Consider the following 72,089-nt stretch of genomic DNA (forward strand, 5'->3'; position numbering starts at 1 on the left):
ACAAGCCAAAGGGTCTCCAATCTCACAAAGGAGAAAGGGATGGCACCTGTGGATAGTAGTTCTCATTCTTTTCATGACAAAAAGAACCATGCCTATTTGTATGCTCATGTTAAGAATTCCACTAATGCTGCACATCATGATTGTTGTTATAATCATGTTGTTTTACCTAAACATCATGATGTTGTTTTTGATCCTCATGCCATGTATGCATCATCTAGCTCTACACATGCCCATGTTAGGAATAGACCTAGGCGCCATGGTCATCATGTTGTTTCTCATGCGCCTAGAAATTCAACTAATGGTCCAACTATGCTTTATCATACCTATGATGCTTCATTTGTACTTATGTGTAAAAATGATAAAGTTGTTGCTAGAAATGTGGGGCCTAAGTGCAAGGGAGGCAAAACTTGCATCTAGGTTCCAAAGTCTTATGTGACAAACCTTGTAGGACCCAACAAGAGTTGGGTACGTAAAACCCAAGCTTAAATCATCTTGCAGGTTTATGCATTCGGGGACTCAAGCTAGATTATTGACAGCGGATGCACAAACCACATGACGGAGGAGAAGAAGATGTTCACCTCCTACGTCAAGAACAAGGATTCACATGACACAATCATATTTGGAGATGGGAATCAAGGCAAGGTCAAAGGGTTGGGTAAAATAGCCATCACGACCGAGCATTCAATTTCTTAAATGTTCATAGTAGAATTGCTTGGTTACAATTTATTTTATGTAAGTCAATTATGTCATATGGGATATAATTGTTTATTTACAAATATTAATGTATCTATCTTTAGAAGAAGTGGTGGTTCTTTAGCTTTTAAAGGTGTATTAGACGACAAGCTCTATTTAGTTGATTTCGCTAAAGAAAATGTCGATCTAGATGCATGTTTAATAGCTAAGACTAATATGGGCTGGCTCTGGCACCGCCGTCTAGCACATGTTGGAATGAAGAACCTTCATAAGCTTCTAAATGGAGAACATGTGTTAGGGCTAACCGATATCTGTTTTGAGGAAGACAGACCTTGTGTAACGTGCCAGGCAGGGAAATAGGTGGGAACTACTCATCCAAGCAAAAATGGGATGACAACGTCAAGACCACTGGAACTGCTCCACATGGATCTCTTCGGGCCCGTTGCTTATATTAGCATCAGGGGAAGTAAGTATGGTCTTGTTATAGTTGATGATTTTTCCCACTTTACTTGGGTATTCTTTTTGCAGGATAAAACTATAACACCCTAGGTGTTACTTAGGATCTCTACCCTAGAGCCACACCCTGACCTGTTATCACATGTGGATTAGTGGAGTCTTTGATGAACAGAACTTAACCACAAATGGTTAGCTAGTGTTTATGATCATATGACGCTTACCTTGACCATATGAACAAGAGAAAATTTTCTGAAATCCTACGTCTAAGCCACTCGGGCTTTGTGAACCAAAACAGAAAACGTGAAAACAAGCAATGAATCAAATCTCCATCAGAGATAGTAATGAAGTTCCCCAAAACAGGTCTTAAATAGCCCCAAATCAATCACTAACTGAAAGAACCCTAGGGGGGAAACCAGATTTTCTCTATGTCTCCCCAACCCGAATTCAAAAACCTACCGTGTTCACCAAGCTTCTCAACTCAAATCCAAATGGTCTAATGGACAAAATGGTGCCTAATTACCTCAGACACTCCCTGGTAAAGTTTGACACCAAACCAAGACCGTTTGACATGCTTTGGCACAAGTTTTTGTCACGACCTGGGTACAGTGACTTACCCGATTTGACCCTAGCATAGCTCCTCGCCCTAAGCATATCACAGCTCAAGACTCACATGAAAAAGCCAGGATTTGGTGCAGGGAAGAGATCCTACACGGGACCTTTGTCGAGATAGGCACGCTAGGGCAGCTAAACAGGCGCTTGGACATGGGCAGAAGCAATCCTCCACATGTTCGACCTTAGCTGAGCGCGCTCTGACCACGCCGCGCACGCCACGAGCTCCGGTCGGCTCGACCGCGCGCTCAACCCCGCGCCCATGCCCGAGCTCTCGCCTATAAGAAGCCCCATCCCCCGGCCTTGCCCTCCCGCACGCCCCATACCCTTTTCCCGGCGACTGAACACCGGTAATCGCCAGTACACGCGGTGTCGCCTACAAGCCTGCCGATGCATCGACCACCGTAGATCGGCCACTCCAGCCTAACCCCGTCCAATCAAGCTCCCAGGCCAGCTTCCCTAGAGGCTATCAAAGCTTCCCAGCCACTCGGACCGAATGGTACCTCACCGGAAAAGCCAAAACACATCGCTGGACTTGTTCTGTCCGCCGGTGATGCTTCCCCACAGTCCGTAGATGGTTCCGGACCTCACACACGACACGGATGATGACATGGTGAAGGGTTCCCCCATAGTGGCACCGCTCTACCTCACCCTCTCTCTGGTTCTCAACGAGGCCAGGGTTTCTAGGGGTCGGGATGGCGCGGACGGGTCCTAGGGACGCTAATAAGGGAGGAAGATGCACAGTAGAGGGGGCCCATCAGTCGTAGGAGCCAAGGAGCGCAGGCATGTGGTTGACCGACAGACCGGACCAACCCGGAGGCGCACGCGGAAGCCGGAGCTGCGGGTCAACGCTCACTAACGCTATGATCGCTATGGCGTCCGTGGACTTCGGCTTGGCGGTTGAGGGCGAATCTGACAATCAGGTCCCACCATTAGTGAGTGGGAGGCACACGAGGGGCGTACGAGGCTGACCTAAGGGGTCATGTTGGCAGCATCCGAGCAGTCCGTGCGCGTGTGGGGAGACTGAGTGGCGGGCCCCGCAACCTAGTGAAAGAGCGGAGAGCGCGAGCGACCCGTGTGCCTGATCAGTGGGTCCAACGTGTCAGCCCTGGCTGAAGGGGGTTGGGCTGCGCAGGGGAGAATGCTAGGTGGACCAAGGCCAGGAATTAGGCCCAGCACCTGTTTCCCAATTTCCGTTCTTTATTCTTTTCTTTTCTGGTTTGTTTTCCCTTTTTATTTCAAACCTAAAATTTGAATTCAAATATTGTGGTTAATTTGTACTCGAATTTTGAATGTATGGTTTGAACATATTGTTTGGAATAAATTCATTTTGTTTACAAATTTATTCTGTATTATATGGTCTTTTCTCTCTTCCTTCCCTATTTTCAAATTCTAAAATTTCCTTCTCATTCTCTATTTTCTATCCCCTTTTGATTTACAAATTTAAAATTCAAATCCAAGATAAAGTTTAGGAATTCAATTCTTTAATACATACTCAAAATCAACTATGCTGCAATAGATGTATATTTATTTTAATTATTTTATTTATTTGATAGATGTTAGAACTATGAAACACACTCCTATTGTTCCTTTCTTTTTAGGAAAATAGTATTTTGATTGTGGAATAGGAATTAAAGTTACTTCAAAATTAGATATTCATGTAAATGATTGCTTATGGTGCATCATTTCATGAAATACATGATCATTTAGTTGAATAGAAAAAATTCTCTATTACTCCTCTTCTAAAATAGTTCTTGGTTTTCAAGATTCTGTCCTCAATTTTCAATACTCAAATATAATTTGAGATATCTGAATTTACTATTTCATTTCTTCATATATTTATTTTATTATTTTTTTTCTTATACATGTTTTGGGCCTTACAATGAGCGAGTTCCTCACCTCGGGACGACGCTCGGGAAGGCTTAGCGCGACTCCTGGCACCCTGGACAGCCAGCACGACGGGCGCTGGTCACCGGCGAGCTCTGGCGGAGGTGGCAGAGCACGAGAGAGGGCGAGAGTGGGTGAAATGAGGCAGGGGAGAGAGAGCGGGTGTGGGCAGGGCTCAAAAGGGAGCTGGGGCGCGTGGGCAGGCGACGTGGCTAGGGTTCTCGAAGTGTGTGCGCGCTGGTCAGCAGTGGTTCGCGAGGATATCAGAGCTAACAGGGCTGGCCCACAGCGCAGAGGCATGGGCGCGTGGAGTGAACGGGCAACGACGCTGATGAGGTGGGTCCACAAGACAAAGTGAGAACGAAGCACGCACACGAGGGAAACCGGCTCCGATAGATCGGCCCCACCGGGCAGAGGGAGAGAGGGGGCGAGGCGGGGTGGCGCTGATAGGCGGGGGCCGCCTGTCAGGGAGGGAGCGGGAGCGCGCGCAGGGCTGGGCTGAACTAGGCCGGCTGGGCTGAATTGGGTTTTTCTTTTTCTTCTGAATTTCTAATTACTTTTCTTTTTATTTTCTCTATGGAATTCAAATCGAATCAATCCACAATTCAAATTCAAATATTTCAAACATGTGCATCAACCAAAAACAAAGTTTAGGCTCAACATGATGCAAACATTCATATCTCCCTAGTTTTAATATTCTAAATAAAATAATATACCTCTTACATAATTAATTCCAAAATACTATTAAAATAAGAGAGAGGGAAATATATAGAGGTGAGAAAAGGAGTAACACCTGAATTTGGTAAGTATTAGAGAAGAAATTTTATACCCCCAAATTCAGGGTGTTACAAACCTATCACCCTTAAAAAGAATCTCGACCTCGAGATTCAGGGTTGGCTAGCAAAGAGTTTGGGATATTTGACTCTCTGATCATATTCTCTTTCCCAAGTTGCTTCTTCCTCGAAATGATGGCCACACTTGACTTTGCACATTCCGATGGTGCTTCTTTGAGTTACTGCCTGCTGTCTCCAGAATCTGAGTTGGCTTCTCGATATATGTTAAATCTTCTTGAACTTCGAGATCCTAGGTTGGGAATTGCTCTTCTGGTACTCGTAAACACTTCTTTAGTTAGGACACGTGCAACACATCATGCACGACTGACAGAATTTCTGGTAGGCTAAGCTGATATTCCACTTCTCCACGTGTCACACCCAGTTTTTGAAGGCAAACCGAATGCGAAAGATGTACGTGCCAGGATCAGCAATTCACGTACACAACAATTACATAATTGGACATCATCACAAAGTGCTCAAATAATAACGCAAAAAGGTATTAACTTGATTACATTATGATTATCTGAGACATCGACATAGTCTTAAATATAGATCAAAGTGCGAAAAGGAAACGTAGCAATACACGGCTTCACAGGCAGTCGACTGGGGGTTTGCCACTAACCCATGCCTAGAACTCATTATTTTCTTGGAACTCCTGGAAATCCTTTGCCACGATTTCATCTTCTCCTGAGCAGGGGTTGCAATGTGGACAACATGGTGTTTTAAGCAAGGGTGAGTACACATCAGCGTACTCAGCAATTGTCCTGTTTGGCTAAAAGTGGACTAGTTGTATGTGGGGTGAAGCTCAGAGCAGTTGCTTTTAGTTGGTCAGATAATTATTACTAGTAGAGCCAAGTTTTAGTATTAAACCCAAGTTATTAACCCAATGGTACTCTTTCCAAACGAAAAGAACCCCAGAATCCATAATCATAATCATCACCATTAAAACCATAATTATCCTCATCATCATCTGTAACCATATTATCTATAATCAAAGGAGCTCCCAAATCCGCTCATAACTGTGAGCATGGATGATATATCAGTTTCATAACACTCTGCAGAGGTTGCACACTTCACCCATGAGCCGTGATTCTCTCTCTAGCCCGAGTTTGCAAGACCCTTGTTCACTCCCAAGGTGAATGGCTAGGTATTCACTACGAAGCCTTTACAAAGATTCCCTAAGATATAGACGCCCGTTAGGTTTCCTAAATGTACTGCACTCCTCCCCAAGGGGCAAATCACCCTCGGCAGAGCGAGCCGCATACACTGAGCCCCATTGACGGCACAGCGGTGAAGCAAACTACACCTTAGTTCCTCTAATTAATTAGCTAAGGGCATCCTATTCCACCCTCATGGCTGTACTGTTTTCCCGAGTGGTCATCCAACGAACCAGTCCTTACGGAGAGGCGCTCGAGAAATCGCTCGAGCCCCCTTAAATATCGCAATGCCATCATCATTTCCAAAAGTAAATATCGTATCATAAATAATATCATCATGTTCATTGATTAAAGCGATGCACCAGCATAGAGCTAATCCAGAAATAATCCAATCCAAATAGGTAAACAAGGACATGATAAACAAAGACTAGTAAATCCTTAGGTATAAACTGTGTAAATGCGGGGAGATAAATTATAAAATGAGTAGGACATAAATAGATCAGAGGACACTTGCCTTCACCAACCAGCTGATGCTCAGGGTCTTCTCCTGAAACTTCCTTGGATTCCGCCAATGGACCGTTATCTATACGAGTTCAAACATGCATTCCACATTCTTAACATAGAAGGAAACAATACACCACACAATGAAACAGATCAATTAAACAGGCACGTGGCGCGAGCTCGCATTTACGACTATGCGAGAAAAGAAACTACGACGGTCGAAGCTACGGCCGAGAGACATAGCGATTACGTTAAGCAGTTATGGATTAAAATATTTATCTCAACACAATTAAATTAATTGATATTCGTGCAATGCGTAAATAAAATTAGTACTAGATCATAATTAGCTCGGTACTTGGTTAATCGTCGTTACACTACACACTTTAATTAATATACGTTATTCTAGGTGAATTAAAAAGGATTGTCGCGCGACGAAGCGCGCGACACAATGCATGACTCTAAATGGAATTTTAAAAGGATTGTCGCTCGGCGAAGTGCGCAAAACAACACATGACTCAAACAAAATTTAAAACGCTAAGACGCACGCTGGGGCTGCGCGCCATGGGGCAGGGGACGCGCGCGAGCAGGGGGGCGGAGGCCACGAGCCGGGGTTGCGCTAGGGGCCACCGCGCTGGGGCAGGGCACCGAGACGGGCGAGGCCGGGCAGTGGAGGGGCGCCGCCAGGGGCCGAGGAGGGGCTGCGCGGGGGCGGGGAAGGGGCTCGTCGGGCGAGGGAAGCCGTGCCGGGCGAGGGAGGCCGCGTCGGGGGAGGGGCTCGCCGGGCAGGGGAGCCTCGCCCGGTGGGGCTGCGCAAGGGGGTGCAGATGGCCGTCGGGGGGGCGCTGGGCGGGCAGCCGCGTGGGGCAGGGGATGCCGCGCGCAGGGAGGCACGCCAGGCAGGGGGAGCCGCGCGCAGGGAGAGGAAGGGAGGAGACAGAGGAGGGGGAGGAGCTTACCACGGGCTTGACGGACAGCATAAACCGCTCTCCGGTGATCCAAACGAGGGCAAGGAGAGAGAGGGAGAGGGTAGTTTCTCTCTTCCTAGATCATGGGTGCGCAGGAAAGGGGAGTGGGGGAGGGGGCGTGCATGGGGGCAGTTTGGGCGCGCGGGCCAGTTGGGGCGGCACGCCGAGGCCGCACCATGGGGAAGGGGACGCGAGCGAGCAAGGGTGTCACACCCGGATTTAGGCGGCCAAACCCAAGCGCGATTCACATGTGTGCTAGGATCAAGTCTCACACATATGATGACTCATGGTACAAAAATGAATGTCACATCATTAATATATAACTGAGTTCTATACAAAATAGTTAAATAATTACATCATACGAAGACAACGATCCAGTAACCATAGTTGACTCGGAGACGACGACCTAGACCACTCACGAACTCATCACAGCATCCTTCACACACCTCATCCTGTGGTACCTGTCCTTGACCTGGGGGTGTGAGTACAACAAGGGTGAGCTCACATACGTTCATCGCTCAATAAGTTATGGGGAATAATGTGCATGAGCTCACTTACAGTGGGGCTCATGTGAAGTGTAAGGCTTACCAAAGAAGATGGTTAAAGCTGAGCATTGCTTTTAAAGTTTGTCAAAAAAATTTTAGCAGTTACTAAGTATAAGTAGATACCAACTCAATTAGATAAGAGATCACAATTGATAATAAAACCCGCGGTGCAGTGCATATGACAGATTAAGTTTTGTTCCGTAAATTAATCATGCGAGAGTCCTGAGTCGCTCTTAACCATGAGCACGACTGATATACCAGTTTTACAGTCTACAGAGTTTGCACCCTTTACCTACAAGTCGTGCATCCCGTCTAGCCAGGGTTTGCAAGGCCCTTAGACACTTTCGACGTGAATGGCTAGGGATCCACTATGAGGCCTTTACAAAGTTCCACTACCTTTAGAAAACCCGGATTTAGGGGGCCAAATTCTTGGCGTTACACCATGTGTTGCCTGGATCTGGTATGGTCCACTATGAGGCCTTTACAAAGTTCCACTACCTCTAATGGGTGACACCTTTAGGTAGACATAATCTCCCACTTCAAAATCAGCTCTCTTCTTCTACTGTCAGCATAGCTTCGTTGCCTAGACTGTGTCGTCTTCAGATTCTCTTGAACCATTCTGATATTATTGTCCTCGGCTTAAAGCAAAATGTCTGGACCGAACACGTGCCTTTCGCCGGGTTGGTCCCTGTCACACCCGGATTTAAGGGACAAAGTCGGGTGCATCTCATACATGCGCCAAAGGAGACAACATATATAATAACAGAGTGTATAGAGATAAATGTGACAATATAATCAGAGTACTTATTACATAGCAGAAGTCTTACAAAATAAATAATAAATATAGAAGGATCTAAAATCCATCCTTGGCGCCTGAAAGTCAACTGGGAGACGCCACCTAGATCGAATCGAACTCTTCGATGTGTGGCTCCACTTGAACAACCACCTGTTCTTCTCCTGTGGGGGTGTGAGATAGCAAGGGTGAGCTCACACATGTTCATCGCTCAACAAGTTGTGGGGAATAATGTGGTATGAACTCACCAAAGGTGGGAGTTCATGTGATGTGTAAAGCTGGTCAATAATAGGGGTTTAAAGCTGAGCATTGCTTTTAATAAGTTGGTCAAATTTTATTAGCAGTTACTAAATTTAAGTAAATACCGAACCATAATAATAATAGAACAAAATTAATAACAAATCCCATGCAATGCAAATGATAAATTTAATTTAAGTTCCATAAATTAATCATGCGAGAGTCCTGAGCTGCTCATGACCGTGAGCTCGACTAGTATACCAGTTTTACACTCTGCAGAGGTTGTACCCTGTACCCACAAGTCGTGTATCCCATGTCGCCAGGGTTTGCAAGGCCCTTAGACACTACCGAGGTGAATGGCTAGGGATCCACTACGAGGCCTTTACAAAGTTCCACTAGCTTCCAAAAACCCGCTACAGTTTATGGGAAGAGCACTTGCAAGAATCCCCCGTCTGACCGCCATCGCAGCAAAATCAACCCGAGAACCTCCTTGCATGCAACTCCCCTACTGCCCTTGCCCCTTTCGGGTAAGGTGGTCTTCTACTAGCTTTCCTAATTGGTTAGCCAAGGGCATCCCATTCCACCCTTGTGGTGGCACATGTTTCTCAAGTTAAGCTCCATGTTCCAATTTGTCGGCGTTTCGACCCCGGGGGGTCCCTGGACCGACGAGTAAATTGTCGCCGCGTGTCCCAGCCCAGATGGGTCGGCGCGAGACGGAGCACGGAGGGGGAAGAGAACAGACAAAGGGGAATCCCTCGGCCTTCGTGTTGCCCTGCGCCCAGGTCGGGTGCGCTTGCAGTAGGGAGTTACAAGTGTCCGCGTGGGAGAGAGCGAGAGACTTTACGCGCCGTCCCGTTCTCCCACGCGGCCAACCTTCTTGTACGAGAGCCCTGGACCTTCCTTTTATAGGCGTAAGGAGAGGGTCCAGGTGTACAATGGGAGATGTAGCAGTGTGCTAACGTGTCTAGCAAAGAGGAGCTAGAGCCCTAAGTACATGCCGTCGTGGCAGCCGGAGAGGTTTTGGCACCCTGTTCATGTGATGTCGTGGCTGTCGGAGGAGCGCTGGAGCCTGGCGGAAGGACAGCTGTCGGGGCTGTCGAGTCCTTGCTGACGTCTCCTTGCTTCCGTAAGGGGCTGAGAGCCGCCGTCGTCATGGAGCACGAGGGGCGCCATCATTATTTGTTTACCGGGGCGAGCCAGATGGGACGCCGGTCTTGTCCCCCGTAGCCTGAGCTAGCTAGGGGTAGGGTAATGATGGCCCCCCCCCTGTGACGTGGTCGGTCCGAGCCCTGGGTCGGGCGAGGCGGAGGCTCCTCCGAGGTCGAGGTCGAGTCTGTCTTCCGAGGTTGAGGTCGAGTCCAAGCCCCGGGTCGGGCGAGGCGGAGTTCGTCGTCTTCCGGAGCCGAGGCTGAGTCCGAGCCCTGGGCTGGGGCGAGGCGGAGTTCGTCGTCTTCCAGAGCCGAGGCTGAGTCCGAGCCCTAGGGTCGGGCGAGGCGGAGTCCATCGTCTGAGGCCGAGACGGAGGCCGAGCCCTGGGGTCGGGCGAGGCGGAGCTTCCTATGGCGCCCGAGGCCGGACTTGGCTGTTGTCAGCCTCACTCTATCGAGTGGCACAGCAGTCGGAGCGACGCAGGCGGCGCTGTCTTCTTGTCAGGTCGGTCAGTGGAGCGGCGAAGTGACTACAGTCACTTCGGCTCTGTCGACTGAAGAGCGCTTCGTCAGGATAAGGTGTCAGGCGATCCTTGCATTAAATGCTCCTGCGATACGGTCGGTCGGCGTGGCGATCTGACCAAGGTTGCTTCTCGGCGAAGACTGGGCCTCGGGCGAGCCGAAGGTGTGTCCGTTGCTTGAGGGGGCCCTCGGGCGAGACATGAATCCTCCGGGGTCGGCTGCCCTTGCCCGAGGCTGGGCTCGGGCGAGGCGAGGTCGTGTCCCTTGAGTGGACCGAGCCTTGACTTAATCGCACCCATTAGGCCTTTGCAGCTTTGTGCTGATGGGGGTTACCAGCTGAGATTAGGAGTCTTGGGGGTACCCCTAATTATGGTCCCTGAAAGTATCCCCCGAGCCTCGAAGGGAGTGTTAATACTCGCTTGGAGGCTTTTGTCGCACTTTTTTGCAAGGGGACCGGCCTTTCTCTGTTGCGTTTCGTTCCGGTGGGTGCGCGTGAGCGCACCCGCCGGGTGTAGCCCCCGAGGCCTTGGTGGAGTGATTTGACTCCTTCGAGGTCTTAGCGCATTTTGTGATGCTTCGGCCGGTCTGGTTGTTCCCTCATGTGAACTGGCCGTAGCCCGGGTGCGTAGTCGAGTCCCAAGTTCTCAGGCTGGTATGTTGATGCTGTCAACGGTTTGGCCAGAGTTGGGTTTTTTCCTCATTTCGAGCACTAGGACTCGCCTGTCGGCTAACTGAACCGCTTAACCAAGTGTGAGTTGCCTCATGCGAAGGTTACGAGTGAGGTATCCGTATCCCGGAGGCGTAGGAGTCCCTCGGCTCGATCGGCCTTGCCGCCCGAGGCTTCTCTTGCTTAGTTAAAGGAACCCTCGGCCGCTCTGCGATGAGCCGGGGCCAGAGGCAGCGGTGTCAGCATGGATAGAGGCAGAGTTGGCTCGAAAAGAAGATTTCGTCGGCCGGAGCCTGGCCGGGCCGTCCACTGGCGGGACCGACGCCGGAGTCGAGTTGCCGAGGCCATGAGCCAGGCTGGTGTCCTCGGAGGACAGCTGGCTGAGGCTTTGGGGCGGCCGGCCGAGCCGTCTGCTCGGGCCGGGTCCCTGGAGGAGACCCTAGTGGTGATGGCCCGGACGTGGTGCTGACGTCGTCCTTCGGAGCGGAGATCCTTCGCCCGTGTTGCCGTCCGAGGCTCGGTCGGACTTCACCGAAGGTGGAGTTGACGCCGAGGGTGCTACTGCTCCCCCTCCGTCGACGTCTGAGCCTGCAGGATCGGTTCACCTATAGTATGCATATGTTTTTTGCGGCCGCCAAGGCCCAAACATACTGTCGTTGTGTTGTAAAGCTGTGTTTCTTTTCCTCTTGTTTCGAATATCAAGACTTATTTGTCGGTAACAGAATTGTTTGTCCGAGCGAGAGTTACTTTTCACGGAAGGTGATGAGTGAGGTATCTGTATCCCGGAGGCGTAGGAGTCCCTCGGCTTGGTCGGCCTTACCGCTTACGTGTACTCTTACTCGTCTGTAGGATTCTGCTATCGATGTAGCCGAGAAAACCCGAAAAAACCGTTTTGGCAGAAAGGTTTCCGAGCATTAAGACTTGTTTGGTCAGCGAAATTGCTTATCCGAGCGTGAGTTACTTATCGCAGAAGGTGATGAGTGAGGTATCCGTATCCCGGAGGCGTAGGAGTCCCTCGGCTCGGTCGGCCTTTGCTGCTTACGTGTACTCCATCGTTTTCAGGATCCCACTTTCGAAGTAGTCAAAAAGCACGAAAGACGTTACGACAGAAAGACTTTTTCCGAGGAAAATTTTGACGCAGAGGGGGTTCCCTCCTTCTAGCCCCCGAGGGAGGGTCGGGCTTTGCCGAGGCAAGGCTGACCCTTCCTTGATGGTTAGACTTCATATGTAAACGAGGTGCACGAACGACTTGAAAGCATCTTAAGGGTAGAAGCGACGTAGCTGTCGGATGTTCCAAGCGTTGCTGTAGACCTCGCCTTGACTGTTGGCCAGCTTGTATGTCCCGGGCATCAGAACCTTGGCGATGACGAACGGCCCTTCCCAGGGAGGCGTGAGCTTGTGCCACCCTCGGGCATCTTGTCGCAGCCGAAGCACCAAGTCGCCCACCTGGAGGTCTCGGGACCGAACCCCTCGGGCGTGGTAGCGTCGTAGGGACTGCTGATACCGCGCCGAGTGTAGTAAGTCCATGTCCCGAGCCTCTTCCAGCTGGTCCAGTGAGTCTTCTCGGTTGGTTCGATTGCTTCGGTCGTCGTACGCCCTCGTCCTCGGGGAACCGTATTCTAAATCTGTGGGCAAGATGGCCTCGGTCCCATAGACTAGAAAGAATGGTGTGAAGCCCGTGGCTCGGCTCGGCGTTGTCCTTAGACTCCAGACCACCGAGGGGAGTTCCTTCATCCATCGCCTGCCGAACTTGTTGAGGTCATTGTAGATCCTCGGCTTGAGTCCTTGCAGAATCATGCCATTGGCACGCTCTACTTGCCCATTCGTCATGGGGTGAGCCACGGTGGCCCAGTCCACCCGGATGTGGTGATCCTCGCAGAAGTCTAGGAACTTTCTGCCGGTGAACTGGGTGCCGTTGTCGGTGATGATGGAGTTCGGGACCCCAAAGCGATGGATGATGTTGGTGAAGAACGCCACCGCCTATTCGGACCTGATGCTGTTTAGGGGTCGGACCTCGATCCACTTGGAGAATTTGTCGATGGCGACCAGCAGGTGCGTGTAGCCCCCGGGTGCCTTCTGCAAGGGACCGACGAGGTCCAGACCCCACACAGCAAACGACCAGGTGATGGGTATTGTCTGCAGAGCCTGAGCGGGCAGGTGGGTCTGTCTTGCGTAGAATTGACACCCTTGGCAGGTGCGGACAATTCTAGTGGCGTCGGCCAGTAGAAACCTTGTTGGAAAGCGTTTCCAACAAGGGCTCGAGGCGCTGCGTGATGACCGCAAGCCCCCGAGTGTATTTCTTGTAAGAGTTCCTGGCCTTCAGCGATGGACATGCATCGCTGGAGCATGCCGGAGGGGCTACGATGGTAGAGCTCCTTCCCGTCCTCCACCAAGACAAACGACTTGGCGCGCCGCGCCAATCACCGAGCTTCGGCTCGGTTGAGGGGCAGCTCTCCTCGGTGGAGATATTGCAGGTACGGGGTCTGCCAGTCTCGATTAGGCAGGACCCCATTCCGCTCTTCCTTGACGCGCAGTGCCTCACCCTCGGAGGCCAAGGGTGCCTCGGGCAGGGCCGAGGCCTTCTCGGGCTCGGGCGTGTCGTCGGTCTTGACTGAGGGTTGATGTAGGTCTCGGGAGAAGACGTCCAGGGGAACCGTTGTCGGTCCCGAGGCTATCTTAGCCAGCTCGTCCGCAGTCTCGTTGTATCGTTGGGCGACGTGGTTGAGCTCGAGCCTATAGAACTTGTCTTCCAGGCGCCGAACCTCGTCGCAGTAGGCTTCCATCTTCAGGTCGCAGCAGTGGGAGTTCTTCATGACTTGGTCGATGACAAGCTACGAGTCACCGCGAGCGTTGAGGCGTCGGACCCCTAGCTAGATGGCGATGCGCAACCCGTTGACCAGAGCCTCGTACTCAGCCACGTTGTTGGACGCCGGGAAATGGAGGCGCAGCACGTAGCGGAGGTGCTTCCCGATGGGCGAGATGAAGAGCAGGCCCGCGCCTGCCCCTGTTTTCATCAGCGACCCGTCGAAAAACATGGTCCAGAGTTCCAGTTGGATCGGAGCTGTTGGAAGCTGGGTGTCGACCCATTCAGCCACAAAGTCCGCCAAGACTTGGGACTTGATGGCCTTCCGAGGGGCGAACGAGATTGTCTCGCCCATGATTTCCACCGCCCACTTTGCGATCCTACCCGAGGCCTCTCGGCACTGGATGATCTCCCCCAGGGGGAAGGATGACACCACAGTCACCAGATGAGACTCGAAGTAGTGTCGCAACTTCCGCCGCGTCAGAATCACCACGTACAGCAGCTTCTGAATTTGTGGGTAGCGGATCTTGGTCTCGGACAGTACCTCACTGATGAAGTAAACTGGCCTCTGGACGAGCAATGCATGCCCTTCTTCTTGTCTCTCAACCACGATCGCGGCGCTGACCACCTGAGCGGTAGCGGCGACGTAGATCAAGAAGGCTTCTCCGGCAGCGGGGGGCACCAAGATGGGCGCGTTCGTGAGGAGCGCCTTCAGGTTCCCGAGGGCTTCCTCGGCCTCAGGGGTCCAAGTGAAGCACTCGGCCTTTCTTAAGAGGCGGTATAGAGGTAGGCCTCTTTCGCCGAGGCGCGAGATGAAACGGCTCAGAGCCGCAAGGCATCCCATGACCCTCTGTATGCTTTTCAAGTCCCGGATGGGCCCCATGTTGGTGATGCCCGCAATTTTCTCCGGGTTGGCCTCGATGCCCCGCTCGGAGACGATGAACCCCAAGATCATGCCTCGGTGGACTCCGAAGATACACTTCTCGGGATTGAGTTTTACACCTTTCGCCTTGAGACACCGGAATGTCGTTTCAAGGTCGGAGAGGAGGTCGGAGGCTTTCCTCGTCTTGACTACGATGTCATCAAAGTAAGCCTCGACTGTTCGACCAATGTGTTCGCCAAACACGTGGTTCATGCACCTTTGGTATGTCGCACCCGCATTCCTCAGACCAAATGGCATAGTAACGTAGCAGTACATGCCAAAAGGTGTGATGAAAGAAGTCGCGAGCTGGTCGGACTCTTTCATCCTGATTTGGTGATACCCTGAGTAGGCATCGAGGAAAGACAGGGTTTCGCACCCAGCAGTGGAATCCACGATTTGATCGATGCGAGGCAGAGGGTAGGGAACCTTCGGACATGCTTTGTTTAGACCAGTGTAGTCTACACACATCCGCCATTTCCCTCCTTTCTTTCTCACAAGCACAGGGTTGGCAAGCCATTCGGGATGGAATACCTCTTTGATGAACCCTGCGGCCATCAGCTTGTGGATCTCCTCGCCTATGGCTCTGCGCTTTTCTTCGTCGAATCGGCGCAGAGGCTGCTTCACGGGTCGGGCTCCAGCTCAGATATCCAGCGAGTGCTCGGCGACATCCCTCGGTATGCCAGGCATGTCCGAGGGACTCCACGCAAAGACTTCGGCGTTCGCGTGGAGAAAGTCGACGAGCACTGCTTCCTATTTGGGGTCGAGCTCGGAGCCAATCCGTATCTGCTTGGAGGTGTCGTTGCTGGGGTCGAGAGGGACGGACTTAACCGTCTCTGCTGGCTCGAAGTTGCAGGCATGGCGCTTCACGTCTAGCGCCTCCTTGGAGAGGCTCTCCAGGTCGGCGATGAGGGCCTCGGATTCGGCAAGGGCCTCGGCGTACTCCACGCACTCCATGTCGCATTCGTACACGTGTCGGTACGTGGGGCCGACGGTGATGACCTCGTTGGGGCCCGACATCTTGAGCTTGAGGTAGGTGTAGTTGGGGACGGCCATGAACTTGGCGTAGCACGGCCTCCCTAGCACTGCGTGGTAGGTTCCTCGGAACCCGACCACCTCGAACGTGAGGGTTTCCCTTCGAAAGTTGGAGGGAGTCCCGAAGCAGATGGGCAGATCGAGTTGTCCGAGGGGTTGGACGCGTTTTCCGGGAATGATCCCGTGAAAAGGCGTCGCGCCTGCCCGGATCGAGAACAGATCGATCCGCAGGAGCCCGAGGGTCTCGACGTAGATGATGTTCAGGCTGCTGCCTCGGTCCATGAGGACCTTGGTGAGCCTGATGTTGCCGATGACGGGGTCGACAACGAGCGTATATTTCCCCAGGCTCGGCACGTGGTCAGGGTGGTCGCCCTGGTCGAAGGTGATGGGCTTGTCGGACAAGTCTAGGTAGACTGGCGCCGCCACCTTTACCGAGCAGACCTCCCGACGCTCTTGCTTGCGGTGCCGAGCCGAGGCGTTCGCCACCGGCCCACCGTAGATCATGAAGCAATCGTGGACCACGGGGAATCCTCTGCCTTGTGATCCTCCTTCTTGTGGTTGTTGTGGGCCCTGCCACCTTCCGCAGGTGGCCCGGCCTTGTGAAAGTGGCGCCGAAGCATGACGCACTCCTCAACGGTGTGCTTGACGGGTCCCTGATGATAGGGGCACGGCTCCTTGAACATCTTGTCGAAGAGATTGGCACCTCTGGGAGGTTTCCGAGGGTTCTTGTAATCAGCGGCGGCGACAAGGTTCGCGTCAGCGGCGTCGCGTTTCACTTGCGACTTCTTCTTGCCCTTCTTCTTGGTGCCGCGCTGAGTGGACGCCTCGGGGACATCTTCTGGCTGGCGGCCCTGGGGCTGCTTGTCCTTCTGGAAGATGGCCTCAACCGCCTCCTGGCCAGAGGCGAACTTGGTGGCGATGTCCATCAGCTCGCTCGCCCTGGTGGGGGTCTTGCGACCTAGCTTTCTCACCATGTCGCGACAGGTGGTGCCGGCGAGGAACGCACCGATGACATCCGAGTCGGTGACGTTGGGCAGCTTGGTGCGCTGCTTCGAGAATCGCTGGATGTAGTCCCAGAGAGACTCTCTCGGCTGCTGGCGGCAGCTTCGGAGATCCCAAGAGTTCCCAGGGCGCACGTACGTGCCCTGGAAGTTGCCGGCGAAGGCTTGGACCAGGTCGTCCTAGTTGGAGATCTGCCCCATAGGCAGATGCTCTAGCCAGGCTCGAGCGGTGTCGGAGAGGAACACGGGGAGGTTGCGGATGATGAGGTTGTCATCGTCCGTTCCACCCAGTTGGCAGGCCAGCCGGTATTCCGCAAGCCACAGTTCCGGCCTCGTCTCCCCCGAGTACTTTGTGATAGTAGTCGGGGTTCGGAACCGGGTCGGGAACGGCGCCCGTCGTATGGCCCGGCTGAAGGCCTGCGGACCGGGTGGTTCGGGCGAGGGACTTCGATCCTCCCCATTGTCGTAGCGTCCCCCATGCCTGGGGTGGTAGCCTCGGCGCACCCACTCGTCGAGGTGGGCTCGACGACTGCGGTGGTGGTGCTCGTTGCCGAGGCGACCCGGGGCCGCAGGCACCGTGTTGCGCGTGCGCCCGGTGTGGACCGAGGCTTCCCGCATAAATCGGGAAGTCGCGGCGTGATGCTCCGAGGGGTACCCCTGCCTTCGGGAAGCAGAGCTTTCGGCCCGTCGGACCGTGACATCCTCCAGGAGATTCTTGAGCTCTCCCTGGATACGCCGCCCTTCGGTGGTCGATGGTTCCGGCATCGCGCGGAGTAGTATTGCTGCCTCAGCCAGGTTCTAGCCGACCCCACTGGAAGCCGGTGGCGGCCTTGCCCTGACGTCGTCGGCAATGAGGAGCTGGATGCCCTGGGGTAGATGACGCACTTCTCCGGCCGGAGCTCGGTCTGCCCATTTCTGACCGATGTTCCACCAGAACGACTCAAGTGTTCCTGCTCCCTCATCGAGCCTGGCCTGCCTCTCGCGGATATGCTTGAGCTGTGCGTCCAGACCCCCCGCAAGGACTAGGACCATAGCTAGCTCCTGAAGGATGTCAACGCGAGGCGCAGGCCTAGGGGGATCGCCGTTTTCCGGCATACCAAGATGGTTGCCTTCGCCGGAACCCCCTAGATCGACGTGGAAACATTCATGACTTGGGCCGCAGTCCTCGTCGCCGAAGCTGCGGCTACCGTCGGAACAATCGGAGAGGCAGTAGTCGCATGCGGTCATGAAGTCCCGCATGGCACTGGGGTTACCGAGCCCGGAGAAATCCCAACAAAAGTCGGGCTCGTCATCTTCCTCGGAACCCGAGGGTACGTAGGTCGAGACGGCCGTCAGCCGGTCCCAGGGTGACCGCATATGATACCCCGGAGGGTTTGAACATGCCTTTATAAAAGCGTCCACCAAAGCGGGGTCGCTCGGTGGGTCACAGCTGGATCTAAAAGGCATGAGATGGGAACCGGTCGGTACCTCTTGGTCGACAGGTGTTGACGAAGTCACGTTAGGGGCGGACTGCACTGTCGTCTCAAGTACGAGGGTGACGCCCAGCAAGTCCCTCGCGAGCGTGCTGGCGTCGTTCGTTCGCTTGGAGTTGGCATGTTGCGGGGAAACGGTGCTCGTCTTCGTCTCAGACGTGAGGTCGTCGCCCGACGTGTCCCCTGTTGGGGCGCTGGCGCCGTCGATTCGCTCGACAGCCGACAAGGCGCCGCCTCCTGCTTGGCCATGGTTGCCCTGCCTCCTCCTCCGTCGGCGGGGGAGGCGACGGGACAAACCCGAATGTTGTTCTTCCGCCACGTGGGGAAGACGTCGTTGATTCCGCCGCCGGCGGGCGGGCTATCGGCCGCCATTGTCGCTGTCGCGCGGCGGTGCAAGGAGTATCATGTCGTAGCCGCCGTCGAGGGACATGAACTCAAGACTCCTGAAATGGAGAATCGCCCCGGGTTGGAAAGGTTGCTGGAGACTACCCATCTGGAGCTTGACGGGAAGCTGTTCGTCCACACGCAGCAGGCCCCTACCTGGCGCACCAACTGTCGGCGTTTCGACCCCGGGGGGTCCCTGGACCGACGAGTAAATTGTCGCCGCGTGTCCCAGCCTAGATGGGTCGGCGCGAGACGGAGCACGGAGGGGGAAGAGAACAGACAAAGGGGAATCCCGCGGCCTTCGTGTTGCCCTGCGCCCAAGTCGGGTGCGCTTGCAGTAGGGGGTTACAAGCGTCCGCGTGGGAGAGAGCGAGAGACTTTACGCTCCGTCCTGTTCTCCCGCGCGGCCAACCTTCTTGTACGAGAGCCCTGGACCTTCCTTTTATAGGCGTAAGGAGAGGGTCCAGGTGTACAATGGGAGATGTAGCAGTGTGCTAACGTGTCTAGCAGAGAGGAGCTAGAGCCCTAAGTACATGCCGTCGTGGCAGCCGGAGAGGTTTTGGCACCCTGTTCATGTGATGTCGTGGCCGTCGGAGGAGCGCTGGAGCCTTGCGGAAGGACAGCTGTCGGGGCTGTCAAGTTCTTGCTGACGTCTACTTGCTTCCGTAAGGGGCTGAGAGCCGCTGTCGTCATGGAGCACGCGGGGCGCCATCATTATTTGTTTACCGGGGCGAGCCAGATGGGACGCCGGTCTTGTCCCCTGTAGCCTGAGCTAGCTAGGGGTATGGTAATGATGGCACCCCTGTGACGTGGTCGGTCCGAGCCCTGGGTCGGGCGAGGCAGAGGCTCCTCCGAGGTCGAGGTCGAGTCTGTCTTCTGAGGTCGAGGTCGAGTCCGAGCCCCGGGTCGGGCGAGGCGGAGTTCGTTGTCTTCCGGAGCCGAGGCTGAGTCCGAGCCCTGGGCTTGGGCGAGGCGGAGTTCGTCGTCTTCCGGAGCCGAGGCTGAGTCAGAGCCTTGGGGTCGGGCGAGGCGGAGTCCATCGCCCGAGGCCGAGACGGGGGCCGAGCCCTGGGGTCGGGCGAGGCGGAGCTTCCTATGGCGCCCAAGGCCGGACTTGGCTGCTGTCAGCCTCACTCTGTCGAGTGGCACAACAGTCGGAGCGACGCAGGCGGCACTGTCTTCTTGTCAGGTCGGTCAGTGGAGCGGCGAAGTGACTGCGGTCACTTCGGCTCTGTCGACTGACGAGCGCTTCGTCAGGATAAGGTGTCAAGCGATCCTTGCATTAATTGCTCCTGCGATACAGTCGGTCGGCGTGGCGATCTGGCCAAGGTTGCTTCTCGGCGAAGACTGGGCCTCGGGCGAGCTGAAGGTGTGTCCGTTGCTTGAGGGGGCCCTCGGGCGAGCCGTGAATCCTCCGGGGTCGGCTGCCCTTGCCCGAGGCTGGGCTCGGGCGAGGCGAGGTCGTGTCCCTTGAGTGGACCGAGCCTTGACTTAATCGCACCCATCAGGCCTTTGCAGCTTTGTGCTGATGGGGGTTACCAGCTGAGATTAGGAGTCTTGGGGGTACCCCTAATTATGGTCCCCGACACAATTAAATAAAATGATCTTGACTTGAACATAAATAAAATAACAGAATAATTGAAACATGGATATAATGAAATATTAATCCCAAAACCAAATAATGCAATAACATAACTACCCAAATGATCCAGGGATAAACAAGGTATAAAGGATAAACAGACTAGGGTAACCTATTGGGTCCCATCAAAATTAAACCTATGCATTGAATAATGATTGTTGGGGGCCTTCGTCTCCCGAAGGTCTTCAAAAACATGACTAATAATGTTTCCCCAAGTATAATATATGTACAGGAGCCTTCGGACATCGGGATGAAGTTGTCCACAATATGAAAAGCATGGTTGGGACGAAGGTCGAACCAGTTCCGAAGCTATGCGCAAGGAAGCTTCGGCTTAGTGGTAGAAAAGGAACCGACTTAAAGAGGAAAAGGCTATTTAGCCTCGGTAGGTTGTCCTAATGTTAATAGTAAAAATGAAGGGTATAAATGTAATTTCACACAGGCTGCGCCCTGTGCCTATAAATAGATGAACAGTGCCCCATACTGTTCACGCTGACTTGTGCATCACGCTTGTACTTTTACCTTCTTTCAAGCCGAAGGTACATTTGTAATTCAATATTGCTTCTGCCTTTTCATGGTAATATAATGAGAATGAATTAATAATGTTATATGCTTGTTTATGTTGTCTCTTATATTTCATATGATTTTCCTTTTATTAACATATTTCACAATCTATGAAGGTATGTCCTTCATGACCTTCGTCTGAAGATCATTATATCCTAAGGGAAATAATGCTTCGAAGGACGAAGAGCATTAACGTTTAACATTTTGTGTTGCCTTGTTCTTAATTCATATCATTTGAGAACAAGGCCCCAACATTGGCGCCCACCTCCGGTGAACTCATTCGACCACCTTCGACAAGGACTGACCTTCGTCATGTCGCCGAAGAAGATAACCGCGCCAGGGGATGCTGCACTACAGCCACTGGACTAAAATCAGGAGACTCTCTCTCTATGAGAGGCTCGAAGCCAGAAGAGGAAAGCCACCAGTCCAACATTCCAGGAGGAGGAGTTGGACCAAGAGATCTGGGATATGGAAATCATCTATCAACAAGTGCAAAGGAAGAAAGAGAAGATGGCTCGGCTCGCTGATCTTCAAAGGAAGATCGATGAAGCTACTGAAGAAGTGCGCCATCTTGCTCAAGACGAACAAGACCGAAGGCCCCAGCACAAGGAGCTTCGTCAGGAAGGCCTATTCAACGAAGATGGATGGTATGATGATTTTAATCATGATACCTTTACTTTTGATGATGCTTCTCCTTTGGCAGCAGAACTGCAGGCTATCTCATGGCCACAATCTTACAAGCCACCTCAGCTACCAATGTATGATGGGCACTCAGACCCAAAACAATTTCTGATGAGCTATGAGGCAACGATATCTTCATACGGAGGCAATGCAGCTGTCATGGCTAAATCCTCCGTCATTGCAGTCCGGAACGTGGCTCAAACATGGTATTCTTCTCTTCGGCCAGGGACAATTACGTCATGGCAGAAGCTCAAGGACATGCTGGTGACTAGTTTCCAAGGCTTTTAGACGAAGCCAGTCACAGCTCAGGCCCTGTTCCAATGCACGCAAGACCATGAGGAATACCTCCAGGCGTATGTCCGAAGGTTCTTGCGATTGAGAGCACAAGCGCCCACAGTGCTCAATGAAATTGTCATTGAGGCCATGATTAAGGGCCTTCGGCTAGGACCTATGGCTCAGTACTTCGCCAGGAAGCCCCCACAAACTCTAGAGAAGCTGCTTCAGAAGATGGATGAGTATATCCGGGCTGACAACGATTTCCGCCAAAGAAGGGAGGAAGCTTACAGATTCTCGGAAATGACCAGGAGCTTCGGAGGAAGAATGCACCCGAGGCATGTCAGGTCAATCCATAACTCCACTCAGAATGACGAGAAAGGAAGCCAGCTTCAGAGGCCACAGTACACCTCGCAATCTTTGGGGCAACAACAAAGCTCTTTCAGGCCGCCAGCTCCAAGGGGCAGAGGCCCCAGGGGCTTCGGGGGAAGATACGGGGATCAGCCCAAGAAGATTTATTGCTTATTCTGCGGTGAGGACAAAGGCCATACTACAAGAATGTGCCAAATCACCATTCAAAAGCAGAAGGAGATCGCGGAAGCCGAAGCTCGGCAGAATCAGCCGAAGCAGGTCTTGCACACTGCTTCGTGCCACTCTCCCTACATACCAGAATATGTGGGCAATCATCCTGCAGCTTCTGTTGCTTCGGCTAGTCAGTCACATGCTTCCTGGCCATAACTCCCACCCCCACCACCACTGCAACCAACCTATTACCGAAGCCAGCAGCCAGAAGGGCACCAACACACCCAACAGCAACGGGAGTTCAGGGAGGAATCCGAAGCTCGCACAGTCAACAGTACTGTGCCAGAATCAAAGCACATTTATTGAGCGATATCTTACCCCCGAAATACTTTTTTGTTATATGTCATTTTGTTTTTCAATAAGGCACAATCAATGTAAATCTAGTTTTAATTCCTTGTAACAGTTTCACTTCTATTAGAATGAAATATATTTTCTTCATAGACTTACGAAGCTAAAAAACTGCCGAAGCTCAAAAGTCGATCCTAAGGGAGCGCAGTGTAAGTTTTCTGTTCAAAAGTCATTCCAAAGGGAATGCAGAGCCAAATACCGCTGAAATATAAGGCAAAGAAGTTCAAAAGACGTTCCTAAGGGGATGCAGAACTTATACCGCCGAATTATAAGGCGAAGAAGTTCAAAGGACGTTCCTAAGGGGATGTAGAACTTACACCGAAAAATAAGCGGTGAAGCCGAAAAATAAACGGCAAAGAGGTTCCGATCGTTCCTAAGGGGACGCAGAGATTGTGTGTTTCAGTGTGGGCGTGAGGGTGTGTGTCTTCGGCATTAGCATCATTCTTCGCATCATATCATCACATCATCCCGCATAGCATCACATCATTATCGCACCGATGACACGAATTGAATACGAAGTCGATCTTCGGAGATTGCTTTGTAAAAATGAAAATGTGCTAAGGCACAAAGTAAGCTGAGAAATACAACTTCATTAGCTTTATTGCAAAAGAAGGGATCCTTTGTTTATGAAGCTTGGATGTTCTTACGAAGCATGGATCTTTTTCTTTACGAAGCATGAAAAGAAGGGAAGGTGTTTTTTCGCCGAAGGTTCAAAAACGGTATGTATGTAAAAGTTTCATGCATCGCAAAGAAGCGAATTACAAATAATTTACATATTAGATTCAAAATTATACACATCGAATATTACAGTCTTGTTGCAGCAAAGTTACATTGATTGTCTGAAAATGTTTTTACAATAAGTACTAGTCTTCCTTCAGGACCTTCTTCGCAACGTCATTTAGCAATTTGTTAACGACTTCGTCAATAACAGATTCGGCTATATTAATAATCTCCAATGTTTCCTTTGTTTCTGGATCAGCCAAGGGATTAAACGGTTCCGGTGGCAGAGATAATTCAGCTACAGTAGAAAAAGTTAATTAGTTCGAAGCCATAAAAACAAATGTCGAAGCTAAAGGCCACGAAATAATACCTATACGTCTCTCACGTTCTGCAGCTTCCTCATCTTGTTTCTCTTCCACTTGAGCGTCATGAATATCTTTTTCACTCTTCTTCATAATTTTGTGAGCCATTTCTCGGCCACCATTTGCCCAGATGTCAGTGTAAAATTTTCCGCCCATTAAACTTGCTTCAGCTGAGGGATCCTTTGTGTCATCCATGGAGAAGGCAGCTTCGGCCTGGGCCAGGGTCTTGACATGGTCGCACCCCGCCTTCTCCAGGATGGCTGAAATTCCTCTTGCACCGGAGAATGCGTAGTCATCCCCGCGATCACTTAAAATTTCTTAAAAAGCTTCGGCCTCTCCACTTATCCATTTGATAACACCTTCAGGGTCACCTCGTATGAAGTTATCTTCGTTGGAATAGGCACCAACGTTGGCGAAGCTAGCCTTTATTTTCTCCACGCAGCCCAAGGATTTTTCAAAACATCTTTCTTTGGATGCGTGAAGTTCTTCAACTGTTTTCTCTAAATGGTTTTTCCAATATTCACTGATATCTCGGTTAGCTTCTACAAGACTGCATTTTTCTTTGGCTTTAGCCAATTGTTTCTGAAGGTCTTCGATTTCATTCTTCTGGATTTCGGCTTGAGTCTTGAAACTAGCCTCATCTTCTTTCACCTTGTTTGCCAATGAAATCAAGATTTTGTCTTTCTCAAGACCTTCGTTTCTTAGTTCAATTACCTCTGAACGAAGGTTGTTCAGAGCCATCGTATATCCTTCATCTTCAATGTTTTTCTGAGCTCTCAGCGCATTGCTAAGAATTAAGCCCTGCAAGAGGAATACATAATTAAGTATAGTAAATAAAATATTTCGTTTTCAAAATACAAAATTAGCTTTTATACCATTATGCTATTATACGCTAAGCTATCAGCAAGCTCATCCTTCGATAAGATCGAAAGACCGTCTTCTAGCTTCGGGAATCCAATGCTTCTACCTATCTCCCGGCAAACGGATATTTCTTTATTATCCGGGAGATAGTACAAAAAATCTTCTTCCCCACTGCCATTAAATACTAATGCCCCCTTCGGGTATTTTAATTTCTGGGCATAGTGTAGTGCTTCTAGCTTTTCTTCTTGAGAAAGTCTCTTCCCCGAAGCATGACGAGTGATGTAATCGGTGTTTTCTTTTGAAACTTCGGTAGTGGCAGCTTCTTCAGACGCCATTTGCTCTGCCCTTTTTCTTCAATTACCACAGGCTCTGTCTCGGTGGACTCTGAAGGCCTAGCTTCGGTTTCAGCTTGAATTGTTGCAGCTTTGACTTCTGCCTGCTTTATTTCTGCTTCGGGTTGCGCTTTCGAAGCTTCGGCCGTTTTTCTTAAAGGGGTAGAGCTCAAGGTCTTTGCTGTTTCTAATACAACATCTAACACATTTACCATCCTTCTCCTCTTAGGAGTTGTGGCAGAACTCTTTTGTTTCTTCGACGCTGTTGCTTCTGTTGAAGGGCTCAAAATCTCTGGCATTTTTGTTATTTCTTCAATTTTTGACCATTTAGCCTTATCTTTGTTAGCCTTCGTTTCAACTAGCTCAACTGAAGGTACCTTCAACATTATAGTCGGCTCTTTAGTCCCCTGCACGGGAGGAATAGTCTCTTTTGTTTTGGCAGCCGAGGAGGTCCCTTCGCCAAATTCAGGTATTGCGGCCGGTTCGATGTATCGCGGCCGGTGAGTTAGGACCTTCAACTTTTTTCCCTTCGGCACAGGCTCGTCTGGGGTGGCCGAAGTAGCAGCTTTCCTCTTTTTCCCTTGTCCCCGCAGCGGATAGCGGTAGTCGGGATAAACGAAGCCAATGGCATCAAAAACTCTGTTCAATCTCTTCTTTCCAGGACCTCCAAAGGTTGCGGATAGTGCATTATCTTCTGCCATGGAATATGCTCCAAGCAGTTCATCACTTGTAGCTTCGATACATTTCAGCCAGTCGTCGTTTGGTTCATCGAACTTATCCCCAAACATGAATGTATATTTCAGCCGGATCAAATCACCTTCGTTAGAGTTAGTGATGGTTTCTTTCGGTGTTTCCCAGTTTTCCGCAAGCGGTCATACTCTGAATGCTATATGTTCTTGATTTAAATCCCTTGTACCAATGAAGGAGCAGACAGTACCGAAGGCCTTCTAGCACGCTTCGGCAGCGTCATCAATTTCGACCTTCGGCTTTCAGAGGCCGAAGCGGGACCATGATGATAACTTCCTTAATGTCTTCCCTCGCTGTCAAATCGTTCTTCACATAAAACCATTCTTCCATCCAAGCTCCGGGCCATCTCTTCCGAAATGTTGGCACTTGGTGGCTTGCGTTGGGACGGGCAATAAATCCATAACAACCGAAGTTGTTGTAGTACTGTTCTTTACCCATGGCCTTCGTCTCATATAGAAGTTCGTGCATGCTGCAGAAGCACTTTGCGCTTGGCTCTAGCCCTTGGCTTCTTACTGCCCAGACGAAAACTCCCATCCTTAATATGGCTTCGGGGGTCATCTTATGAAGGAAGATTTGGTAGGTTTTCAGCACTTCAACTACAAACTTGCTCAAAGGGAACCGAAGTCCAGCCTTGAAAAAGCTCCGGTAGATCACAACTTCATCTTCTTCTGGGGCAGGGACGTTGTTGTCTCCGCCAGCTCTCACAATAGACATATCCCGAAAATACCTTCCTCTCATATTCTCAAAATGACTTTGTTTGATGGTTGATTTTCTGAAAATTAAATGACTTGGCCTCCAGGGCCGATTCTCAGAATCTTCGCCCTGACATTCCACATCATAGCTATCAGTGTCACCAGTATCTCCATACAGGCCTTCCAGTATCTCTTTAGTAATCTTCTATGTATTTGTTTTTGTCATTGACTCAATAAATCTAGCAATATAAGGATTCACAGCCTTCTTCTCCTCAAAAAGCTTCTCCTCTTCAGTTAGCTTCGTCTCAGCAGCAATCCTCTTGTCTTGAGGCATCTTTTCTTCAAAAATGGTGAAAACACGTTTTCTAAACCGAAGCTCGGAGAGCTTGAAAAACCATCAAGCGCTAGTGAGTAAGAGCTATAAAATTGAGAAAATAAGGCAAATGGCGCAAGTAGTGTATCAAGTGCAGGCGGTGTAAGTTCCTATTTATACACCCGGTACGCTCCAGATTGGAGGGCCCCGTCTGTCATTGACTGTTGCTATTCTAGCAAGGGGAAGGAGTTTTTTCGAACCTTCGGCTTAAGGCCTTCATCCATGTCGTAGTCTGAATTCGTTACCTTAACAAATTAATGCTGCGAGGGGCTACTATTGGGGGCCTTCGTATCCCGAAGGTCCTCAAAAATATGACTAATAATGTTTCTCCAAGTATAATATATGTACAGGAGCCTTCGGACATCGGGATGAAGATGTCCACAATATGAAAAGCATGGTTGGGACGAAGGTCGAACTAGTTCCGAAGCTATGCGCAAGGAAGCTTCGGCTCAGTGGTAGAAAAGGAACCGACTTAAAGAGGAAAAGGCTATTTAGTCCTCGGTAGATTGTCCTAATGTCAATAGTAAAAATGAAGGGTATAAATGTAATTTCACACAGGCTGCGCCCTGTGCCTATAAATAGATGAATAGTAACCCGTACTGTTCACACTGACTTGTGCATCACGCTTGTACTTTTACCTTCTTTCAATCCAAAGGTACATTTGTAATTCAATATTGCTTTCTGCCTTTTCATGGTAATATAATGAGAATGAATTAATAATGTTATATGCTTGTTTATGTTGTCTCTTATATTTCATATGCTTTTCCTTTTATTAACATATTTCACAATCTATGAAGGTATGTCCTTCATGACCTTCGTCTGAAGATCATTATATCCTAAGGGAAATAATGCTTCGAAGAACGAAGAGTATTAACGTTTAACATTTTGTGTTGCCTTGTTCTTAATTCATATCATTTGAGAACAAGTCTCCAACATTGGCGCCCACCTCTGGTGAACTCATTCGACCACCTTCGGCAAGCCCTGACCTTCGTCATGCCGCCGAAGAAGATAACCGCGCCAAGGGCTGCTGCACTACAGCCACTGGACACAAATCAGGAGACTCTCTCTACGAGAGGCTCGAAGCCAGAAGAGGAAAGCCACCAGTCCAACATTCCAAGAGGAGGAGTTGGACCAAGAGATCAAGGATATGGAAATCATCCATCAACAAGTGCAAAGGAAGAAAGAGAAGATGGCTCTGATTATCTCAACATTTACCATTCTATAAATAATTATCTCAACTTTAATCTAAGTTATAAATTGACCATAGATCTTATTTTAGTACATTATAATGGGGGAGCTATAAAAGACCAAATTATCTCAACACTAACCAACATAGATTAAATAAAGACCAAATTATAAAAGAATGATACATAGTATTATAAGTGTTATTATCGAATAGTAAATATTTATACGAGACTAACGCAACTTGAACGGATCAAATCGGAGTTAAAACGGGGGAGCTATGAATTTCCAAAGTTGTCATGTAATTGGTATAAGATTAACTAGGAAATCAATTTTTAATGTGAATTTCATGTCAAAATAGAAACACTAATTGATAAACAATAATATTATAAAATTATTGAAACTGGAAGGGACTAATTTGGACTAAGTATGCATTTTCTATAAATTAAACAAGCTCTATGAATTATTTTTATATTAAAAATTCATTTTCTAAGTAATTTATCCAATTTAAATGGTCTCTGGACTGCACGTGTATTAGACAGAAACGCAGGGGCCACGGTGTAAATTTTTTCAAGACATAGGGCATTGTTAACTGGGTTGCGGGTTGATAACCTAAAATTATAAGGTCTCTTTAGAAAAATGGCATCGGTTAGAGGGCTACTTCTAATATGGTTCATCCGATCTAACTCCAACGAATCAGATTAGATCGGACACACTATGAAGCGGTACACGCTGACCACCACTAGATCCTAGATCTAGGGCTCAGCCTTGTCCACGCAGAACTTGTACACGAGCCGATGGATCGGATTACGATGGTCACGATTTAAAATGAACGCGATGTACTCATACGCGCACATCGTCAGATCAATGGTTTAGATTGAGCCTAGCCGAATGGGTGTGCAACACGTAATCCTAATCGTCCATTTGGAGATCTACAGCCCCAATTGTTTCTTGATCCCCCACGACAGACAGTGGCGGCGGAAGTGCCCAGAGTGGCGGCGCCATTGCCGGCAGGGCCCAAAGCTCCGATTCCCGATCGAGCACCCGAGCGGACAGTGCAGCATGCAACGGAGACGATGACAAAACTGATGGGGAGGAGTCTCACCATAGATTGTCGAGCAGGTGACGCAGACCACGGCGAGCGGCGGGTCCATGGCGAAGGACTGCTCCGATGAGCAATTCCTACATCGATGCGAACCAATCGCGCTCGGAGTGGCCATGAACTTCTTCCAAGAAATGCGACCCATTCCTCAAACCCCGACCGAGGACCCGACAATGACGCTGACCGAAAGTAGCTTGCAGTGGCGCCATTCTTTTTCTCGGTCCTAGGCAAGGCTCACTCGGCGGCTATGTTCTTGGTGCTATGGTGGCGCGGTGGTCCATAAGGGTGCGGCAGGCTCAGATTTTTTTATACTCCGAAGCCAAGGTAGGTCCAGGCGAAGGGATATCCCTTGACCAGGTCATGGCGGATCCGGAGGAAACGGTGAGGTTTGTTCATGCCGCGCTATCTTCGCGGGAAGAAGAAGATCGGACGGTTAGAGGGGCCCACATGCAGCGGCAGTAGCGAAGCTGACGCGCGGGCCCCCAAGTGTGAGTGGCACAAGTTTCCCACACGGCTGGCGGGTTAGGAGGGGATTTTGGACCGAAATGGGGTCTGAGGCCCAGGTAGCTTTCCTTCCTTTTTTTCATTTCCTTTTCTTTTCTATTTTGTATTTCCATTTTGAATTCAAATTCAAATCCTGAATTAATTGCAAATAGAGTTCAAATTTAAATTATATTTAAGTGCTCAAACAGAAGCTCCAACTTGTTATACATGGTCTATTTTATTTTATATATCTGTTGGGGACTTGTTCTCAAATGCTATAAGTCAAGAACAAGACAACACAAAGTATTAAATGTTAATGTCGTTCGTCCTTCGAAGCATTATTTCCCTTAGGATATAACGATCTTCGGACGAAGGTCATGAAGGACGTACCTTCATCATCAAGGAATACGATAATGAAAGACAAAGCATGTGAAACATGAAAGACAACATGAATAATCTTATAAAATCATACACATATTTTTATTATATTAACTTGAATAATCAAAGATGATATCTAATTACATTTGTACCTTCGGCTTGACAGAAGGCAAAAATCCGAGCGTTGCGCGTGAGCGAATACAAGATAGCGTGAACAGTACAGGGGTACTGTTCATCTATTTATAGTCACAGGACGCAGCCTGTGAGAAATTATATTCATGCCCTTTGCAAATGTTCACAATTATGATACAAGCTATCATGGGCCGATTGGTCATTTCATCTTTAAGTCGGTGTGTCTGGAAATGTACTTCGAAGCTCTCTGATTGATAGCTTCGTCTTTGTGTCAATCATGAAGGTGTTTCTTCTTATGGGACCTTCAGCGATGAAGCAGACCCCCAACAGTAGCCCCTTCACGGTGCCAGATCGTTTTTCATAACGAGCTCGACCCGTGAAAAACTCTCTCAGGCTTCGAAATGCCGAAGGTCCGAAAAACACCTTCCCTGAGCTCGTTGCTGAGAAACGATTTAAATATTCCGAGTGAAGGATGGTCCCACCATACAACGGGTACGTGCGATCCAGTGATTCAGCTTCTTGGGCTCTATGGTCCACCGTTCAACGAGTGCGGGTGACTGTTCAGTGGGTTTGAGCGGCTTGACGATTCACCTTCCCACCTGTAGCACTATATAAACAGACGGGTAGGTGTGAAGTTACCACAGCATTTACTGCTATTGCATTGTTGTGCTACCAAAAAAATTGACCACAGCCGAAGGATCACTTTGCTCTAGCTTCGTGACAAGAGGGAGCTTCGGCAAAGATAAAGAATAATCAATTTCGTCAAAACGCAAGAAATTCAACATCAACATCAAATGGCCAGGGTGCGCTCAACATCCAGGGTTACACATGACGGGGAGGAAATCGAAGCTGCTGAAACTGCTCCGATCTTCGAACTTATGAGGCGGTCGGGATTGGTTGTGACTGAGGGCGCTTCTGATGAAGATGCACCCGCTACTGAAGCCGAGCAGGCAGATATTGAAGAGGGTGATGCTGGTGAAGAAGAGATTGATTATAACACCACTATGCCATCGAAGCTTATAACACCACTATGCCATCGAAGCTCAGCCATTTGGATTTTGGGAAGTCGACTGTGTCTGAAGCTGATATGGCCATAATGACGAAGCTAGGCTACTTCAGAGAAGCCGAGAAGGGGTTGATTCGCTTTGGCGGGGAAGAGACTATCCCGAAACCAGAAAATGATGAAGTGGTAGTTTTTAAGAGCTTCTTCAAAGCAGGGTTGAGATTTCCTCTGCACGGGATGATTGCAGAAGTTTTGGAAAATTTTGAGTTTTATCTTCATCAGCTGACCCCTAACGCCATTGTTAGGCTCAGCGTGTATATCTGGGCTCTCCGAAGTCAAGGGGTGGAGCTGCTCGCCGAAGCCTTCTGCCGAGTACATGAACTTCACTATCAGACGAAGGCTAGAGAAGACGGACTACATGAGAACTTTGGCTGATATAATTTTGCTTATCTCAAAGATATGAGGACATCGGTAGTTAGCTATCGAACTAAATGGCCGACCGGTTGGAAATCTGAATGGTTTTATGTTAAGATTAATGAGAAAAAGGAGAAGCTAGTTCAGAGCCCGCTGGAGCTAACCTTCGGGCTGACTAGGCCTCAGAGCAACATGACGCCGGGGGCACCATGCCCAGATGTTGTGTATGAGTTTAGAGTTGTGTCTGAACATATTGGAACTAGGGATTTAGTTCAGGAATACTTAGCCAACAGAGTAATCCCAACGCTAAGGGAATGGGGTATGCCGAAGCTTGAAGGAGAGAAGAAGAAGAATGAACTCGTTCGGCTGCCCTATTATTTTAAGTTCAAGAAACACTTCAAAGAACCCTGCCAAGAATGGTTGGATACAATTGAAGTTATGTGCAATGAGATCTTGGGCAATTATACGAGAAAAGAAGATCAGTTGATGACTGCAGCCTTCGGCGCCCGACCGAAGCGAAGATTGAATCGGGTAATGGATGCCCTGAATTTTGAATATCCTTACTATGAGCGATTGAATAAGGGCGTCGAAGGGCAAAAAAGAAAAAGAATTGTTAGTGTTGTGGGTAGACAGGCTGCTAGAATGGTGAAAGAAGATGAAGAAATCCTGAAAAAGAGAAAATTGAGCCCTGAGCCGAAGGCAGTTGCTCCGAAGAAAAGGAAAGTTGTAGCTCCGAAGCAGAAGGTGACTGATATGGAAGAAGAAACCCCTTCAACACCTTCTGCTGCCAACGTGGAAGAAATTCTAAAGGTAATGACTGAATCCTTGCCTATCAAGCTAAGTCCACTGAGGCCACATCTGACGAAGCTTTTACAGAAGAAGAAGGAGCCCTCGGCAATGAAGAAGTCTGCTAGGCCGAAATAACGAAGAATTATTACTGTGACTGAAGCCATTGAAGAAACACCACCACCAGCTTCGGCGTCAAAGACACCAGCTGTCGAGAGTGCTACAGCTGCCGAAGCTGCAATGGTCGAAGATGCAAATCTAGAAAGCACACTTTCTAATATTGATAAAATACTTCTGGATATGGCCGCAGAAGAAGCTGCTGCAGCCGCCGAAGAGACCATGACCACAATGCCTGGGAAGGAGAAGGAGACGGTCGAAGATACTTCGGAAGAAGAAAATTTCAACTTTCAAAACTTAATTGGACAAGAATTGTCAAAGGATGAGAAAGAAGAGTTAAGAGACTACGCCATATCCTGCGGGTATCAGCCAGGGGCGCTACTCTTCGGCGGTATTGACGATGAAAGCTTAGGTTGTCTCTGAGACCGAACCGGAGCGAAGGTCATCAGTACTCTATCAAAGAGTATTGGCTTCCCGAAGCTTGAGACCGATATCAGCCGCTACCGACGACAGCATATCGTCGGTAGTTTATTCTATTCTAATTTCAAGGTAAAAACTTTTCTTCAACTTTTCATTGTTTTTAACAACGAAGGTGTTTTCTAACGAAGGTTGCTTCTTCACAGAGTATGCTATTGAGTAAAGCTTTGAGAATGCAATAGGACCTTGAAGATAAAAAGCATGAAGTTATAATTGAAGGTTTAGAGAGCAAAATAAAAGATCAAGCAGCTGCTCTTGAAAAGAAAGATTTTGAACTTCAGGCAGTGGAGGGCTTACTGGCAGAAGCTGAAGCCAAAATTGCAAAGCTGAATAAGGAGCTTCTCTCAAAATCAGAAAGCTTCGAACAAGAAAAGCAGAAATTTGATACGAAGTTTGAGGCTGAGGTCGAAAAAAGTTCAAATTTGCAAAAATCATTGAAAGAGCTTCAAGATAAATGCCTAGAGTTCAACAACCGATGCGTGCAGCGGCTAAAACAGGTCTTCAACTCGGTTGGAGCCAGCTCTTAGAAATTCAGTCCTTTGATTGAAGACCTGCCAGGGACCTTCGAGCACATTGAGGGCGAATTTGATGCTCTTGATGAAGTTATAGTTGGACACGGCGATTTCTGTGCCCACCTAGCTTCTCAGGGCACAGTTGTTGCCTTCATGAAGTCTGGTTGCACGCATGGGAAGATTGTTAATAGACCAAACTTTAGCTTATCACCAGCAAATCTGATTTATATCCCCAGTCTTGTTCGAAGCATAGGAAACAGATTTATAAAGCAAATATGGATGAAGGGTGGGCGAAGCCTAGATGGTGACGAAGCTCGAAGTCATCTCAAGCTGGTAATAAAATCATACCTTGTGCTTACCTTTTCCTTGAAACATGAATTTTCCTTATAATTCTTTAATATGTACAGGATGACGAAGCTGAGGAACACTGAACCGAAGCTTAGCAGACAATCTGAAGCTTAATAGATTATGATGAAGCTCGAATGCCTAGCTGTGGAAAAACTCTAAAAAAACTCTTGTATTAACCTTTATAAAGAATATTGTAATCAAATTATGCTCTGTAAATTTGTCCATACCTTGTAATATATTTTTACCTTTCCATCAATGTATGAAGTGCTTTGATGTGGACGAAACTTGTATTTTTTTGAGCCGAAGGCGAAAAACACCTTCCCTTCTTTTCGTACACAACAAAGCATAAATCTGCTTTTGAAACTGTATCCTTATAGCCGAAACAACTGTATGTATCTATATGGTATGAAGATGATGATCCTATGTATGTCTAAATGAATGTTTATGAATGCACTGTATGATGTAATGTATCGTGCAAATGAATGCCCAAACACACACATACGAAGCTTCAACCATAACCTTCATTCCCTTAGGAATGATTGAAATCTCTTTGCCATTTATTTTTCGGCTGCACCGCTTATTTTTCGGTGTAAGTTATGCATCCCCTTAGGAACGTATTTTGAACTTCTTCGCCTTCTATTTCGGCGGTATTCGCGTTGACTTTTCGCGCTTCGCCTTATATTTTGGCATTATTTGGCTCTGCATTCCCTTGGGAACGACTTTTGAGCAGAAAACTTACGCTACGCTCCCTTAGGAACGGCTTTTTGTAGCTTCGTTATGCTCTGCATCCCCTTAGGGACGACTTTCGAGCTTCTCCCTGCATTTTCTTTTTCTCTCTGCACTCGATACTGCATGCTCAGATTTTACATTTATATATTTTGGGGGATTTTACTCTCGTGGAGCTGAATAAGAAAGCAAAAAATTACAAACTATGGCCCCATTAAAAACCTTTCTCCCCCTTTGGAAATGAAAAGGGTGCCATAGAAAAATGAAAAAGATTACATCAATCTATACATAATACCGTTGAAGCTCATCCACGTTCCAAGATTTAGGAATGTCATTGCCATCCATATCCTTTAATCTGTAAGAACCGGGCCTTGACGAAGATACCACCAGAAAAGGTCCTTCCCACTTCAGCTGTAGTTTGCCTACTATGTCCGGATTAGCCACTCTCCGAAGCACCAAATGCCCTGGCTTGATATTTTTCAGCCGGACTTTTCTGTCGCGCCATTTTATTGTTTCGGCTTGATATTTATTAATGTTTTCCACAACCTGAAGTCTGACCCCTTCTATAGTGTCTTTTGCCACATGATAATCAACTTCGTCTTCAGTCGAAGCTGTTGTTCTTATTGACCCGTTTTAGCTTCTTCTAGGGTTATAGCTTCGTCACCAAATAATAACTTGAATGGCGTAAATCCTGTTGATCTTGATACGGTGGTATTGTGGCTCCACACCATTTTAATCAACTCTTCTGGCCACTTTCCTTTGGGCTAGTTAAAAATTAACTTCATTATTCCTGTCATTATAATACCATTTGCTCTTTCGACAAGTCCGTTTGATTCTGGATGTCTGACTGATGCAAAATGGATCTTCGTGCCAATTTGATCATAGAATTCCTTGAAAGCTTCGGCATCAAACTGTGTTCCATTGTCCACAGTTATAGCCTTTGGTACGCCGAAGCGACAAACAATGTTTTGCCAAAAGAATTTCTAAACTGTGACCGAAGTTATCGTGGCCAAAGGCTTCGCTTCAATCCACTTGAAAAAATATTCTATAGCCACCACAACATATCTTAAATTGCCTTGTGCTGGTGGAAGTGGACATAACAAATCCAGGCCCCATCTTTGCAATGGTCAGGTTGGCTGAATTAGTTGGGTTAACGACGAAGGTTCTTTCTAGTCTCTTGCACATTTTTGACAATTTTCACATTTTTGAACCAGATCCGTTGCATCCGAAGCTGCCTTCGGCCAGTAAAATCCTTGTCTGAAGACCTTCCCCAGCAAAGGTCTAGATCCGATGTGAGATCCACACAAACCTGCATGTATTTCCTTCATCAGCTCTATACCTTCGGTTCTGGATAGACACTTGAGAAGTGGAGAGCAAACTTCATGTTTGTATAACTCCCCTTCTATCATTACATATGGTGTTGTTCTTGCCTCCATTCTCTTATTATAAGCTTCGTCATTTGAAAGGCAGTTACCTTGGAGGAAAGATATAATCTTAGTCCTCCAATCTTCACTATGAATAGGAGATATAGTAAGCACTGCTCTTTCGAGAAGTTCCACCGAAGGTGCTCTTATTGTCTCAAAAAATACTTCCGAAGGTAGAGGTAGCCCCTGTGCCGCTGACTTGGCTAGCAGATCAGCGTGCTCATTTTCTCCTCGTGGAATATTCTTAACAGAAAACCCTTCAAAAGAAGCTTCAAGCCTTCGGACTGTGTCCAGGTATTTCTCAAGCTTTGGATCTCTTGCATTGCAACTCTTGTCAACATGTCCAGAAATAACTTGGGAGTCGGTTTTAAGGACCGCCCTTCTTATCCCCATTGCTTTTAACTTCAGAAGCCCCAAAAGTAAAGCTTTGTATTCAGCGATATTATTTGTACAGCTGAAATCAAGCCTTACTGCATAACATGTTCTGACTTTGGAAGGTGTAACTAAGACAGCAGCCGCACCTGCCCCGAAGGTTCCCCAGGAACCGTCGCAGAACACTGTCCAAGCTTCGGCATCTTTATTTGCTTCTTCTTCCTGAGCCCTTGGCGTCCAGTCAGCGATGAAGTCTGCTAACGCCTAGGACTGAATCGAGGATCTATGCACATAATCAATGCTGAATTTGTTGAGTTCTGCAGCCCACTTTCCAATCCTTCCAGTAGCTTCTCTGTTTCTCATTATATCCTTCAGAGGCTGTGATGAAGGAACAATTATATGGAATGCTTGAAAATAATGCCGAAGCTTCCTGGAGGCCATTAAGACAGCATACAACACCTTCTCCAATTTTGTATAGTTTTTCTTTGATAAACTCAGAACTTCGGAGACAAAGTATACTGGGGCTTGCTTTTTAATTTGTCCTTCCAGTTTCTCCTGCACAAGCGCCTCACTTACTGTAGAGTGCAAAGCTGCCACATACAATAGTAACGGAGCCCCTGGCACGGGTGGAGTTAACATTGTTAAATCAATCAAATATTGCTTCTGCTCTTCGAAGGCTTGGGCCCCATTGAAAAACTTCGGTTGACTTTAGTATTTCAAAGAATGGCAGGTTTCTTTCTGCTGATCTAGATATAAATCTATTCAATGAAGCCAGTCTTCTTGCCAATCGTTGGGCCCCCTTCTTTGTGCTTGGCGGTTCCATTCGAAGGATGGCTTTGATCTTGCTCGGGTTAGCTTCAATCCCCTTCGTTGAAACTAGACAACCAAGGAACTTACCCTTCTTCACCCTAAAGACACATTTTTCAGGATTTAATTTCAGGCTGAAATTAGCAAATGTTTCTTGCAGATCAGCGATATGATTTTCTTGCTTCGTGCTTTTTACTATGATATCATCAACGTATGTTAGCACATTTCTGCCTATCTGGGAATGAAGGACCTTGGCTTTCATTCTGCTGAAACTTCCTCCAGCATTCTTGAGCCCCTCAGGCATCCAAAGATAACAATAGGTGCCACTAAGAGTTATGAAGCTAGTCTTCGGCTCATCCTCCTTCTTCATCCATATTTGATGATATCCTGAGTAGCAATCCAGCAGACTCATAAGTTCTGAAGAAGCTGCTGCATCCACAAGAGAGTCTATCCTTGGTAATGGAAACTCGTCCTTCGGACAGGCCTTGTTGAGATCCGTGAAATCAATACACATTCTCCACTTACCATTGGCCTTCTTCACCATAACAGTATTGGCTAGCCACTCTGGATATTTTACCTCCCTAATAACACCAGCACTGAGAAGTCTTTTGACTTCATTTCGAGCACCTTCAGGTTTATCATCAGACATTTTCCGAAGCCTTTGCTTTCTTGGCCTGAAAGACGGGTCGACATTGAGTGAATGTTCAATGACATCTCTGTTTACACCACAGAGATCATTGGCCGACCAAGCAAAAACATCTTTGTTGTTGAATAAAAACCTTATCAAGGTTTTCTCCTGTTCTTCAGATAGCTGAGAACCCAGCAGTACCTTCTGCTCTGCTATGTCTTCACATAAAAGCATAGGCTTCAGCTGATCAGCCGAGGCAGCCTTCTCTCTCCTGTACTGGTACTGTTCAGAAGCTTCAGTACCATCTATGTTGTGTATTTCTTTTGAGTCTGTCCAGTTTCCTTCAGCTTTTCTAGCAGCTTCCTGACTACCATGAACAGCAATGGGTCCTTGTTCTGAAGGTATCTTCATGCATAGATATGCTGGATGAAGTATTGCTTCGAAAGCATTGAGTGTCCCACGACCAATGATTGCATTGTAGGGGTATTCCATATCAACGATGTCAAACACAACTTGTTCAGTCCTTGTATTGTGGACGAAGCTAAAGGTCACTGGCATCGTGATTTTGCCGAGCGCTGCAATCTGCCTTCCTCCGAAGCCACAAAGAGGGTGTGTAGCATCATGAATCTTGTCTTCTGGCTCTTGCATCTGTCTGAAGGCCTTAGGAAATATGATGTCAGCTGCACTGCCTATATCAACCAAAACATTGTGGACTAGAAATCCCTTAATGACACAAGATATGACCATAACATCATTATGAGGATAATCCTTGAGCTGAAGGTCCTCCTGGGAGAAGGTGATTGGGATGTGGGACAATTTTGACTTGATGAAGGGTCCCTGCACCCCAACATGATGTACCCTTCTCTGAGCCTCCTTCTTCTGCTTCTTGTTGGCTGGTTCTGAGCATGAACCGCCTGTTATTGGGAGCACCAGCTTCGTAGCCGAAGCAGCTTCAACTTGGGAGTTGGACGAAGCCATCAGCTCAAAAGTGGAAGTGAGTTCAGCAGAGGTGGGCGCCAATGTTGGGGACTTGTTCTCAAATGCTATAAGTCAAGAACAAGGCAACACAAAGTATTAAATGTTAATGTCCTTCATCCTTCGAAGCATTATTTCCCTTAGGATATAACGATCTTCGGACGAAGGTCATGAAGGACATACCTTCATCATCAAGGAATACGATAATGAAAGACAAAGCATGTGAAACATGAAAGACAACATGAATAATCTTATAAAATCATACACATATTTTTATTATATTAACTTGAATAATCAAAGATGATATTTAATTACATTTGTATCTTCGGCTTGACAGAAGGCAAAAATCCGAGCGTTGCGCGTGAGCGAATACAAGATAGTGTGAACAGTACAAGGGTACTGTTCATCTATTTATAGGCACAAGACGCACCATGTGAGAAATTACATTCATGCCCTTTGCAAATGTTCACAATTATGATACAAGCTATCAGGGCCGATTGGTCATTTCATCTTTAAGTTGGTGCGTCTGGAAATGTACTTCGAAGCTCTCTGATTGATAGCTTTGGCTTTGTGTCAATCTTCCGAAGGTGTTTCTTCTTATGGGACCTTCGGTGATGAAGCAGACCCTCAACAATATCCATTATTTACTTAGCCAAATGAGATATTCCTATATTATTCCCTTTTTGATTTACAAAATTCAAGTTCCAATAAAAGATAAAGTTTAAGAATGCAAATTTAATACACACTCATAATCAATTATGAAGCCATATATATGTATTTATTCTAGTTAATTTATTTGTTTGATAAATGTTTGAAATATGATACACACTCATATTGTTTTCTCTCTTTGTAGAAAAATAGTATTTTGAATGTGAAATAGGAAGTAAAAGTTACTTCCAAATTTAACGTTCATGTAAATAAGGGCTTATGGTGCATCATCTAATACTATTCATAATTATTTAGTTAAATAGAAAACTTTTCTATTACTTCTTTTAACATAATTCTTGGTTTCAAAATTCAGTTCTCAATTTTCAATTCTCAAGCATAATTTGAGATATCTGAATTTACTATTTTATCTCTTCATATATTTATTTTATTATTAATTTTTTCTTATACAAATTTGGGGCCTTACAAATCCTAACCCCCTTAACAGAAATCTCGTCCTCGAGATTTGTAAGGAAAAGGGTGTATACTCATATTGTCTCAACACATATGCACAAACAAAAGTCTCAGCATGATGCATAATTTATTAGCAACACATGGGGTCAATTAGACCTTATTATTCCTCCTAACATAGTATCATACTAACTACTAACTAAAGTAACCTTTAGATCTTACAAATAGTAGTAATTTATATATATGTTTATGTAGCTTGGTGGAGCTGCTGGTGGTGGTGGAGGTTGTTGTTGTCGTTGTCTTTCCAACTGTGCTTGCCTTATTTCTCGATGTATCTCCAGCCGGTCCTGACGTATTTCCTCGCGTTCTTGTCTTATCTAAATTTGCATTTCGGTAACCATGTTTACCATTTGTTGTATTACCATCATTTGGGTGGCAACCACTTGATCGATTCCCACTGGAGGAGAATTAGGAGGATCCATTTCTGTTTGTTGTTGCTTGATAATCTCCCTTTTCTAGTATTGACCATGAGAGTTAGAAGCATATTGCAAAATAGTTTTGCAACGGAATTTATTCGATAAGCGGAATGAATAAACTAGTAGCTGGTTATGATCTGAAGATTCTTTAGAAGTGCTTAATCTTTGTTTTATATCAAGATTCGGATAACTAGTCGTATAAGGTGTATATCCAAAGGTAGGATAGAATTTTGCCAAGATGAGATAGTCTACATGATGTAGGTTAAAAGTTTGTTTGACGTTAGGTGGGGATAGATAGATTTTTGCCAAGATGAGATAGTCTACAAGAATTTTGCCATTAATTATGACTTTAGTGGTTGAGTTAGATCTCTTTTTTTGTCGAAGTGGAACTTCCAATGTATATATATATATATATATATATTATACACTTAAAATTTTCATGCCTTTAACAGGTGTGGCATAGAAAACAAGGGTACATCAGATTACTGCCATTATGTGGGTGTAGATAAGATTTGGGTGGAAGAAAGTTAGGTAAGGAAACTTTTATTCCGTGTGGTGGATCTTGTTTCATCAGAAGATCTGTTTCTACTAATATCCTTCCTTGTCGAAGTTAACCTTCTTCTTGAGTCTGATTTAGGGAGCATCAGTTGTGGTGTTAGATGCCATTATCTGACTTGAGATAACAATTGCAGTTACATGGGGTAGGTAGGTTAAACAGAGTTTTATTTTTCTTTTGTGATAAATGGGTTGGGCAACCTATAACATAGGCTAGGTCATGGTTTCACGAACGAGTTGGTTTAAGACACCAATTTAGATCAAAAACCCATTAATAGGAGTATGGTCTAATCTATGTTACTAGTATTAAATAACTTGTTTAAGTAACTTCCTTTAGATTAGATCATATCAGATTAGGTAGGGTCTAGATCCGATTGGACATAACTAGATTAGACTAGTTTAAGTTAGATAGATCTACCAGGGTAGAATATATATTATTAGGATATGTAATAATCTTTTGAGATAGGAGGGATTATATGGTGTAGGTAGAAAAGAATCTATGTTAGGTTAAAACAGAGGGGTTATGCAACCTTTGAATGGTTAAGGTAGTTGCACATGGCCAGGTTGGACTAAGGTTCCAATTTAGGTTAAATCATATTTATCAGAGTAGGGTCCAATCTTATTTTACTAGTATTATCTAACATGTTTGTCCATTTGTTAGATCTGATCAGATTAGATGGGATCAGAATTAAATTGGTGTAATCAGATTAGACTAGATAAGATCTACTTTTTATTTTTGAATAGGTCATGTTTGTTACACCATTATGAGATAAGCAAAGTGTGGGGATAAGAATGCTTATTAGGACAAGAAAAGTTTCTAAGAATAAGATAGAATCTCTTCAAGATAAAATGAATCTATTAAGGTAAGAAAGAAAATTTTAAGATTAGATAGGTCCATTAAGATATGAGAGAATCTTTTAAGATAAGATGATTCTCTTAAGATAAGAAATAATCTTTTAAGATAAGATGGATCTATTAGGATAAGATAGATTCCTTTAGGTTAAAAGGGATCCATTATAGTTAGAGAGAGTCTTTTGAGATAAGAGGGATCTATATAAAATAGATACACTTTAATGGTGTCGGGGACCATAATTAGGGGTACCCTCAAGACTCCTAATTCTCAGCTGGTAACCCCCATCAGCATAAAGCTGCAAAGGCCTGATGGGTGCGATTAAGTCAGGGATCAGTCCATACGAGCGACTCGATCATGCCTCGCCCGAGCCTAGCCTCGGACAAGGGCAGCCGACCCCGAGGGATCTTCGTCTCGCCCGAGGCCCCCCTCCAACGGCGGACACATCTCCGGCTCGCCCGAGGCCTTGCCTTCGCTAAGAAGCAACCCTGACTAAATCGCCGCACCGACCGACCGAATTGCAGGAGCATTTAACACAAAGGTGGACTGACACCTTTATCCTGACACGCGCCCCCCGACAGAGCCGAAGTGACCGTCGTCACTTCGCCGCTCCATTGACCGGCCTAACAAAAGGATAGCGCCGCCTGCACCACTCCGACTGCAGTGCCACTTGACAGAGTGAGACTGACAGGCAGTCAGGCCCTGCCAAAGGCACCATAGGAAACTCCGCTCCGCCCGACCCAGGGCTCGGACTCGGGCTAAGTCCCGAAAGACGGCGAACTCCGCTCCGCCCGACCCAGGACTCGGACTCGGGCTAAGTCCCGGAAGACGGCGAACTCCGCTCCGCCCGACCCAGGGCTCGGACTCGGGCTAAGTCCCGGAAGACGGCGAACTCCGCTTCGCCCGACCCAGGGCTCGGACTCGGGCTAAGTCCCGGAAGACGGCGAACTCCGCTCCGCCCGACCCCAGGGCTCGGACTCGGGCTCAGCCCCAGAAGACGACGAACTCCGCTTCGCCCGACCCCAGGGCTCGGACTCCGCCCTGGCCTCTATCGAACGACCTCCGCCTCGCCCGACCCAGGGGCTCGGACTCGGCCTCGGCCAAGGAAGACAGACTCGACCTCGGCTTCGGAGGAGCCTCCACGTCGCCCGACCTCGGGCGCGGGCCCGCCACGTCAACAGGAAGCGCCATCATCACCCTACCTCGAGCCGACTCGGGCCGCAGAGAACAAGACCGGTGTCCCATCTGGCTAGCTCCGCCAGATAGGCAATGATGGCGCCCCGCATGCCCTGTGACGACGGCGGCTCTCAGCTCTCTTACGGAAGCAGGAGGACGTCAGCAAGGACTCAACCGCTCCGACAGCTGTCCCTCCGTTAGGCTCCGTTGCTCCTCCGACAGCCACGACATCACACCAGCTGGGTGCCAAGATCTCTCCGGCTGCCACATCGGCATGTACTTAGGGCGCTAGCTCTCCCCCGCTAGACACGTAGCACTCTGCTACACCCCCATTGTACACCTGGATCCTCTCCTTACTCCTATAAAAGGAAGGACCAGGACCTGCTTAGAGAAGGTTGGCCGCGCGGGGACGAGGACGGGACAGGCGCTCTCTTGGGGCCGCTCGCTTCCCTCACCCGCGTGGACGCTTGTAACCCCCTACTGCAAGCGCACCCGACCTGGGCGCGGGACGAACACGAAGGCCGCGTGATTTCCACCTCTCTCACGCCCGTCTCCGGCCACCTCGCTTCCCCCCTTCGCGCTCGCCCACGCGCTCGACCCATCTAAGCTGGGGCACGCGGCACACTCACTCGTCGGCTTAGGGAACCCCCGGTCTCAAAACGCCGACAGTTGGCGCGCCAGGTAGGGGCCTGCTGCGTGTTGACGAACAGCTTCCCGTCAAGCTCCAGATGGGCAGTCTCCAGCAACCTCTCCGACCCGGGACGGTGCTCCATTTCGGGAGCCTTGAGTTCATGTCCTTCGACGGCAGCTACGATATGATACTCCTTCCACCGCCGCGCGACAACGACAATGGCGGCCGACAACCCGCCCGCCGGCGGCGGAATCGACGACATCTTCCCCGCGTGGTGGAAGAACAACATTCGAGCTTGCCCCGTCCTCTCCCCCGCCAACGGAGGAGGAGGCGGGGCAACCAAGGCCAAGCGGGAGGCCGCGCTTCGTCGGCTGTCGAGCGAGTCGACGTCCCCAGCGCCCCAACGGGGGGCGCGTCGGGCGTCGACCTCGCGTTTGAGACGAAGGCGAGCGCCATCCCCCCGCGACACGCCAATCTCGAGCAAGTGGACGACGCCAGCACGCTCGCGAAGAGCTTGCAGGACGTCGCCCTCGTACCTGAGACGACGGTGCAATCAGTCCCCGACGTGACTATGTCGCTGCTCGTCGACCAAAAGGTACCGACCGATTCCCATCCTTCGTCATTTCGACTCAGCCTCAACCCGCCTAGCGATCTTGATTTGGCGGGCGCTCTCGTAGAGGCGAGTGCAACCCCTCTGGGGTTTCTCATGCGGTCGCCTTGGGACCGGTTGACGGACGTCTCGACCTACGGGCCCTCTGGGTCCGAGGAAGATGACGACCCCAACATCTATTGGGATTTCTCTGGATTTGGCAACCCCAGTGCCATGCGGGACTTCATGACCGTATGTGACTACTGCCTCTCCGACTATTCCGACGGTAGCCGCAGCCTCGACGACGAGGACTGCGGCCCAAGCCGCGAATGTTTCCACGTCGAGCTAGGGGATCCCACCGAAGGCAATCATCTCGGCATGCCGGAGGATGGTGATCTCCCTAGGCCCGTGCCTCGCACTGACATCCCGCGGGAGCTAGCTGTGGTCCCCGTTCCGGCGGGGGGTCACGACCCACAGCTCGAGCAAGTCCGCGGGGCGCAGGCCAGGCTCGACGAGGGAACAGGAGCGCTTGGGCCGGTCCGCCGGGACGTCGGGCAGGCATGGGCGTGCCAACCCCCGGCCGGAGAAATACGTCACCTGCCCCAAGGTCTCCAGCACCGCGTCGCCAACGACGTCAGGGTCAGGCTGCCACCCGCATCCAGTGGGGTCGGTCAGAACCTGGCTGCAGCAGCGATGCTTCTCCGCGCGATGCCGGAGCCATCAACCACCGAGGGTCGGCGAATCTAGGGAGAGCTCAAGAATCTCCTGGAAGGCGCTGCGGTCCGACGGGCCGAGAGCTCTGCCTCCCGAAGGCAGGGATACCCCTCGGAACCTCATGCTGCAACTTCCCGATTCATGCGGGAAGCCTCGGTCTACACCGGGCGCACGCGCAACACTGCGCCTGCGGCCCCGGGCCACCTCGGCAACGAGCACCATCATCGCGATCGTCGGGCCCACCTCGACGAGAGGGTGCGCCGAGGTTACCACCCCAGGCGTGGGGGACGCTATGACAGCGGGGAGGATCGGAGTCCCTCGCCCGAACCACCCGGTCCGCAGGCCTTCAATCGGCTCATCCGACGGGCACCGTTCCCGACCCGGTTCCGACCCCCGACTACTATCACAAAGTACTCGGGGAAAACGAGACCGGAACTGTGGCTCGCGGACTACCGCCTGGCCTGCCAACTGGGTGGAACGGACGATGACAACCTCATCATCCGCAACCTCCTTCTGTTCCTCTCCGACACCGCTCGCGCCTGGTTGGAGCACCTGCCTCCGGGGCAGATCTCCAGCTGGGATGACCTGGTCCAAGCCTTCGCCGGCAATTTCCAGGGCACGTACGTGCGCCCCGGGAATTCCTGGGACCTCCGAAGCTGCCGGCAGCAGCCGGGAGAGTCTCTCCGAGACTACATCCGGCGATTCTCGAAGCAGCGCACCGAGCTGCCCAACATCACCGACTCGGATGTCATCGGCGCGTTCCTTGCCGACACCACCTGCCGCGACCTGGTGAGTAAGTTGGGTCGCAAGACCCCCACCAGGGCGAGCGAGCTAATGGACATCGCCACCAAGTTCGCCTCTGGCCAGGAGGCGGTCGAAGCTATCTTCCGAAAGGACAAGCAGCCCCAGGGCCGCCCATCGGAAGATGCTCCCGAGGCGTCTACTCCGCGTGGCGCCAAGAAGAAGGGCAAGAAGAAGTCGCAAGCGAAACGCGACGCCGCCGACGCGGACCTTGTCGCCGCCGCCGAGTACAAGAACCCTCGGAAGCCCCCCGGAGGTGCCAACCTCTTCGACAAGATGCTCAAGGAGCCGTGCCCCTATCATCAGGGGCCCGTCAAGCACACCCTCGAGGAGTGCGTCATGCTTCGGCGCCACTTCCACAGGGCCGGGCCACCCGCGGAGGGTGGCAGGGCCCGCGACGACGACAAGAAGGAAGATCACCAAGCAGGAGAGTTCCCCGAGGTCCGCAATTGCTTCATGATCTACGGTGGGCATGTGGCGAATGCCTCGGCTCGGCATCGCAAGCAAGAGCGCCGGGAGGTCTGCTCGGTGAAGGTGGCGGCGCCAGTCTACCTAGACTGGTCCGACAAGCCCATCACCTTCGACCAAGCTGACCACCCCGACCACGTGCCGAGCCCGGGGAGATACCCGCTCGTCGTCGACCCCATCGTCGGCGACGTCAGGCTCACCAAGGTCCTTATGGACGGGGGCAGCAGCCTCAACATCATCTACGCCGAGACCCTCAGGCTCCTGCGCGTCGATCTGTCCTCCGTCCGAGCAGGCGCTGCGCCCTTCCACGGGATCATACCCGGGAAGCGCGTCCAGCCCCTCGGATGACTCGACCTTCCTGTCTGCTTCGGAACGCCCTCCAACTTCCGAAGGGTGACTCTGACGTTCGAGGTGGTCGGGTTCCGAGGAACCTACCACGCGGTATTGGGGAGGCCATGCTACGCGAAGTTTATGGCCGTCCCCAACTACACCTACCTGAAGCTCAAGATGCCGGGCCCCAATGGGGTCATCACCGTCGGCCCCACGTACAAACACGCGTTCGAATGCAACGTGGAGTGCGTGGAGTACGCCGAGGCCCTCGCCGAGTCCGAGGCCCTCATCGCCGACCTGGAAAACCTCTCCAGAGAGGTGCCAGACGTGAAGCGTCATGCCGGCAACTTCGAGCCAGTGGAGACGGTCAAGGCCATCCCCCTCGACCCCAGTGGCGACGCCTCCAAGCAGATCCGGATCGGTTCCAGGCTCGGCCCCAAATAGGAAGCAGTGCTCGTCGACTTTCTCCGCGCGAACGCCGACGTCTTCGCGTGGAGTCCTTCGGACATGCCCGGCATATCGAGGGATGTCGCCGAGCACTCGGTGGATATTCGGGTCGGAGCCCGACCCGTCAAGCAGCCTCTGCGCCGATTCGACGAGGAGAAGCGCAGAGCGATTGGCGAAGAGATCCACAAGCTAACGGCAGCAGGATTCATCAAAGAGGTATTCCATCCCGAATGGCTTGCCAACCCTGTGCTTGTGAGAAAGAAAGGGGGGAAATGGCGGATGTGCGTAGACTACACTGGTCTCAACAAAGCATGTCCAAAGGTTCCCTACCCTCTGCCTCGCATCGATCAAATCGTGGATTCCACTGCTGGGTGCGAAACCCTGTCCTTCCTCGACGCCTACTCAGGGTATCACCAAATCAGGATGAAAGAGTCCGACCAGCTCGCGACTTCTTTCATCACGCCCTTCGGCATGTACTGCTATGTCACCATGCCGTTCGGTTTGAGGAATGCGGGCGCGACGTATCAGCGGTGCATGAACCATGTGTTCGGCGAACACATCGGTCGCACGGTCGAGGCCTACGTCGATGACATTGTAGTCAAGACGAGGAAAGCTTCCGACCTCCTCTCCGACCTCGAAGTGACATTCCGATGCCTCAAAGCGAAAGGCGTCAAGCTCAATCCCGAGAAGTGTGTCTTCGGGGTGCCCCGGGGCATGCTCTTGGGGTTCATCGTCTCCGAGCGGGGCATTGAAGCCAACCCAGAGAAGATCACAGCCATCACCAGCATGGGGCCCATCAAGGACTTAAAAGGCGTACAGAGGGTCATGGGATGTCTCGCGGCCCTGAGCCACTTCATCTCACGCCTCGGCGAAAGAGGCCTGCCTCTGTATCGCCTCTTAAGGAAGGCCGAGTGCTTCGCTTGGACCCCTGAGGCCGAGGAAGCTCTCGGGAACCTGAAGGCGCTCCTCACAAAGGCGCCTATCTTGGTGCCTCCAACTGATGGAGAAGCCCTCTTGGTCTACGTCGCCGCGACCACTCAGGTGGTTAGCGCCGCGATTGTGGTCGAGAGGCAAGAAGAGGGGCATGCACTGCCCGTTCAGAGGCCGGTTTACTTCGTCAGCGAGGTACTGTCCGAGACCAAGATCCGCTACCCACAAGTGCAGAAGTTGTTGTATGCAGTGATCCTGACGAGGCGGAAGTTGCGACACTACTTCGAGTCTCATCCGGTAACTGTGGTGTCATCCTTCCCCCTGGGGGAGATCATCCAGTGCCGAGAGGCCTCGGGCAGGATTGCAAAGTGGGCGGTGGAAATCATGGGCGAGGCAATCTCGTTCGCCCCTCGGAAGGCCATCAAGTCCCAGGTCTTGGCGGACTTCGTAGCTGAATGGGTCGACACCCAGCTACCGACGGCTCCGATCCAACCGGAGCTCTGGACCATGTTTTTCGACGGGTCGCTGATGAAGACGGGAGCCGGCGTGGGCCTACTCTTCATCTCGCCCCTCGGGAAACACCTACGCTATGTGCTACGCCTCCATTTCCCGGCGTCCAACAATGTGGCTGAGTACGAGGCTCTGGTCAACGGGTTGCGGATCGCCATCGAGCTAGGGGTCAGACGCCTCGACGCCCGCGGTGACTCACAGCTCGTCATCGACCAAGTCATGAAGAACTCCCACTGCCGCGACCCAAAGATGGAGGCCTACTGCGATGAGGTTCGGCGCCTGGAAGACAAGTTCTACGGGCTCGAGCTTAACCACATCGCTCGGCGCTACAACGAGACTACGGACGAGCTGGCAAAAATAGCCTCGGGGCGAACAACGGTTCCCCCGGATGTCTTCTCCCGGGATCTGCATCAACCCTCCGTCTAGATCGACGACACGCCCGAGCCCGAGGCACCCTCGGTCCAGCCCGAGGTACCCTCGGCTCCGCCCGGGGCACCCTCAGCTCGGCCCGAGGCGCCCTCGGTTCAGCCCGAGGTACCCTCGGCCTCCGAGGGCGAGGCGTTGCGCATCGAGGAGGAGCGGAGCGGGGCCACGCCTGATCGAAATTGGCAGACCCCGTACCTGCAATATCTCCGCCAAGAAGAGCTACCCCTCGACCAAGCCGAGGCTCGGCGGGTAGCGCGACGCGCCAAGTCGTTCATCTTGCTGGACGATGAGCAGGAGCTCTACCACCGCAGCCCCTCGGGCATCCTCCAGCGATGCATCTCCGTGGCCGAAGGTCAGGAACTCCTGCGAGAGATACACTCGGGGGCTTGCGGCCATCACGCAGCGCCTCGAGCCCTTGTCGGGAATGCTTTCCGGCAAGGCTTCTACTGGCCTACGGCGGTGGCTGACGCCACGAGAATTGTCCGCACCTGCGAAGGGTGTCAATTCTATGCGAAGCAGACCCACCTGCCCGCTCAGGCTCTACAGACAATACCCATCACCTGACCCTTTGCCGTGTGGGGTCTGGACCTCGTCGGCCCCTTGCAGAAGGCGCCCGGGGGCTACACGCACCTACTGGTCGCCATCGACAAATTCTCCAAGTGGGTCGAGGTCCGACCTCTGAACAGCATCAGGTCCGAGCAGGCGGTGGCGTTCTTCACCAACATCATCCATCGCTTCGGGGTCCCGAACTCCATAATCACCGACAACGGTACCCAGTTCACCGGCAGAAAATTCTTGGATTTTTGCGAGGATCACCACATCCGGGTGGACTGGGCCGCCGTGGCTCATCCCATGTCGAATGGGCAAGTAGAGCGTGCCAACGGCATGATTCTACAAGGGCTCAAGCCTCGGATTTAAAACGACCTCAACAAGTTCGGCAAGCGATGGATGAAGGAACTCCCCTCGGTGGTCTGGAGCCTGAGGACAACACCGAGCCGAGCCACGGGTTTCACGCCGTTCTTCCTGGTCTACGGGGCCGAGGTCGTCTTGCCCACTGACCTGGAATACGGCTCCCCGAGAACGAGGGCCTACAACGATCAAAGCAACCAAGCTAGCCGAGAAGACTCGCTGGACCAGCTGGAAGAGGCTCGGGACAAGGCCTTACTACACTCGGCGCGGTACCAGCAGTCCCTGCGACGCTACCACGCCCGAGGGGTCCGGCCCCGAGACCTCCAGGTGGGCGACCTGGTGCTTCGGCTGCGGCAAGACGCCCGAGGGAGGCACAAGCTCACGCCCCCCTGGGAGGGGCCATTCGTCATCGCCAAAGTTCAGAAGCCCGGAACGTACAAGCTGGCCAACAGTCAAGGCGAGGTCTACGGCAACGCTTGGAATATCCAACAGCTACGTCGCTTCTACCCTTAAGATATTTTCAAGTTGTTCATATACCTCGCACACACGCAAAGTTTAGTCATCAAGGAAGGGTCGCCCTCACCTCGGCAAAGCCCGACCCTCCCTCGGGGGCTAAAAGGGGGGAAACCCCCTCTGCGTTGAAATTTTCCTCGAAAAAAGATCTCTTTTGTCAGAATATCTTTCGTGCTTTTTGACTACTTCGAAAAGTGGATCCTGAAAACGATGGAGTACACGTAAGCAGCCAAGGCTGACCGAGCCGAGGGACTCCTACGCCTCCGGGATACGGATACCTCACTCATCACCTTCTGCGATAAGTAACTCGCGTTCAGATGAAGCGATTCCGCGGACCGAACAAGTCTTCACGTTCGGAAGCTCTTCTGCCAAAGCGAAAGTGCGCGTAAGCGGCAAGGCCGACCGAAAGTGCGCGTAAGCGGCAAGGCCGACCGAGCCGAGGGACTCCCACGCCTCCGGGATACGGATACCTCACTCATCACCTTCCGCGAGAAGCAACTCTCGCTCGCACAAACATCCCTGTTACCGACGAAAGAGTCCAGATACTCTAAACGAGAGGAAAGGAGACGCAGCTTGACAACACAGCGAGGGTGTGTATTCTGGCCTCGGCGGCCGCAGAAGGCACGCGCTACAAGACACTCTGATCCTGCAGGCTCGGGTCTTCACGCTGAAAGGGGGCTATAGCACCCTCGGCATCGACGACATCTTCAGCAAGGTCCGACCCAGCCTCGGACGGCGACGCGGTCCAGGGACTTCTCTAGGAATCCAGCCCGAGCAGGCGGCTCGGCCGTTTACCTCTGGGGCCTCGGCCAACCATCTTCCAAGGGCGCCAGCCCGACCCGAGGCCTCGGCTGATAAACTCCGGCGTCGGTCCCGCTGACGGACAACCCGGCTAGGCTCCGGCCAACCAGGTTTCATTTTCGAGCCAACTCCGCCTCTGTTCATGCTGATATCGCTACCCCTGGCCTCGGCTCGTCGAAGAGCGGCCAAGGGGTCTCTTTAACTAAGCTAGAGGAGCCTCAGACAGCAAGGCCGATCGAGCCGAGGGACTCCTACGCCTCCGGGATACGGATACCTCACTCGTCACCTTGACACGGGGCGACTCATGCTTGGTGAAGCGGTTCAGATAATCAACAGGCGAGACTTAGTGCTCGAAAATGAGGAAAAAACACGGCTCCGTGCCAAAATTACATACATGTTCAGGCCTCGACAGCCACGATGAACAAAAACACTAGCATTCAAAGTGCCATTACAAACGGAACTCCGGTTAACCTCCGCAGGTACGAACAACCCCACTCGATAGGGGTGGGCCTGCGGAGCAACAGAAGACTGACGAGCGGCTCGCCGCCGCCCGCTCTGACTACGACGACAACGACCCCCGCTCCGGATGGCCGAGGTGCAGCAGCGCAGGCCTCAGGGTGGGCGCTGCTGCAATCTTGCCCTCGCCCACGCTGACGCTCGAGGGGCGAGGACAAGTACGAAGAACCGGAGGCCCGAAGCGCGGATGGTGGCGGTGATCCCGTCGGTGACGGGGACTTCTCGAGCCGCCTTCGCCTCGGCACTGATGGCAGGGGCCATCAGCCCCCCGGTAGATCCCCACTCAAATCCTCCCGGACGAGTGGGGCACCGGCCTCTGCGTGAGGGCGCCATCCCGGTGCAAAGGCAGGACCACCCCAGAACACGAACGCCGCCCTAGCAGCGCGCGGCATCGTGGGTGGTCCTCCCGTGCACACGGCGCGGCAGCCGCCCTCCGGCAGGAGGGGCCGCCGGGAGCCAAGCCGACGACTCCGACACGCTGGAGGTGACGACGCCTGCCGTCGACCAGCCCCACGTTGTCGAAGTCCGGGCCGTCCGCAGGGCCAGTGAGCGCCCTCTCCCTCGAACGCCGCGGGAGAGGGTGACCCACGAACCCGCGCGGGAGGTAGAGCGCCGGCTCAGCCTGGCCCCCACCCCAGCGAGGATGATGAACATCCTTGAAGCTAAGGGTGGGACCAAGATCGCAGCCCGTCTTGCTTCTCCCCACCCAGGAACTTGTGGTCACCATCTTGGGTGACCGCCGGCGGGGGGGGGGGGGTACAGCCGGGCTGGCTGATGAAAATCCTTGAAGCCGAACGATGGCTGAAAGGTACCAACTCCCACGGAGTTGCGTTCCTCCAACGATGAGGCGAGAAGACGGCGGGTATCCCCCATCCGGGGGCTTGGAAGGTGGAAAGACGTGATGCATAAGGGAGCGAGAAGACATGGTCGCCTTCCGAAAGGGGCCGCCCTCCTTTTAAAGGCAACTCTCCCTACGTGCGTCCCCAACCGTCACGGGTTGAGTCTTCTCCAACACGCTCCAAGGCCTTCCCCTGTGGCGCGGGGGCTGGGTCCCGCATGTCATGCAAACCGGCTCAGAACAGAAGAAGCCAAACCGCCACGCGGGGTGCACACAACCGCCCAGCGGTTACAAGTGACCCCCCACTTTTGCCCAGACCAATGGGCGAAAGAGGCGGGCAGCCATGCAGGCGGCATGAAACCGCGCCAAGTGGACGCGCTTCTCCGACTGCCAACGCACCAGCATGGAGGCCCAGGCCCACGCGTTACGCAAACGGCGCGCCGGATGCTGCATGCAAGCAACCGCACCGCCACTTGCGCCACCACCGCGCCTCCTCGATTGCGGAACCAATACCGCGACTCGAGGCGACCCAGCGCACGACTCAGCAGCGCTAGCCTGACGCGGCGGTCAATGCGGCCAAAAGTGGGCCGGCAGTAATGACGGTGGCAGGCGGGCGGGAGCAGCGGTCACGTCGTCAGCCAAGCTCACGTCCCATCCGGGGGCAGCAAGAGAACCCCCTCTCACGGCATGAAGACGACGCGCCCGTGATCCGTTCCTCGAACGGCTCGCGCACGCGCAACGGCCGCCCCGCCAACCACTCGCCCCGTCGCATTAACTCCGCGGCAGGACAGGCGGCGCTTCTGGCAGGAGAAGCGGGCGACGCTTCACCTTCGCCGTAATAACCGCGCCAAAAATGGTACGTCGCGTCGTTCGATTTCGTATCCTTTTCCTTTTCTCCTTTTTCTCTATCTCTTGCAACAGGGACCGGGAAAGGGGGATACCCCGAAAAGGATCCTTCCCCGTGAAGGAACCAGGCTCCGAGCCTCCTTACTGATCAGAGGTTCGAAGGCTGGGCCCCCGAAGGGTTCAACAGCCGCCTCAGATCGCGTGGGCCCTACACCCACTACTGGTAAGAGGTTCGAAGGCCGGCCCCCCGAAGGGTTCCACGACCGCCTCAGGCTACTCGGGCTCCACGCCCATTACTGATCAGGGGTTCGAAGGCTGGCCCCCGAAGGGTTCACAGTCGCCTCAGACGCCGAGCGAGGGATGACCAGGGGTACGTTCGATACATAGCCGAGGCTCGGGCTGCGCTCCCGAGGTACCCTAGGACATTTCCGAGACCAGCGGGAGCGATCTTGTAACGGAATCCCATCGGAGGGAGGCATCGAGCCCTCGGACCCCGTCGCCAGGGGACCGGGTCCGGCAGATCACCCGCAGGTACTTTTGGGCGTGCCTCTGGGCCCCTAGCCGACCCCTAACGAACGGGGCACGGACGTCCACTCGGATTACCCGCTTGCAGCTCACCGGAGACACCATGTTCGGTGCCCATCGAGGGTAACATGGCGCTCTCCCCCCTCCTCCTTGCGGAAAGGCGACGTAGGGGCGTATGTAAAAAAGCCGACTCTGTCCCTGATCGCCCTCTCGCCCTGTGCGGAGGCTCGGGGGCTGCTCTCGCAAACCCGGCTCCGGCCGAACCGTTGGCAGCGTCAACATACCAGCCCGAGAACTTGGGCCCCGACCGTACACCTGGGCTACGGCCAGTTCACATGAGGGAACAACCAGACCAGCCGAAGCATTACGCAAGGCATTAAGACCTCGAAGGAGTGACACCACTCCTCCGAGGCCTCGGGGGCTACACCCGGCGGGTGCGCTCGCGCGCACCCACCGGAACAAAATGCAATCGAGAAAGGCTGGTCCCCTTGCAAAAAAGTGCGACGAAAGCCTCCAAGCGAGTGCTAACACTCCCTTCGAGGCTCGGGGGCTACTGTCGGGGACCATAATTAGGGGTACCCTCAAGACTCCTAATTCTCAGCTCGTAACCCCCATCAACATAAAGCTGCAAAGGCCTGATGGGTGCGATTAAGTCAGGGATCAGTCCATACGAGCGACTCGATCATGCCTCGCCCGAGCCTAGCCTCGGACAAGGGCAGCCGACCCCGAGGGATCTCCGTCTCGCCCGAGGCCCCCCTCCAACGGCGGACACATCTCCGGCTCGCCCGAGGCCTTGCCTTCGCTAAGAAGCAACCCTGACTAAATCGCCGCACCGACCGACCGAATTGCAGGAGCATTTAACGCAAAGGTGGCCTGACACCTTTATCCTGACACGCGCCCCCCGGCAGAGCCGAAGTGACCGCCGTCACTTCGCCGCTCCATTGACCGGCCTGACAAAAGGACAGCGCCGCCTGCACCACTCCGACTGCAGTGCCACTTGACAGAGTGAGACTGACAGGCAGTCAGGCCCTGCCAAAGGCACCATAGGAAACTCCGCTCCGCCCGACCCAGGGCTCGGACTCGGGCTAAGTCCCGGAAGACGGCGAACTCCGCTCCGCTCGACCCAGGGCTCGGACTCGGGCTAAGTCCCGGAAGACGGCGAACTCCGCTCCGCCCGACCCAGGGCTCGGACTCGGGCTAAGTCCCGGAAGACGGCAAACTCCGCTCCGCCCGACCCAGGGCTCAGACTCGGGCTATGTCCCGGAAGACGGCGAACTCCGCTCCGCCCGACCCAGGGCTCAGACTCGGGTTAAGTCCCGGAAGACGGCGAACTTCGCTCCGCCCGACCCCAGGGCTCGGACTCGGGCTCAGCCCCAGAAGACGACGAACTCCGCTTCGCCCGACCCCAGGGCTCGGACTCCGCCCTGGCCTCTGCCGAATGACCTCCGCCTCGCCCGACCCAGGGGCTCGGACTCGGCCTCGGCCAAGGAAGACAGACTCGACCTCGGCTTCGGAGGAGCCTCCACGTCGCCCGACCTCGGGCGCGGGCCCGCCACGTCAACAGGAAGCGCCATCATCACCCTACCCCGAGCCGACTCGGGCCGCAGAGAACAAGACCGGTGTCCCATCTGGCTAGCTCCGCCAGATAGGCAATGATGGCACCCCGCATGCCCTGTGACGACGACGGCTCTCAGCTCTCTTACGGAAGCAGGAGGACGTCAGCAAGGACTCAACCGCTCCGACGGCTGTCCCTCCGTCAGGCTCCGTCGCTCCTCCGACGGCCACGACATCACACCAGCTGGGTGCCAAGATCTCTCCGGCTGCCACATCGGCATGTACTTAGGGCGCTAGCTCTCCCCCGCTAGACACGTAGCACTCTGCTACACCCCCATTGTACACCTGGATCCTCTCCTTATGCCTATAAAAGGAAGGACCAGGACCTTCTTAGAGAAGGTTGGCCGCGCGGGGACGAGGACGGGACAGGCGCTCTCTTGGGGCCGCTCGCTTCCCTCACCCGCGTGGACGCTTGTAACCCCCTACTGCAAGCGCACCCGACCTGGGCGTGGGACGAACACGAAGGCCGCGGGATTTCCACCTCTCTCACGCCCGTCTCCGGCCACCTCGCTTCCCCCCTTCGCGCTCGCCCACGCGCTCGACCCATCTGGGCTGGGGCACGCGGCACACTCACTCGTCGGCTTAGGGACCCCCCGGTCTCGAAACGCCGACAAATGGAGAATAATCTAAGTTGTTTAGTTATCTCATGAATTTTATTTATTTATATTTATGCATATATGTATATGCAGATGTAATTGTGGACACTATTCACACTCAATCAAAGATCCAAATCAGACATATATCATAGGAACAAACACTCAAGCGTATAGATAACTATAAAAATAGTTTTATTTTTGTTCGTAAGAGTAGGTCTCCTGTAACACCCCAGGTGTTACTAGGGCCTTGGCACATCTATGCACTAATGACTGTGATCACATGTGGAAGAAACTTGAGGAGAAGAGCATAAAAACTTTGGAGACCATGTTTTACCCAAGAATGTGAATGACCAAAAGCATTACCCAAGCTTTTGTGCAATTATCACCTTGGGCAAGAGGGGAGTAAACCCTAGACCCCTCTTGAACCCCTATCTCCTAAAACCTTGGTTGAAGGGGGGGAGATTAAGCAAATGTGCAAATCATGACCTAACCTTTGGCCAAAGTTAAGTAACATATTAATCTACAAATATAGAGAGGAAACATTGCAAAAAGACCCCTTAAGAAACCCCAAATACATTCCTTAAATAGAGAGAGAGCTAGAGCTCTCTAATTCTCTCTAAGTCAAATTTTAACCCTAATCTAAAGATCAGACGTGTTCACTTAGTAAATGGCACCAAAACCACTTTGTCTGAATACCAAAAATGTGCCAAACCACCTAAGGCACCCCCTGGAAAAATTTGAACCCAAGTCAAACTCATTTGACATGTCTTGGCATCACTTTTGTCGCAAAGTGGGCAGGGAGACAAGCCAGATTTGGCGTCCGCATATCTTCTGACCTAGGGCTTATCTTCCCTTGGAACTCACATACAAGAGATAGCCATAGGTGCCAGGAAGAGGTCTGCGCCGGATTTTTGCCAAGATTCGCACGTTTGCGATCTCATCAAGCTTTTGAACATGGGCAGAAGAACACCTCCACGTGTTTGACGCGTTCTAGGCGCGCCAGAGCACGCCCGCACCCGACCCCGCGCACCCCGCGCCACGCCAAGCCGTACCCGCGTCTCCTGCTCGCGCCCGCGCCTATAAATCACCCACAGGCGTCGACCGTACTCCTCCGCGCACGCTCAACCTCACCGGAGCCCGAAACCACCGGCGTTTGCCCCGCGCACAGCGTGCCCGCGGCCACCCGAGCCCCTGCCACCGTAGACCGGCCAACAGAGCCCTTCCCAGCCACGCCTGACCCTTGGAAGAGACCGTGCATACCTCAGTGAGGCTCCTCGAGCAAGGAATCGGACTTTGCTTCGCCGGAGAAGCCAGTCCACGGTCGCCGGACATCGCCCGACCGCCTGTGAGCGTAGACCGGGTAAGTCTCTGCCCCATTCTTCGATTCCTTGTGCACATAGCCTCTACGTCACCCCATAGAGCTCATCGTGCCATTTGATTGAACTAGATCGTCGTGGTTTAGCCGGAACACCCGCCGCCGACGAGATCACCCGCCTGCGCGCGTGGACCGGACGATTCTAGCCACCTCCGCCGTCGAGCCGTACACCGCTGTGACCGCCAGGACCTCCTGGAGCCAACCCCGCCCCTCGGCGGACCTCTCTCGCCGCTGGTAAGCCGCGCCGCCCTTTTCTTTTCTACGGATACTGTTTAAACCAGGGGAGGGACCGCGGGGGAGAAGAAGAAAAGGCTAGGGGGTTTTGCGCATTGTCAGTGACTCAGGGGAATAGTAGCGCAAGGGTATAACTGAGAGGATTAGTTTAGAAAGAACCCAGGGTCTTCAGTGCAAAGTGGTTTTTCTAGGAAACCTTTTAATAATCTGATTTAAATTCAAACAGAACTTGAAAAATTCATAACTTCTGTTTTGTTCACCCAAATCGAGTCAAACCAATTTTGCCAGACCTTAAATAATGTAAAATACTTAAGAAAAATATAAAACCCCTAAGTGTTATAGAGAACTTTAAAGTTTTGATTTAAATGATTAACTGGTCAAAAGCTAAAAGAAATAGGGAAAAATAGCTACACTATTTGACTGAGGTTAAGAAAATTTAGAAAGATACTTAATCACCTACTAACCTGTTTAAAAATAATACACTCCTCTGTCTACCCCATTAAGGTAGAGTTTGCCATTTAACTCACCTTGTGCCTAAAGTTAAAGAAAATAGAAAAGGTAATTTAAATAAAGAATCAGGGAGCACCCACATTTTTGTTAGTTTACTTATTCAGTATAGTTCACCAGAAAAAATTATTATACCCTTGTTTAGTACAAAATAAATGGGATACCTTTTATTTTAGGAAAACAAGGAAAACTTAGAAAAACCCTAGAAAAATAACCCCAAGAAGAAAACACCCCAAACCTTGGGATAACTAATGTTTTGTTATTAAGAACATAGGAAAAATATGAAATCTGTTGTTTGACATTTTTCAAATAACAAGATAGTAGAAAGTGCTGTTGGGGACCTTCGGCGTCCGAAGGTCCTCAAAAACAGGATTTAACAGTATTCCTGCAGTACAATGTGTAAACAGGTATCCTCGAACTAAAGTCGGCATTACAGTGGACCGGAATAATACGAAGGTTGACTCAGAGCCGAAGGTGCGAGCAGGAAAGCTTCGGCGCGACAGCAAAGAGTGGAACCGACTTAAAGATGAAAAGGCTATTCAGACCTCAATAGACTACTATAGAGTTATTATCAAATGTAAAGGGCATGAATGTAATTTTGTAAGGGCTGTGTCCCATGTCTATAAATAGGTGAACAGTATCCCCGTACTGTTCAAGCGGACTTGGCATTCGCTTTTTGCGTCACGCTTGTACTGTCATTTCCTTCCGATTGAAGGTACACTTGTAGTTCAATAACATTTTTGTTTATGTTCAATAATACTAAATGATTGTTCATGTTTCTTTTTACATTCTTTATGTTTCATCCTTCGTCATTGTTTGTTGAATTTATGAAGGTATGACCTTCACAACCTTCGTCCGCAAATCATTATATCCTAAGGGAAATAGTGCTTCGGGGGACGAAGGATATTAACGATTAATATTTTCTATGTTGCCTTGTTCTTAACTCTTGAAGCACTTGAGAACAAGTCCCCAACATTGGCGCCCACCTCCGGTGAACTCACTTCCATTTCTTGAGCTTTTCAACACCTTCGGCAAGCATCACCTTCGTCATGCCGCCGAAGAAGGCTTCAGCACCAGGGGCTGGCACGCTGCAGCCGCTGGACCCCAATCAAGACGTCCTTTCTCTTAGAGAGGCACGAAGCCAGAAGAGGAAGGCTACCAGTCCAACACCTCCGGAGGATGATCTAGATCAGGAGATTCAAAATCTGGAAATCCTTCAGCAGCAGGTTCAACGCAAGAAGGAGAAGATGGCCAGGCTAGTTGAACTGCAGAGGCAGATCGACGAAGCCTCTGAAGAAGTTCGTCATCTTGCTCAGGATGAGCAACACCGAAGGCCTCAGCATCAAGACCTTCATCAGGAGGGCTTTCCCAACGAAGATGACTGGTATGACAATTTCCATCATGGGAATTTTGTTTTTGATGATGCTTCTCCCCTGTCCGCTGAGCTGCAGGCTACACCTTGGCCTCCGTCCTACAAGCCACCTCAGCTCCCTGTATTTGATGGCCACTCAGATCCGAAGCAGTTTTTGATGAGCTACGAAGCAACAGTGTCTTCGTATGGTGGCAATGCTTCAGTCATGGCCAAATCTTTCGTTATGGCTGTCAGAAGTGTTGCTCAAACCTGGTATTCCTCCCTTCGACCAGGAACGATCACTTCATGGCAGAAGCTGAAGGATTTGTTGTTAACCAGCTTTCAAGGATTTCAGACGAAGCCGGTCACTGCTCAGGCTCTGTTCCAGTGCACTCAGGATCACGAAGAATACCTTCAGGCATATGTCCGAAGGTTCTTGCGTTTAAGGGCACAGGCACCAACGGTGCCCAATGAAATTGTCATCGAGGCCATGATCAAGGGGCTTCGGCCAGGTCCGTCAGCTCAGTACTTCGCCAGGAAGCCTCCTCAAACTTTGGAGAAGCTTCTCCAGAAAATGGATGAATACATTCGGGCCGACAATGATTTTCGCCAAAGAAGGGAGGAGGCTTTCAGGTTTTCTGAAATGACCAGGGGCTTCGGAGGGAGGTTTTACCCGAGGCATGTGAGATCAATTCACAATTCTACACAAAATGATGACAGAGGAAGCCAACAGCAAAGGCCGCAATGCTCCTCACAGGCTTCTGGACAACAGCAAAGCTCATTCCGACCTCCAGCTCCAAGAGGCAGAGGCGCCAGGGGCTTCGGAGGAAGATTTGGCGACCAACCGAGAAGAATCTTTTGCTTATTCTGCGGTGAAAACAAAGGCCATACTACCAGGATGTGCCACGTTACAATTCAGAAGCAAAAAGAAATAGCTGAAGCAGCAGCACAACAGGCTCAGCCGAAGCAGGTCATGCATACAGCTTCGTATCATTCGCCCTACATCCCAGAATATGTGGGTAATCATCCTGCAGTTTCTGTTGCTTCGGCGAGTCAGCCTCAAGCTTCCTGGCAACAGCCTCCGCCTCCACCTCCGTTGCAACAAGGCCAGCAGCCAGAAGGGAGCCAGTATACTCCACACCAGAGGGACTTCAGAGAGCAGTCCGAAGCTCGTACAGTCAATAGCACTGTGCCAGAGTCAAAGCACATCTATTGACAAATATCCTACCTTAATAACAATCTTTTTCATTCAGTTTTATTTTCTGTAATAAAGGACATTGTTTAGGTTTCGTAAAATTAGTTTCGTTAATTCCTACAAAAAAATATGTTGTTTTCTCCACAGGCTTAAATTGATCGAAATTCAAAGACTTGTGATAATAAGAAGGACCTTCGAACTATCAAAAATTCTTCGAAACAACAAAAAGTCGTTCTAACGAACGCAGAGTAAGTTTGACGAAGTCACAAAAAGCCGCTCCGAAGGGAGCGCAGTGTAAGTTTTCTGCTCCAAAGTCGTTCCAAAAGGAATGCAGAGCATACAGCGAAAAGTCAACGCTGATACCGCCTAAGTAAAAGGCGAAGAAGCTCCAAAGACGTTCCTAAGGGAATGCAGAGCTTACAGCGAAAGGTCAACGCTGATACCGCCTAAGTAAAAGGCGAAGAAGCTCCAAAGACGTTCCTAAGGGAATGCAGAGCTTACAGCGAAAAGTCAACGCTGATTCCGCTGAAGTAAAAGGCGAAGAAGCTCCTAAGGGAGGCTTATAGCGAAAAGTCAACGCTGATTCACAAAAAGATTATGTGTTTTATCGCACAGATATGCGTGTACCTTCGGAATATCACCTTTCATAGCATAACATCATCACATCATCTTTGCATAACATAAGCATCATACATCATACTGCATGTGGCATAAGGAAAAAATATGATATCAATCTTCGGGAAAACGCTTTGAAAAAGGGGCAAATCATGCCAAGTCACAAGGAACAAATCATGCCAAGTCACAAGTATAGCCTTGAAACATGTTTCTACGAAGCTTCAACACTCTTTCAAGATACTTCGGATATTGTTGTGATAAATGGCAATTATTCTTCACGAAGCATGAAAAGAAGGGAAGGTGTTTTTTCGCCAAAGACTCAAAAACGGTACGTGTGTAAAGTTTCATGCATCGTAAAGAATTGAGTAACAAAAATAGATATATTACATTCGGGGTTACAAAATGTTTCACTATATTACATTTCAGAAGTTTTTTACAAAAAATGCTTAATCCTCTCTCAAAACGACTTCTGCTGCCTCATTCAGGAGCCGATTGACGACTTCGTCCATAATGTCTTCGGCCATCTTTTTAATTTCATCGTCCCCCTTCGGCTGAGGGTCCGAAGGCGCTTTAGTCGGATCTGAAGCAGGACACGGCTACATTGCTATTACAAATCGTAAACAGATCTTAAAGCCTAAGGATTACAACACGATAAAAACTATTATTTAGTACCTAATTGACCTTCGGCTTCTGCGCTCTTGTCAGCAACCTCAGCTACTTCTCTAGCATCGTGAATGCCCTTCTCACTTCTTCGAATAATTTCTCCGGCCATTTCTCGGCCACCATTATCCCAGATATCGGTAAAAAATTTTCCACCAATTATGCTAGCTTCGGCCGAAGGATCTCTTGTATCTTCAAAGGACAAGGCAGCTTCGGACTGTGCTAAAATTTTTACATGTTCGCAGCCCTTCTTCTCTAAGATGGTGGCAATCCCTCTGGCGCCAGAGAAGGCGCATATATCTCCTCGGCTATTTAAAATTTCTTCGAAGGCTTCGGCTTCGTGGTTAATCCATTCAATGACACCTTCGGGATTGCCTCTTGAAAAGTTTTCCTCACTTGAGAATGCGCCGACCTTGGCGAAGCTAACCTTTAATTTCTTGACACAATCTATAGATTTATTGTAGCATCTCTTTTTGGACGAACGAAGCTCTTCAACAGTCACTTCTAGGTGATCTGCCCATTGATCGCTGAGTTCACGCTTTGTTTCTTCAAGTATGCGTTCTTCCTTGGCTCTGGCCAGTTGTTTCCGAAGGTCTTCAATCTCGCGTTTCTGAGCTTCAGCTTGACTTTTAAAAGCAGCTTCGTCCTCTTTTATTTTATTTATCAATGAGTATAATATTTTGTCTTTTTCGAGACCTTCGTTCCTCAGTTCAATTACTTCGGAACGAAGGTTGCTCAGGGCTATAGTACACCCTTCGTCTTCAGCATCTTTTTGTGCCCTGAGGGCATTGCTAAGTATCAGGCCCTGCAAACAGGAATATATCTGTGTCAATAGTTTTAAACAAACGAAAAATTTTGAACTCAACAAAAAATACAAGAATGCCATTTGTCGCACCTTTAAACTGTTGTAAGCTAGGCTGTCAGCCAGATCGTTCTTTGACAGCACCGAAAGTCCGTCTTCTAAAGTTGGGAATCCGAAGCTTCTGCTCATCTCCCGACAGACAGAAATTTCCTTGCTGTCGGGGAGACAATACAAGAAATCTTCTTCTCCACTGCCATTAAATATCAACGCCCCCTTTGGATATTTCAACTTTTGGGCATAGTGCTGGGCCTCTTGTTCTTCTTTTTCTGATAATTTTTTCCCCGAAGCATGACGAAAAATATAATCACGAATTTTGGGGGATGCTTCGGGGGTAGCAACACCAGTTTCTTCAACAAAAGTTGGCTTTGTTATTTTTTCTGCCTCACTTTCCAAGGCTTTTGCCTTTGCGGGCTCTGAGGGCCCAGCTTCGGCTTCAATTTCTTGCTCTGGAACTATAGAACCAGAAATTTCAGCTGTTGTTTCAGAAGTAACAGCAGCCTTCTTCGGAGGTGTGCTCGAAGATATGATCGTTTCTAGTACATCTAGCACATTAGCCATTCTCTTTCTCTTCGGAGTTACGGCTGGCACTTTTTCATTTTTTGCTGTCCTAATAATTGCTGTAGGACTCAAAACTTCTGATGTTTTGGAGCCCTCAAATGTTTCCTTTATCTCTTCCATTTTTTCTGTAAATGGCGCTTCGGCCTTCTCTTTCGTTTCTGGTGCCAAAATCTTTGATTGCTCCAATTCTGTCTTTGTTGGCACTTCGGCCGTTTTTGCGACTTCTGGCAGCAAAGTTGGCTCGGCTGGTTTTTCAGCTTCGGTGGCCGAAGAAGTTTCTCCGGTAAACTCAGGCACCGAAGCTGGTTCAATATAGCGCGGCCGATGCGTAAGAACCTTTATTTTCTTCCTTTTCGGTTCTGGCTCGCTAGGAGCAGCTGCAGTTTCTTCCTTTGCAGAGGTTGTGTTTTTTCTCTTCTGCCTTCGGGTGGGATAGCAATAGTCAGGGTAGACAAACCCGATGGCATCAAATACCCGATTCAACCTCTTCTTTTTTCGGCCTCCGAAGGCTGCTGACATTGCAGTATCTTCGGCCTTCGAGTAGGTCCCAAGCAGCTCATCACTTAAATTGTCAATGCTTTTCAACCACTCATCATCTGGCTCAATAAATTTATCTCCAAACTTAAAAGTGTACTTAAACCTGATAAGTCCACCTTCGTCGGCCTCTTTAATGGTTTCTTGTGGCATTTCCCATTTCTCCGCAAGCGGCCACACCCTGAAGGCGATATGCTCTTGTACTAAGTCTCTTGTTCCTATAAAAGAACAGACAATTCCGAAGGCTCTCTGGCATTCTTCGGCAGCTTCATTCATTTCAACCTTCGGCCTGCGAAGGCCGAAGCTTTGCCAAATAGGGCGCATAATTATACCCTTGATGTCTTCTCGTGCTTTCAGGTCATTTTTTACATAGAACCACTCTGTCATCCAGCCGCTGGGCCATCTTTTCCGAAAAGTTGGCACGGGGCAGCTTGACCCAGACCGAGAAACAAAATTGTAGCAGCCAAAGTTATTGTGATACTGTTCCTTACCCCAAGGTATTGTCTCGTATGATAATTCGTGAATATTGCAGAAACTTTTTGCATCAGGCTTCAGACCCTGGCTTCGCACGGCCCACACGAAGATATTCAGCCTTATGATTGCCTCGGGGGTAAGTTGGTGAAGATAGACTTCAAAGATCTTCAGCACTTCCACGACGAAGCTGCTCAGGGGCAATCGCAGCCCAGCCTTCAAAAAGCTTCGGAACACCACGACTTCATTTTCTTCGGGGTCTGGGCAAGTCTTCTCCCCTTCGTCGGCCCTCACAACGGACAGATCCCGGAAATACCTTCCTCTCATATTAACAAGATGATTCTCTTTGATAGTTGATTTACCATAAACTGAATGGCTTGGTCGCCAGGGGCGATCTTCGGAGTCTTCGCCACCGCTGTCCACATCATAACTTTCACTGTCACCAGTATCTTCAGACAGCCCTTCCAGAATCTCCTTGGTGATCTTTTCTGTGTTGGTCTTCGACATTGCTATAAGAAACCCTAAGTTCTTCTCTTCATCAAGACTCAGCTTCATCTCAGCAGCAGCCTTCTTAGCAGCTTCAGACATCTTCGGAAACACTAAAAAACTGTTTTCAAAGCCGAAGCTTCAAAGCTAAAAGCTTAGCAAATCACAGTGCACAAGAGCTAAAAATTGAGTGAGCGAGAGTAGTTGGCCAGAAAGCGTGCAAAATGAGTTTGCGGTATGGCCGTATTTATACGCTCGGCGCGTTCAAAGCTGAAAGACCCCACTTGTCATTGAATGTTGCTATTCTAGCAAAAGGAAGGTGTTTTTTCGGACCTTCGGCGTAAAGCCTTCGTCCATATCGCAATCTAAATTTATTATTTCGAACAAATTAATATTGCGAGGGGCTACTGTTGGGGACCTTCGGCGTCCGAAGGTCCTCAAAAACAGGATTTAACAGTATTCCTGCAGTACAATGTGTAAACAGGTATCCTCGAACTAAAGTCGGCATTACAGTGGACCGGAATAATACGAAGGTTGACTCAGAGCCGAAGGTGCGAGCAGGAAAGCTTCGGCGCGACAGCAAAGAGTGGAACCGACTTAAAGATGAAAAGGCTATTCAGACCTCAATAGACTACTATAGAGTTATTATCAAATGTAAAGGGCATGAATGTAATTTTGTAAGGGCTGTGTCCCGTGTCTATAAATAGGTGAACAGTATCCCCGTACTGTTCAAGCGGACTTGGCATTCGCTTTTTGCGTCACGCTTGTACTGTCATTTCCTTCCGATTGAAGGTACACTTGTAGTTCAATAACATTTTTGTTTATGTTCAATAATACTAAATGATTGTTCATGTTTCTTTTTACATTCTTTATGTTTCATCCTTCGTCATTGTTTGTTGAATTTATGAAGGTATGACCTTCACAACCTTCGTCCGCAAATCATTATATCCTAAGGGAAATAGTGCTTCGGGGGACGAAGGATATTAACGATTAATATTTTCTATGTTGCCTTGTTCTTAACTCTTGAAGCACTTGAGAACAAGTCCCCAACAAGTGCCTTTTTGACATTAAACTTTAGAAAATCACAACTAAATAACCACCAAATAACTTCTGTGATTTTTGGCACAGAAACATGTTATTACTGTTAGATACCAGCAAAAATGACCCTTAGGACAGAACCCACCCCTAGTTAAGAGTTGTAGTGCAAAGTGACCCCTTTGCCCCAACTTTTGTTATTTGTGTCTAGGGCATACTCTATTTATTCTGGACCTCAAATTCATAGGACAGACTATAGTGACCAATAGTAACCCACTGTAAATTTTTCAAAATTTTTGGAATAGGTTAAATCACTGTTGTAGTTCAAACCCACCCTAAAATTCATAAATAGAAAATGAAAAATGAAATAAATAATGGAGAGTAATATCATTTAACCCAACCAGCAAAATCCCTCATTTTTCTACTAAAACATCTAAGGGAAGTCCAAGTTCAATTCACTATGCTTATCCCTGGGCAAAACCCAAACCTAAATTGATAAGCGTACACCACTAAAAGAGCCACGTATGACCAAGAAACCCTAAGTTACTAACTGACTTAGTTTTACTTCACTTAGCACAATGTTTACTAAATCTTGCATAATCATGGCATACATATTCTTACTCATTGCATTCGATAGATTGCAACCTCGCTGACGGAGAGTACATCCTCGTGCCGGAGCAAAGAGCTGCTTAGGAGGTAGCCCCGGATCCAGCACCCGAGCCTACACCAGAGGATCTGCCTACCCCAGCTTTGGAAGGCAAGCCCCGGTTTATGCATAACCTATTTATTATGCTATTTTACTACACTTAATGATTGTAGGATTGAATGTGCACTTAAGTGTAGGAGTTGTTTGAAACCCTAGTTGCATGATCTCAGGAATCCCATTGAGATGAATACTAGTATGCTAAGCCGAGTAGCTGCTTTATTAATTAGGGATTTCTGTAGAAGTCGAGTGATTTTTCTAGCACTCGCGCGAGGTCAGGAAATTGGTTGTATCCACTTTCTTATCATAGTGATGCTGGTTTGTGGACAACAATCCATGGGGATTGGTTGTCCACGGGATAAAAATTGGAATAAGGAATAAGGTGTGGTACCGCGAGTCAAGCGTTTGAACGTACTAAACACATACCGAGAAATATGGTAAATCGGTAAGCCTAGTACCTGAGTGAACCTGCCCGCAGACATATCCCCTCACGCGGCCTCAGACGTGGTCTCCCATTCCGGTTATGGTGGGTACAAGTGCGGTCACTGCACGATGGCAGTCGGGGTCAGTGGGGCATTGTACGCTAAGGCGGTGAGCCCTGATCTGTTGCTAGGGAATCGATGGGGACGGTTGATGTGTGTGGGGACGGAGTGCATCGCCACGTCGTGTGTTTAGGTTTACCTTGCAAGGATAAAAACTCGATTCGAATCGTCTGCTTCTCGCAGCTAATGAGACTGCTTGATCCATGCTGCTACATTGAGTAACAAGTGAAAATGTGATGAGGTGACAAAAGATGTTGATTGATAAATTTGCTTGCTACCATGAATGAGTAGATAGTACACATCTAGTCTTAAGAGAGTCACACTAAAACTTGACAAAGCTAAAACTTGATTTATAAAATCAGCTAGTGCTTTCGGCAACCCAACCCCACAGCCAAACAGCTGCATGTCTAGAGGTGGAGTAGACTCCTCACACCGGGTAAGTCTAGCTGAGTATTAGTATACTCAGCCTTGCTTGTGGCATAATTTTACAGGTTCTCTGGAGGACATGGTTGCTGGAGTGACTTGGCCGTCCATCTTGCCACCGGGATGGACAGTCGAGTGGGACCCTGCCTCGACTGAGGAGGAGCATGAGGAGTGATGGGACAGGCTTCCCCATCTCTCCGGTTATTTACTGTTAGTTTTATTCCGCTGCACTTCAGACAATGATGCTACTTTTGCTAAAACTCAGATGTTGATATAATAAATTTACTATTCCTTAATGTATGGTTTTATGCTTTATTGTATTTGCTCTGTGACTCACCATCGAGTGAGACTGTGGTACTTGATCCTGTTAGTGGCCTCGTCGGACTAGATCCGAGGGATTGACGGGTTATTCCCATTTAAGTGTGGTCTAGCCTCTATGGCGGGACTTAGGCACTTAATTTGGAATAATTCGGGCAGTTCCGCCACAGCTGGTATCAGAGCTTGTACCACCACAGAGGAATCAATAAACTATAAATACCATCCTTTTCCAAAGTAAAATTTGATAGAAACAAATGTTGGATAGATCGTAGGACGATCAGGATAGACCTAGGACGTGAAGCCTTAGGATGATAGAGGGGTAGCTAGGTGGCTAATTGAGTAAGCCCTACAGGCTACTATAAGGGATGGGAGTTCCTCCCTATTCTCTCTAAGTTGATGTGAGGTCGTTTAGGACGAGCATGCATGCATTATTAATTAAACTATTTAATAAATGGGTAAGAACTTTAATACACAATGATGACAAATTAAGTACCCAGTACCCTGGTTATAGTTGTGGAAAGGCTGAGTTGTGATCCCTTTTTCTTTTTATAATTCTTATTCATTTACTTACACTTAACCGAACACAAATGACTTCTCACGGATCCTCGGACGAAGGGAATGCACAGTCCCACACTGACGGGCTTGCACAAGAGGGTTTCCCCCGTATTTTGTGGGAGGTGCTTCAGGGGGGCGGTTACACGACGCCTCCTCAGTACGCGGTGCAGCAGTTCGAGAAGCACCGAGTGCCCCGTTGTAGGGTGAGGATGACCCTGGAGCCTCATCCCCTGCAGCCAGGCTGGCGTTCGCTGGACTCTGAGTCCTTTGGATACCGGGCTGAGGATACGATCGAGGCGATTGCCCTTCACGGACTGACCACCTTCTGCGGATTCCACCCCTTGGAGTTGTCCACTCACCCCATTGGCTTGTTCCCCGCTGAGAGGGAGGACGACCCAATGTGGAAGGACCGAGTGGAGCATGCCAAGGACATCTGGGCTATCTACCCAGGCCAGACTGCTCACTTGATGGTGCGGTGCATGAATGCACTGTATCGTCTGCAAGTGATGCGTGGTGATGCAATGTCCCGTCTGATGGCATTGTTGGAGGCAACTAAGATCACCTTGGATAACAGAGAGGAGCTTGTGGTTGACTTATCCACTGAGATGGTGGAAAAGGTCTTACAGGTGGAGCAACTGTCAAATGAGATCCAAGAGCTTGAGGAACTAGTGGGAACCAGGGAGAACACCATCGAGGTTCTCGAGGATCAGCTTATCAACACCCAGCAGCTTCGCGGACCCGCGCGGACATGGTGGGACCATTTTCTTGCTATGCAGCCAGATGATCGAGAGGTGGAATGGAGAGAGTTCAAGGCAGCTTTCAGGGGACACCATATACCAGCAGGCATTATGGACCGAAAGCTCAACGAGTTCCTGGCACTCACTCAGGGAAACCGGACAGTGTTACAGTATGCTCAGGCCTTTAATGACCTGTGCCAGTATGTCGGGTATCATGTAGACACGGACGAGAAGAAGAGGGACAAGTTCAGGAGGGGGCTCAGCACTAAGCTCAGCGACCGTCTCAACACAGTCAGGGCCAACAGCTATAATGAGTTAGTCAACATGGCTATTTCTCAGGAGGATTGTATTACAGCTCGTCAAGCAGAGAAGAAGAGGAAGACCCCTGTGGCAGGACCTTCAGCTCAGCCATAGCGCTTCAGGATTGTGTGTGGCCCTCAGAACAGAGGGCCTCAGCAGCAGCAAGGACGTTGGGTGATCCGACCACAGCAGCAGCAGCAGGCACCCAACCGCACCCAGTTTCCAGCTCAGAGGAACAATCAACAGCAGCAGCAATATCGTCAGGTGAATGACAACAAGTGTTTCACTTGTGGTAACATCGGACATTATGCCAAGAATTGCCCCAGAAACCAGTAGAGGCAGGGACAGAATGTTAATCAGAACCAAGGCAAGAGGCAGAAGGTGCAAGTGAGGCAAGGCAGGCTGAACTTCACCACCATGGCTGATATTCCAGAGGGAGCACCCATCATGACTGGTATCTTTACAGTTTTGAATTATCCTGCTATTATTCTCTTCGATTCTGGTGCATCACATAGTTTTATCAGTACCAAATTTAGTGCCAAGTGTCAATTACCTTTTCACCACACCAATGGGGGTATTACAATTTCAACACCCAGAGGGAGGGTTGCCACCTACCAAATCAACAAGAATGTGCCTATAAAGCTTGGTAGTTTGATAATTAAAACCAACCTCCCCATTTTGGGTTTGGATAGTGTGGATATCATATTGGGAACTGACTGGTTAACCAAACATCAGGCCACGATGGATATTGCAGCTAGGGCCATTGAAGTGCACTCACCGACCTGTGGTGAAACCACATTATATTTGCCCGACCAGGGTTGTACCCGTTCTTGTGCCTTCGTTATGATAGAGTCCCCAGTGGAAAGGATCCCAGTGGTCCGTGACTACCCAGATGTTTTTCCGGACGAATTGCCAGGGATGCCACCTAATAGAGACATTGAGTTCACAATTGAATTGCAACCCGGGACCGCTCCTATCTCCAAGAGACCCTATAGGATGCCTCCCGCGGAATTGGCAGAACTGAAAAAGCAACTACAAGAGTTGTTGGACAAGGGGTTCATTCGCCCAAGTACTTCACCGTGGGGATGTCCGGCCTTATTTGTGAAGAAGAAGGATGAGAGTTTGAGATTGTGTGTTGATTACCGCCCTCTCAATGCGGTGACCATCAAGAACAAATACCCACTGCCCCGCATTGATGTTTTGTTTGATCAGTTGGTGGGAGCCAAGGTATTCTCCAAGATAGACCTTCGCTCAGGCTACCATCAGATCAAGATCCGTGCCAGTGATATTGCGAAGACGGCTTTTTCTACCAGATATGGGCTTTATGAGTTTTTTGGTAACGTCTTTTGGGCTGACCAATGCCCCGACTTATTTCATGTACCTGATGAACTCGGTATTCATGCCAGAGCTGGACAAATTTGTGGTGGTTTTCATTGATGATATTCTGGTTTATTCCAAGAATGAAGCTGAGCACACTAAACATTTGCATACTGTACTTCAGAGACTGCGTGACCATCAGTTGTATGCCAAATTGTCTAAATGTGATTTCTGGATGCGGGAAATTAAATTTCTGGGCCACACCATTTCCCAGGATGGGATATCAGTTGATCGTGAGAAGGTACAAGAAGTAATGGATTGGAAACCTCCTACCACAGTGCGGCAGATTCGGAGTTTTCTGGGATTGGCAGGGTATTATCGACGATTTATTCCGGATTTCTCTAGAATTGCCAAGCCAATGACTGAACTGTTGAAGAAGGGAGTCAAGTATAATTGGAGCCAGAAGTGTGAAGATGCCTTTCATACATTAACGCAGCATTTGACAACAGCCCCAGTGCTAGCTCAACCGGACAACACCAAGCCCTTTGAAGTGTATTGCGATGCTTCTGGTACTGGATTGGGATGTGTCTTAATGCAAGATAACAAAGTAACTGCTTATGCCTCCCGAGCACTTAGACCCCATGAGCAGAACTACCCTACCCATGATTTGGAGTTAGCAGCTGTGGTTCATGCTCTCAAGATTTGGATACATTATTTGATGGGAGCTCACTGTAATATTTACATTGATCATAAGAGTCTCAAATACATTTTCACTCAGACAGATCTAAATATGAGGCAGAGAAGATGGTTAGAGTTAATCAAGGACTATGACTTGGAGATGCATTACCATCCTGGCAAAGCCAACGTTGTGGCAGATGCCTTGAGCAGAAAGGCCCAGTGCCATTGTATGAGCATGGATGCAAGAGTTACCACCCTGTGTGATGAGTTGTGCAAGCTGAACCTGGAAGTTGTTTCTTCAGGTGCCTTAAGTTATATCTCGGTGGAGCCCACATTACAAGAGCAAATAGTTAGGGCACAAATTGAAGACAAGGGTGTTCAGGTTATCAAGGAAATGATCAAGCAGAAAGCAGAAAAATACAAATGCTTCCATCGGGACTGCAAAAGAATTCTCTGGTTTGGAGATCGATTGGTTGTTCCCAAGGTCCCTGAGCTCAGAAAGAAGATATTGGATGAAGCTCACCTTTCAAAATTCTCCATGCACCCCGGCAGCAACAAAATGTATCATGATCTCAGATCCTTATATTGGTGGACCAGAATGAAGAGGGAAATTGCCAAGTACATATCCGAATGTGACACCTGCCAGAGAATCAAGGCCAGTCATTTGAAGGCAGCGGGCCCTTTGCAACCCCTTCCCATACCATCTTGGAAATGGGAGGACATTTGCATGGACTATATCGTAGGATTGCCCAATACCTCCCGACACCATGATTCCATTTGGGTCATTGCGGA

Source organism: Zea mays, chromosome 4 (assembly GCF_902167145.1).
Source record: "Zea mays cultivar B73 chromosome 4, Zm-B73-REFERENCE-NAM-5.0, whole genome shotgun sequence".
Taxonomy (NCBI): domain Eukaryota; kingdom Viridiplantae; phylum Streptophyta; class Magnoliopsida; order Poales; family Poaceae; genus Zea; species Zea mays.